General features: G+C 41.3%; 1 protein-coding gene and 1 pseudogene across 1 annotated transcript; both read right to left on the reverse strand.

Annotated features, from left to right (window-relative positions):
• Positions 1 to 11,720: 11,720 nt before the first annotated feature.
• Positions 11,721 to 60,157, reverse strand: SAMD13 (sterile alpha motif domain containing 13). Its single transcript, XM_069094527.1, has 3 exons — positions 60,077 to 60,157; positions 29,404 to 29,515; positions 11,721 to 12,917 (listed from the first exon to the last, which is right to left on the reverse strand). Exons 1-3 carry the CDS (start codon positions 60,127 to 60,129, stop codon positions 12,777 to 12,779), a joined length of 306 nt encoding a protein of 101 aa, XP_068950628.1. The 5' UTR covers positions 60,130 to 60,157; the 3' UTR covers positions 11,721 to 12,776.
• LOC138166100 (dnaJ homolog subfamily B member 6 pseudogene) lies at positions 18,823 to 19,502 on the reverse strand (annotated as a pseudogene).
• Positions 60,158 to 63,718: the final 3,561 nt, after the last annotated feature.

Genomic DNA, 63,718 nt, shown 5'->3' on the forward strand with positions numbered 1-63,718 from the left:
TTTGCCATTATATATCCCTCCATTTCCACCGATTTCGAGATTTGAACTCAGGTCTTCCTGACTCCAGGCCCAGCCCTCTATCCACTGTGCCATTTAGTTGCCCCTTGGACTCTTCTACAGGTAGATAAAATGGCTGCTTTTTTGTAATTGAATAAGAATATTGAGATTTAAGCTCATCTTCCATGGATTCATTGAAACTAAATTTGGGGCAATTCTAATAAAAGAATGACAGAGAGGACAATTTACTTACCTCATCCTGTCCCCATATAGTTTTAATAACTTCAATCAACCAAACAACAAATATTTAAGTCCTTGTTACATGTCAAGCAGTATATTAAATAATTCCAGCAATTGCTTTAGACTTTGTTTGATGTTTCTTTGTTAACATAATATAGGCTGAGTTCATGTAGCTATCTCCCCTGAAGGGCCTTTTAATTCTATTCTTGGATCTTAGCTCATAGATCATTTCTTATAATCCATTTGACAAATCTGAGGGTATTTACCTATTATTAACCTTAACTATAAGTTAATGAAGGGATAATGTCCACTTATTCCAAAAGGATTTCTGCAGATTTTTTAAAAATCTTTTTTCAATGTATTCTAATACTGTCTATAAATCTTCCTCCTCCTTTGTTGTGACAGTGGTAATCTTCCTTTAGCTTCCTTACTGTAATGAGCCCTATGTTTTGTTAATGTTACAAAGGCTTTTGTTAGAATACTTTCTAAATTTGTTTTAGTTTGTTTTATAGTTCTTTAAGCATACATTAAATCTAGTATTGCGTAGGTGTTAATTGCTTTAAACATATTCTTCCCATTCAGCTTTGATTTCAAGATGCGAATAAGTATTGATGTACTCAGCCACATCCTTCTTTCAGCCCATCTTGCTTGGAGGAGACCAAGGCCTGAGTAGATGTTGACATCAGCCATGGTTCAATGTGACTTCCTGATTCAAGTTTGAAGCTTTCAGTCTCTATATTTCTTTGACATGTTCAGAATTTCACACTTATCAAATACAAATAACATAGAAATATTACTGAAGAAAGATTCCATGAAATGATGAAAATAATAACAATAATCACAGAATCTCAGAATTTTTTAGGTAGAAGGGACCCCACCAGTTATCTAATCAACTTATCCATGAACAGAATCCCCACTATAACATGATGAACAAATAGTTATCCAATTTCTGCTTGAAGACTTTCCATGAAGGGCAACCTTCCACATTTTGAGGCATTCCAACTTTTGGACATGTCCAATTGTTAGGAAGTTTTTCCTGAAATCAAGTCTACATTTCCCTCTTTGCAGAGCATGCCCATTGCTCCTGGTTCTGTCTTCTTGGGTCAAAGTAAGTTCAGTTTTTCTTTCACATCACAATTCTTCAATTATCTTAAGACTGATTGTGTCTGCCCTTCCCCCTCACCTCTATCCCTCACGGTCAGGGTCATCCAAGGTAAACATTCCTTGTTCCTTCAATTGATCTTGATGTGACTTTTCTCACGAACCTGGCTGACTTTCTCTGGTTACTCTCTAGCTTATCAAAGCTAAACTGTGGTTCCCAAAACTAAACACAATACTCCGGATCAGTTTAGGACAGAGTCTAGTAGCATGACCATGTCACTATACCTGAAAGTTGTGTCTCTCTTAATGCAGCCCAAAATCACATGAGCCATCTGGATGCCACATAATACTACCAAGCCACATTGAGTTAACAGTCCACTAAAACCCCCAGATTTTTTTCAGATAAACTGAATCATACCCTGCCCCATATAACCATGCTTCCTATCTTGTACCAGAGCAGATGATTTTTTTTTAATCCAAGTGTAAGACTTTATATTTGTCCCAATTGGATTTTATCTCAATTCAATTTAGCCACATGTTCTGATCTAACCCACTAAGATCCTTTGGAATCCTGACTGTTCTCCAGTGTGTTAGCTATCCCTTCCAGCTTTGTGCCATCTGTGAATTTGATGACCATACCTTTTATCCAAGATACATTGATAAAAATGTTAAATAGCACAGGGTCAAGTACAGACCCCTGAGTTCTTGACTAGATCTTTCTTTCCATGTTGACTTTCAACAATTAACTCTGATTTCAACACTCCAACCAGTACTAAATCCATTATATTGTATTCAGATAGAAACTGAGTTCAGAACTGGCACAAGTCACTATCTTGCTATTATTATTATTATTAACCTATAGTTAGAAGTTTTTAGATTCTCATTGTTATTCAGTTGTTTCAATCATGTCCAACTCTTCTTTACTCCCTTTGGGGTTTTCTTGGCAGAGATACTTGAAAGGTTTTCCATTTCCTTCTCCAGCTCATTTCACATATGAGGAAACTCAGGCAAACAGGGTTAAGTGACTTTCCCACAGTCACACAACTAATAAGTATATGAGGTCACATTTGAACTCAGGTCTTCCTGACTCCAAACCTGACCCTCTATCTACTGTGCCACCTAGCTGCCCCTTGGACCCTTCTATGGGTGGACAAAATGGCTGCTTTTTTTGTAATTGAATAAGAATATTGAGATTTAAGCTCTTCAATGGATTCACTGAAAGTAAATTTGGGACCATTCTAATAAGAGTATGTTAGGGAAGACATGTACTTACCTCATCCTGTTTCCATATAGTTTTAATTACTTCAATCAACCAAACAACGAACATTTAAGTCCTTGTTACATGCCAAGTACTGTGCACCAGGAATGCAAAGAAAAAGTGAAAACAGACCCCAATCTGAAAGAGCTTATGTTACCATGGGGAGACAACACTCACATAGATAGGGATGTACAAAAACTAATGACAACCATGATATCACTAGGGGATAGGAAAGACTTCTTGCCCAAAGTCTCGGTTTTTGAAACCTTTTTGTTCTGCAGTTTGGAAATTATAAGTATTCTACCTAATGATCTTAGTCGTGTCTTGGAGGTTTTAACTTTTCCATTTTCAGATCCTTTGTCCCTGATCCACCTCCCCCTGATTAACGGCTGCCTCACTTGGCTCATTTCTCAAGCAGGACCTAGCCATGCTTCAGTCCCTGGCCATCTTCTCATCTACCTGAAGTTTCCCCTTACCACCCTTCTTCCAGTTCTGTAACCATGGTCAAATCAGCTCTGTCATGGTTTCTGGAAGAGGTGTGTCAATCACCTTTTCTGTGGCTTCAATCACCATGTCAGTCACTTTCCAAACCAAAATCTCCCTCCCTGGCCATCACTTTCTTATGTTGACTATTAAATATCTTGAGCGGAAGGATAGCTTTTGCTCTGATATTTGAAAACTCAGCACTTAGCAAATTGCTTATGGGAGAGCTTGGTTAGAAGATGACTCACAAGTAGGGAGCAAGTATTTAATGAATGTTTTTTAATTCATTTATTCTTAAATTTTTTATAGATCAAATGTTCTCCCTGGGGAGTTGGGAGCAGGTTGTGTCCATCACAGTGCTCTAATTCTAATACATTTTATTGATTGAATAATGATAGGAACAGTGACCACACTTGGCATTTCATTAATAGAGGGAACTCCCTGGGAGAGGTAACCTTCCCTACTTAATGCAGGTTGACTACTTGGAATCTTAGCGCTGTTTAGAGCACTGTGTTCTGTGGTTGTGGTTTGTCCTTCTTTCTCAAAGAGGACCATGACATCAGGAAGATGATGCCATGACTTGCAACTGAATTGTATTTGAGTGATGGAGGACCACACAATCACCAGTTTCACGCTCTCCTCCATAGCCATCTGGGTCCAGTGGCCAGATATAGATCAGGACAACTGGAGATGGCAAGTCAAGTGATCCAACCAGTGTCACTCAGTGTCAGAGGAGAAACTTGAACAAAAATCTTCCTGGTTTCAAGGTCAGCTCTTCAGACATTATGCCCCACTTCCTCCCAGCATTTACCATACAATCCTATTTTCATGGGAGATATTCAGTGAATTCTTCTTGATAAAGATAGATAATAGAGTTGGAAGGGACCTTTATGTTTCCTTTAGTCCAATTCCCTCATTTTACAGATGAGGAAACAAAGTAAGGCCAATAGAGGTGAATGACTCCAAGGCAACACACAGTAAGGATATTTGGGGGATTGAATTTGTTGCACAGGGATATGTTGTCTGTTAACCTATATAGACATTATACAAAGGACAGGGAACTTCTCATATCTAATTGTAGCCATTTAATTGTGTCTTCCTAGGTAGCTAGCCAATGAAACCTGAAGTCGTGTTATCCCCTTTCCATCATTTTGCTGTATAATCTACATTGATCAATAATCCTGGCTCTTTAAGTCTAATTCATTTGTAATTTCTGGTGCAATGACATGATTCTCAATTGCCATCATAAATCCCTCCATTTCTATAAAGAAATCTTCATGACTCAGACATTTGTTCTACCATCGCTTCTTTATTGGCGGAATTAGTTGAGGTCATGGGGATATCACCCATGGAGTGCCTTATTGTTTTTGTTCTTAGTATTAGTATTATTATTACCATGCAACTCATGATTGAAAATACTAAATAGCTCTGGGCCAGGTATTGACCTCTACAGATCCCCATTTTATACATCCTCTCTAATGTTGATGATGAATCACCAAGAACTATTCTTTGTGTTTGACCCTCCAAAGTCCTCAGGACTTTGGCAAATTAAATTTCTTCAAAGTTATTAAAGAAATCTAATCTAACATGATGGAAATTCTGCCTTGTATCCCCAATGGCATATGCTGAAACTTAGTGCAAAAACAACAAAACAAAGGAGTCTGACTTAGTGAGGATGGCCAATGAGAATAGAACCCAGAAACTTACACCAAACTAGGCAACAATTATTTCAATTCATCTTTCTCCTTAGGCATCCTAAAGATGCTGTTTGCCATGTAGTCTAACCCAATAATCTAAGTTTTTGTTTCCTCCATGGCTGAGGCTCCCATCTTTGTGGCAGGATCTAACTTTCATATAATATCTATATTACATCTATTATATACTATCCAACTTTCATGTAATAAAATTTAAGAATATTTACTAATTTTTACATATTTACTATTTACATATTGCTTTCATATTTGCCAAACATTTTAAATATGTAATCTCATTGGACCCTCATAACGATCCTGACGTAAATGCTTCCCATTTTATAGATAAAGAAATTGCCGAGGATCATACAACCAGTAGCTGCCTAAAACAGGATTCAAACCCAGGTCCTTCTAATTCCAAGTTCTGTGCTGCCTCCAGTATACCATACCACCTGTTTCTTGGTATAGGTTAATTCACCAAGTCCTTGCGCAGGATCTCAAATATGAAGTGGTTCCTCACCAAGCCCTCTCCACAGAAGACATTTTGGCCAAAGGATATTTGCCCAACCTGCTCCTATCACTGCTATCTTTTCATGAATGGCTTAATTTCTTCAAGGTGCAGAGTCAGGCCTCATAAATTTATTTAAAGTTCACTGTGAGCTGAAAAAGAAATCAGACTTTGCTGATTTCTACAGTTGTCTGTTAATAAGAGCCGCCCGGGACACATTTCAAACATCAGCCATCCTCTGTGGCCTGTTCTGATCACGGTGTTTTTCCCCTGGTAAAGTCACAGTGAAGATAGCTTTTAATTATTGTCCAATGTGGCATTCTGATGGCTCCCTAGAGTATGCAGAGCCTGCCTGTAACAGGCCATTATTCAACGTCTTAGGGACCTACCTTCTGTCTTTGAGTTTTTTGCCTCTATTAGGAAAGAGACTGCTAGCAAGGCTTCACAAGAGACCAGAAAAGTTATATAATCTCCTTTCTGTTTTCTTTTAAATCAGTCCAGAATTATTTCCCTTCATCTCACATCAAGCATTAGTACCCCCTGTGTACCCAGGATAGTCAAGGTGTTTTGATCAGTTAACTTACATAATAGAAGGTAAGCTCCTTGAGGGCAGAAACTTTTTTTTTATCTTATCATTGTATTCCCTGTGATTTTTATGCATTTGGAGGGGGTAGAGGAGGATATCAATTCCAGAGAATTTCACTCTGGAACTACTGGTATCTCTTCCCATCAATGGAAATCAGGAACTCATCTGTACTGTTCACTCTTCTCATCTCCTCCTCTGGGCTTCCCTGGATTCCTTCAAGTCCCACCTAAAATCCTACCTTCTATGGGAAACCTTTCCCAATATCTCCCAATTCTAGTGCTTCTCTCTGTTGATTATTCCCTATTTATCCTGTATATAGCTTGTATGTTGTTACTCGCATATTGTTTCCCCCAAATAGACTGTGAGACCTTTGAGGGCAGGAATTGTCATTTTCCCTTTCTTTGTCATCCCAGCACTTAGCACAGTGTATGGCATATAGTGGACACAACGTTTATTGGTTGACTGGCATTATCTTAGACAGTGCTTGAGGTGCTGACAGTTCAAAGGACTTTCCCAGGATCACAGAACTAGTGTATGTCAGAGGCAGGATTTCAACACCCACTTTTTTAACTTAAAGGTTGGTTCCCTATCCATTATATGTCAAGTTGCCTTTCTCTTGGAGCAGAGTAAGCACTTAATCAATGCTTCTTGGCTTGCATTGGATTGATTTGGACTCACTAAACAAGGGTCCCAATGTCAATACTCAGGAGTTTTAGAGAGAATGAATGTGAGCGTCGACATGAGGTAGTTACTAATGAAGACTGTCAACAACTACAGTGTTAAGGGAGCACAATGCCTGGAGAACAGAATAACCACCAAATAGAGTTGAGAATGTGGCAATGAGCTAAAGCACTAATTTCTTTCTTTGGACCTTATAACGTTACTGGTGAATCAGAGGAGGGACAAGGATTATTTTCCCCATTTTCCTAATAAAAGCTATTTTGGAGAGGGTAAGTTATTTCCTCCCAGTGCATCTTTCATCTTAATGAACCTCCTCAATAAAGTCTTATCTGGCCATTCCAGTTCAAATTGATCTCTGTCTTTTTTGGAGTCTAAAAGAAGGATGAGGTTGGTTCTGTTTCACTACAGAGAGGAGAAGAGCAATGGCTGAAAGCTATCAAGAAGAAAATTTCATCAGGAAAAACTTCCTAACTAGAGATTTCCAAGGGAGAAGGGGAAGCAGAGTTGTGGGGGTGGGGGTGGCATGGGGTGATGAGCCTCTTCTCATTGGGGGTCTTCAGATAAAGGCTAGATGGCATGTTGTAGTGAGATTTCTTTTGTAGGTCTGGGTTTGGACTTGGTGACTACTGAGGTTCCTTCCAACTCTTGTCTGCAATTGCCTGAGAATTTTATCATTTTTGTTTAGTCTCATTTCTCCAGCTTAATTGTGTGTTCCTTAAGGAAAGGAACTGAGAGGTAGAGCCAATATGGCAGAGTAGAAACAGGACTTCCCCACAGCTCTGGCTTCCACCTCTTCCAATACATGTAAAAAATGACTCTAAACAAATTTTAGAGCTGCAGAACCCACAAAGTGACAGAGAGAAACAAATCTCCTGCTGAAGACAGCCCAGCAAGCCAGCAGGAAGGGTCTATCGCACTAAGCTGGGAGCCAAGCCCAGCCCTGTGTGAGCCATGTGGTTTTGGCACCAGGGCAGCCCCAACCAGCAGCGGCCAGAGTAGATTTCAGGAGAGTGAAGCACCAGCAGGTGTGGTGGTTTCCAGACTTCTCAACCCATAAATGCCAAAGACAAAGTAAAAGGTCAGTATGGAACTCTGTTGGAACTGGGTGACAGAAGAGTGTGGTCTGGCCCCTGCCCCTGCCCCTGGGGCAAGAATCAGTGGAGGTATGGCAGTGCATGGCTGCCTCAGATTGTAGGGGGACCAAGCGACCATTTAAAGGGTAATCACTCTTATTTTGTCCTCCTTGGATCTGGATCACAGTCTTGGGTGGTGGTCCTGGGGTGTGTGGCCAGTGAGCCAGAGCTTGTGGGGGCTGCAGAGAGGGTGCCCTCCTAATTGCTCCAGCAGCTTGGAAAACCCCAGCAATCTGGGACAAAGCTCTCCCCTCTGAAAGCAGAGTACTACTGTGGCAAAGAGTTCAAAAGTCAAGTAATTGACTGGCAACATGAGCAAGCAGAGGAAAAGCAATCCTACCATAGATTTCTTTTTTGGGGACAAAAAGGATCAAAGAATGGAACAGGAGGAAGACAATGAAGTTGAAAGTCCTGTATCAAAAGCTCCCAAGAAAAATATGAACTGTTTACAGGCCATGGAGGAGCTCAAGAAGGATTTTGGAAACCAAGTAAGAGAAATGGAGGAAAAATTGGGAAGAGAAATGAGAATGATGCAAGAAAATCAAGAAAAGCAAGTCAACAGCCTGACTGAAGAAAATAACACCTTAAAAAATAGACTAACTCAAATGGCAAAAGAGGCCCAAAAAGCCAACGAAGAGAAGAATGCCTTAAAAAGCTGAATTTGCCAGATGGAAAAGAAATTTCAAAAACTCGTTGAAGAGAATAATTCCTTCAAAATTAGATTGGAACAAATGGAAACTAATGACTTTATGAGAAATCAAGATACTATAAAACAGATCCAAATAAATGAAAGAATAGAGGGCAATGTGAAATATCTCATTGGAAAAACCAGTGACCTGGAAAATAGATCCAGGAGAGGTAATTTAAAAATTATGGGACTACCTGAAAGCCATGATAAAAAAAAAAGAGCCTAGACACCTCTTTCAAGAAATTATTAAGCAGGGGCGGCCAGGTAGCACAGCGAGTAAGAGCACCGGCTCCAGTGTTGAGAAGACCTGGAGATCGAATCCCAGGCTCAGACACTTAGCATCCACCCAGAAACACCTGGCCGTGTAACCTTGAGCAAGTTACTTAACTCCGATTGCTTAGGGGCAGCCAGGTGGCTCAGTGAGTAAGAGCACTGGCTCCAGTGTCAGGGTGACCTGGATCAAATCCGGGCTCAGATACTCAGCACCACACCCAGAAATAACTGGCCGTGTAACCTTGATCAAGTTACTTAACCCCGATTGCTTTAAAAAAAAAAAAAGAAATTATTAAGCAAAATTGCCCTGATATTCTAGAACCAGAGGGCAAAATAGAAATTGAAAGAATTCACCGGTCACGTCTTGATAAAGATCCCCAAAAGAAAACTCCTAGAAATATTACAGTCAAATTCGAGAGTTCCCAGGTCAAGGAGAAAATACTGCAAGCAGCCAGGAAGAAACAATTTGAGTATTGTGGAAACACAATCAGGATAACACAAGATTTGTCAACTTCTACACTATGGGATTGAAGGGCTTGCTAGGACTAAAACCAAGAATCATCTACCCAGCAAAACTGAGTACAAATGCTTCAGGGGGAAATATGGTCATTCAATGAAATAGAGGATTTTCAAACATTTTTGATGAAAAAAAACCAGAACTGAACAGTAAAATTGACATTCAAATACAAGAAGCAAGAGAAGCATGAGAAGGTAAACAGGGAAAAGAAATCATAAGGAACTTATTAAAGTTGAACTATTTACATTCCTACATGGAAAAACGATAGTGGTAACTCATAAAACTTTTCTCAGTATGTGGATAGTTGAAGGGATTATGTGTGTGTGTGTGTGTGTATGTATAGGAGGGTGTAGGTATGTATAAAATATATGTGAGTGTGTGCATATATATGTACATGTATACATAGAGGGCACAGGATGAGTTGAATATGAAGGGATGATATCTAAAAAAACAAAATGAAGAGGTGAGAGAGGAATTTATTGGGAGAAGGAGAAAGGGAGAGATAGATTAGGGTAAATTATCTCATATAAAAGAGGCAAGAGAAAACTTACAATGGAGGGGAAGAGCAGGAAGGTGAAAGGGAATGAGTCAACCTTATTCTCATTAAATTTGGCTTAAGGAAGGAATAACATACACACTCAATTGGTTATCTTACCCTATAGGAAAATAGGGGGAAGGGGATAAAGAGGGGGGATGATAGAAGGGTGGGCAGATTGGGAAAGAGGGTAGTTAGAAGCAAACACTTTTGAAAAGGGACAGGGTTAAAGGAGAAAATAGAATAAGTGGGGGGCGGGATAGGATGGAGGGAAATATCATTAGTCTTTCACAATATACCTCCTATAGGGGTGGCTAGGTGGAACAGTGAATAGAGCATCAGCCCTAGAGTCGGGAGGACCTGAGTTCAAATCCTGCCTCAGACACTTAACACAAAACTAGCTGTGTGACCTTGGGCAAGTCACTTAACCCCAATTGCCCTGCCCTCCCCCCTCCAAAAAAGCATATATATATACATTTCCATAGTAGGTATATGTATATATATATATATATGTATATACCTGCTATGGAAATCTTTTGCATAACTACACATGTACAACCTATATTGAATTGCTCAGTAGGGGTGGGTGAGGAGAGAAGAAGGGAAAAAATCTGGAACTCAAAGTTTTAAAAACAAATGTGTATAAAAAATGTTGGGTTTTTTTTTTTACATGCAACTGGGAAATAAGATATACAGGCACTGGAGTGTAGAAATTCATCTTGCCTTACTAGAATGTTAGGGGGAATGGGGGAGGATGTAAGAGAGAACAGAGTGAGGAAAGGGATATTCAGTAGGCTAGCTATTTTGGGGTAGGGGATAGGGGAAAGATGGGGAGAAAAATTTGTAACTCAAAATCTTGTGGAAATAAAAGTTAAAAACTAAAAATAAATAAATAAATTGGAAAAAAATTAAAAAGTTAAAAAAAAAGGAAGGGAACTGAGTGCTTCCTTCATCCACCTCTCTTGGCCTTCTCTACCCTAGCAGAATCCTGGGCACATAAAGGTGGCCCAGAAATCTTTATTGAGCACAGTCTGAGACAGAGCTTGTCATTTGGTTCAAGTCCTCTCATTTTATAAATGAGAAACCAAGGCCTGACCAGATAGGTAAGTGACTCCACTATGTAAAAAGTAGCAGAGCTGGAATTTGAACTAAAATCCCACAACTCCAAATTCAACACTCTTTCCATTGCACCATTCTGCATCTAAAGAATGAATTTAGGACAAGAACACAAATACACATGTTCCTTTATTAAATAGCTTACATTATTATTCTCAAAGTTCAGTCTCCATGTTTTCCAGTCAAAATACCTCTACAGAAAAATGATTAAATGAAAATTAAAGCTTTTAGTGATGACTTTAGCTAGCTTGGGACAAAAGGGAATAACTCCACATTTAGTATCACTAAAGATGTCTTTGGGCTTGAAGTTTCTGGTTGCCCATTTGGAATAATTTAGTCATATTAAGCCATTTAAAGCCCTTCACAATCTAGTAGCAATTTCTTTTTTCAAATTAATTTCACCCTATTCCCCCCCTTCAGCCAAATCAGTCTATCTGCTGTCCTCCCCATTTACCATTGTATCTCTTACCTTTGTACAATTTACTCCCCATACCCATAATTCTCTCCTTACCTCTTCTCAGAATGTCTAGCTCCCTTCAAAGTTTAGTCAAAGTGTCATCTCCCAAATAAGGCCTTGGAGATTTTTTAATCCTTCCTCATGAAATTATTTCTTCTATATTTTGTATTGATTCATCAATGTCCATGTTGTATCCCATAATAGAATGTAAGCTCCTTGAAGGCTGGGACTCTCCCTCTTTTGAAACCATATCCCCAGCAACATGAAGTGCTTAGCAAAGAGCTCAATAAACACTTGTTGAATTGAAGTAAATTGAATTAATTCCCCTATCTCTGTACTTTATTTGGCATCATGTCATCAGAATCTGAACATTAAGAAATGTCTCCAGAAGATAGTCACTTCTAATCCCAAATAAAGAAGTGATAAAGCAGAAAGGGCAAAAATTCACTGGGAATGAACCAAAGCATCATTTTATTAGGACCACAGGGCACCAATTCAACAGGTCATTGGAACAAGCAGATTGAACAAATGTCTCTTGAAACAGAGATGAGTAAGCCCATTTATTTCAAGCTCTTAACAGCAAGTTTTCAAACCAGAAATTAAATAAGGAAAACATCAGATGATTGGGGGGAAAAATCACACCACCATAAAAGAATATATAGTAACAAAAATTCCATGTAAGAAGCAAGCCAATTTTTTTTTTACAGTTGTCTGCAAAGTTCTTCAAAACACAAGTTATTAGAAATATAAACCATAAAGTGGAAATGTTTTCTTCCAAACAATAAAACCTATTTAAAAACAACTCTACACAGAAAATGTCATTACGTCTTCATGAAAACAAGCTGGAAGTGGATGATTACCCCAAAAACTTAAAAGCGCTTCACTTCTCAGCACTGCTGTTCTAGAATGGGCTATGTGAATGTTGTCTGCTCATTCCTTTAAAACATCATATGACAACACATGTAAACCTTAATAAGGTCAAGTAGACGACCCTCTACAAATAAGGGTGTTGGCAATTCCATCCAAGTAACACAAAGCTACAAGGAGCAGGAACTTGGGGGGAGGCATATTTCTTCCTTTCACCTTTCTCCCTCCCACCCTCCCCCAAATTCCACCCGCCTTTTTCTTTTTCCATCTCTCTCTAAGTCCATAAGCAAAGATGTTTGTTTTCTTGTCTGGTTTTTTTTGAGAGTTTGGGGGAAACAGCATATGAAGGAATGAAGAAATGTGTAAAGCAAGCCTTGTCATTCAAAGCATTGTGCCTAATTCCTTCCATGATTCTATTGATAAACCCCCAAAGGAAAACCATGCATTCTGGTGGCGCTCCTAGCTCCCGATGGATGAATCGGGGACAGTGGATTGCCTATTCTATCCAATAGGATAAAGTTTTCTTTTGGTTTATATTTTCAACATATACATATATATGTATTCTATGTTTACAAAGTTTCATCACATGAAACTAAATTTCTTAATCATTTATTATTTGAGGTCCAAGGCCCCAATTTGACTTGACTATGAGTTGTTCTTTAAATGCTGTGTCTGCAGAGGTTTTACATGATATTCATAGATTTTCAGAGCAGGACCCAATTTTAATGAAAGTCCTGTTAACACATCATTTCTTGTCATCAGCAGCAGGGATTTTCCATCAATTTCCTAAAACAGAAAACATAAAATAAAACCAATTTTTATCTCTAGAAGCTCTAGAGAGTCTGAGAAATCTTTCCCCTTTATGAAAAAAAAAAAGAGATAAAGCACCAGGGGGGATTGTTAGCAAACCAAAAACCCAAAGCTTTTTACTTCACATGGGACAAGCTCAAGAAAAATGTTTCCAAATGTTGTCTTCCCCTTAAAAAAAATCCAGACAAATGGGGATTTGATTAAACATGACCCACATTTAGTCACAGCTACCAAAGACTCAAATATTACATCTTAGTAACTGATGGTGAGATCTATAGTGCATGACCTTAAGATGGCAAAAACCATGGCTCCCTAGATTGAAACATGACAAAGAGAACTAAGTTACTGGTTTCTTCAAATGATGTGAAGGAAAAAAAAGAAAGATTCCTAACATCAGGTTCTTGGATATGCTAACTGTATGCTGGCTGATAGGTAAAATAAAGAACAGGCACTCAGATTTCCTTAAGTCACATTTCTATCTGACTCATTAATAGCCTTGGGAAACCTACCTTGACCTTAATTGGGTCTCAGTTTCCCTCTTAAAAAAATACTTTAAAAACAGTATTCCAACCTCACACTAGGCATTAACAGTTAATGTATGTGTTGGAGTATCCAGCCAATCAGCTGGGATTAGAGATGATAGGATTTTAAACTGGTAGGACATTACAGACCATCGACTTTAATATTTTTATTTTCAGATGGGCCTGGTGGTCAGACAAGTGGAGTGATTTGCCCGAAAGTCAAACAGCTGGTGAGCCGCTGAATCCGACCCTTCAGTGACTTGTCTGAGTCTTCTGACCACAATCCAGAGAAATTTCCAGAAAAGCAGGCTGCCTGGAAGATCTCGAAGTCAGTTGTTGATGCTTTCGTGCCTTATCTGTGGTTTGCTGGAATGCCCACACAGAAAGTTGTAAGTAAAAAAATCAAGTTTCCCTCAACTAACAATTTAACTGTCAATCAAGCATGCTGTCACTTCTGCTCTGAATTGAGGTAAGGCTGGATCACCACTAAGCAAAGGCTGGATCACCACTTTTTAAATTTTTTTTGGCTTGTTTTTTGCTTTTTGGAGGGAAATTGGGGTTAAGTGACTTGCCCAAAGTCACACGGCTAGTAAGTGTGTCAACTGTCTGAGGCCAGATTTGAACTCAGGTCCTCCTGACTCCAGGGCCGGTGCTCTATTCACTGTGCCACATAGCTGCCCCTGGATCACCACTTTTCTTTTTTTTTTTTTTTTAAGCAATTGGGGTTAAGTAACTTGCTCAAGGTTACATGGCCAGGTGTTTCTGGGTGGGTGCTAAGTGTCTGAGCCCGGGATTCGATCTCCAGGTCTTCTCAACACTGGAGCCGGTGCTCTTACTCGCTGTGCTACCTGGCCGCCCCTGGATCACCACTTTTCAAGGATGCTCTAAGAAAGATTCTGACTCACCTGTGAGTTACAATAGCTCGCCCCTAAGATTCCAGAAGCATAAAGTCAAGGAATGTAATCTTCTTGAGGGTGAAGGCAGGAGAGGCTTTATCTTCGTCTCTGTACATCCACTAGGGCCTTAAACATCTTTTCTTTAATGTGGATCCATGATATCAGCAGCATAGAAAACTCTCAAGCATGGAGATTTCCACCAGTGGTGAAGATCAGTACTCATCAGTCACTTAAAGTTTTAAAGTTCCAAGATGAAAAATTATTTGCTCAGGTTCACTTGGCCAGTACAGGGCAAAGGCAGAACCTGAACTCCTGGTTTTCCTGACTCCAAGTCCCATCCTCTCTTTACTACAACATGCTGCTTCTCTCATACTTTGGACACAGAGTCATTTTATATTTATAAATTTTATATTTTTTATATTTATATATTTTATATATTTATATATTAAATAATAATAAATAACAATTAAATAAATATAATAAATAATTAAACGATAATTTAAATAATAATATAATAAATTATATTATATAAATATTTTAAATATATTTTATATTTATAAATATAAATATATTTATAAATTTTATAAGGCTTTGCACATAAGAGTCAGCATATGACACTTGTTTAACCATGGACAAGTGCTTTCTCTTCTCCCAGTGCCCTGGGAGAACTCTAAGGAAACTTGAAGCTACAGTAGAGTTGCCCATTTGGATCAATGAAAAAAGTTTTCACACTGAGAAGCAGGTCCTCATACAGATAACATCACAGGTCAGAAGCAAAATAAAAAGCTTCAGTTTCTTCATCTGAGTAAAGGGACACTAATGCCTGTACTCCAGAGATTACAAGGGGTGGCAAAGCTTAAGACACTACCAATCCCTCATTAACCTTGTTCTTATTGTCTAAATGAATGGAATCTCAAGGTTGCAAGTCATTCAAGTTGGTCCTAGCATGCAGATGAACACATGTATAATCTGAGATGCAATGTAGGAGCACTCGAGGGAGGACGATCTGGGTTCAAGTCTTGCCTCTGATGGATAATTAGTCATGTGATCATGGGAAAGTCACTGAATCCCTTAGCATCCCAGGCAGTATATATCCCTATAAATTGAGAGAGTTTCCACACTGGAAGGTTTCCTATATTAATGAAATCACAGGTGTGGAGGGGGGGGGGAGCATAGAAGGCACTGAGGATTCAAAGACAAAAGGAAAACATTCTCTGCCCTCAATGAGTTTACATTTAAAGATTCTTTTCTCCCCTTCTCCCTGGGCAGTTATGTTGGGAGGTTTATAAAGATCACACGGAAAGGAAAAATGCTCATGTGGGCTCCAGAAGATGTATTTTTGCCACCCAGGTCGCAGTCACAGGTTTGAAGTCACCAGTCTGGGAAGTCACCAGCATTCAGAAGCATGAACTGATCAAGGTTGGTTTTCTAGAGACAGGTGATGTCTAAGCTTTTCCTGGATCACTACCATCCACTTGTTCTCATGTGAGTTTTTTTTTAACAAATAGTCCAACCTACAGGTTCACCAGCTTTGCTTTTAGTCACTCATTGAAGGGGATTCTGTGTGTTCTACACAAAGATGAAGACAGATGAATCTGCCTCCGCCCTGCCCTGCCCTGCCCTGCCCTGCCCTGCCCAGCCCAGTTGGGAGGCTTCCACGGGGGCCTAGAAAACAAAGGCTTTTCATCTCTGTTGGCATCAAGTTCTACAGCTCAGCACTTCTGTCAAAAGCAGAGAATGTCTGCGAAAGATGCGGAAATCTGGCATCCACTTCAGACAAAACGGAAAATCATTCCGTACTCAAGTTTTGTTTTCCCTATGCTCAGCAGACATGCTGCTGCTCTCCTTGGACCAAAATTAGGAAAGGAAGGGGCCAGATGTAATTCACAATTCAAAACAAACATACAAATATATGAGCCCAGTGAACAAGATAAAACTGCTGGCTGCCAACTTTGGCTTTTTGGGGGAAAGGCAGGTAACAGCTGCTAGGCAGAAGTCAGCAGGTCTGTCTTGACCCTCCTGCCTCCTGCCCTCTGCCCTCTCTCTCCCCTGGACACGGTTCATGCTGAACTGCGGACCTCTGTAGAAGTAGCCCAGGCATTTCTCACTGTCAAGGCTCTGCAAACTTCCTGAGGTTAAAATGCAAACAAGAAATTTCTGTGGTAAAACCACAGAGGTTGCAGTGGGGGGAGTCCCCCTCTCAGAGTAGATGATTTACAAAGCAGGACTTAATACAACTGAATCAAAAGCAGAGCAGTGTCTGATACCAGGAGGCAATGTGACATTTCAGAAACAATATTAGCCCGAAAGTCAGGTTCAAGTTCTACCTCTGATGCCATCTGGGGACTGGGAACAATTGACCTAACCTTACTGAGCCTTATCTGTAAAATGATAACAAGCCCTGACAAACGCTTGCCCTTGTCACCATCATATGCCTACGTGACTTGGTGGTACAATGTAAAGGGGGATATTGAGCTGAATAGATCAGGACCTCACTTTGAGGGAATGAGAATAGGGGATGCTTTAAAGTCCTGCCCTAAACATTCTATAATTTTATGTACTTATGTGGCAGGGAAAGCTAAAAGCTTCGCACAATAGGGTGCTGTTTCCACTTTTATTTTGAGGGTGAATCTTGCTGACTTAAGGAAGGACTGAGACCTCCATCATCACTGTATCTCTCAAGAAAATATTGAACAAACCCAGGGCTCCTGATAAGAAAGAAGCAATGTGAAATTTACAAGTTATCATTGCCCAATATCTGCCAATGACACCAAGAAAGGTGAATGTATACACATTTACAAGTATATCTGCATAATCTAACATGCATATGTAATATACATATGTTGCATTTATGTCTATGTATACATACATATATTTTAATATATTTATATATACATGCAACAATGATTATATTTTAGCAAAAAAAAAAGACATTGAAAGGAATTTGCTAAATGATTGATTCCTTCTTGCTGCTTACATTCATCTATATTAGTCAGCATAGTGGTAATGGTCAATACTTACAAATCTCTTTACATATATTATTTCATTTCAACCTTGTAACAATCCTTGAGAGAGGTACTGTGAATACTGTTAGCCCCATTTTATGGATGAGGAGAAACTGAAACTGAGAGATTAAATAATTGCCCCCTCCCATCCCTGGCACACTGCAGACTGTGTGAACCCAGTTGTTCCTGCCCACAATGATCTATCTCCCACACCAAATGGCTTCTCAACAATAATGGCAGCATCTCCTAATATGTAACTTATCAGGTATCAGGATGCTGTCCTGTGTATTAATCTCATTTGATCTTGACAATAGCACTGTGACACGGGCAGCGAAGATCTTACTTACCCTCCCTGTAGAGGAGGAGATTGGGGTTTCAAGTAATTTATTCAACAGGCTGGGTGTTAAGAATTTCTGCCCTCCTAAACTAGAGTTCTTCCTACTGGACCATGTTGCTTCACATAGAGACAAGGTAGAATTAACCACTGGCAAACCACAAAAGCAAAATATGTAGACTCAAGTATTCCCTGTAAAAAATGTAAATTTTTTTTAAATGGGGGGAAAAATGTCTGACAAGCGTCCTAAGTGTCCCTTTTATAGTAGCAACACAGAAAGTTGGAGAGTAACCTAGATTTGGAAATCAGAAGACCTGGGTTCAAATCCCAACTGCTGCCTATCTGGGTGACCTTGAAAATGTCACTTAGTCTCACTAGTTCTCAATTTCATCACCTTTAAAATGAAAGGGTGAGACTGATCCCAAGTTGCCTCCCAGTTCTAAATCTATGGACCCAAACTAAAGAATGTGAGAGCTTTCAACCTGTATTTTATACACATATATTATATATACATATATACTTATATACATATTATATATGTGTGTGTGTGTGTGTGTATGTCTGGTATTTTTAATTATGTATGAATTAGCAAATTATAAGGGTCCTGAGATACAAATAACTGGTTATTTTCACAGTAGTTTAACCACAAAACCACAGATTAAGATCTAGAAGGAATCTCAAAAGTTCTATAGGTCAAACCTTTCATTTTGAAGATCAGGAAACTGAGGGCCAAAGGCTCTGAATGACTTGCCTAAAGCTACATAGAGAATAAGCAAGAGAGCTGGGATTTGAACCTGCCTCCTCTGACCCCTAACTCAGTAGCCTTTCCACTATAACATGTGGCCTCCATTACTAAGGAAGTTCTTTAAAATTAAAAATATATATATATATTTAGTAACTTTGTCCTCCAAACTGCTTGATTTTGTAGCAAATGAAAATGGTTTAATAAAAAGCAATGTAACCCAGCATAAGATATTAACAGTGCTTAGCAAATTTTTAAAGCACTAATAAGTACATGATTTTTTTCCATTCTTATTACATAGCCCAGTGGACTGGGGGACTCCTACCAGTCCTTCATGGACCAGCTCTAGACGTGCCACTTGTATGCTAGGGGTCTTCTCCTTCCTTACCAGTTGGAGCTGAGGAGCCTAGTGAATCATCCTTTCTTCTTCTACTTCAATCCTTTCTCTCCCATTGTCAAAAATCTTCTTTGTTACAATTCTCCTCCCATTTACTATCTGACTGCAGGTCGTGACCAGTCTGAAGTTACTCATGCCATTATGGCTCACGAATGGTATGAAAGACCAAGCAGAGCCTGCACTTCTTCCTGAATTCAGCCTCGCAAAGGTGGAAAAGCCTGTACTCAAAATGGGGGCCACATCAAAAAGGGAAGTATGGTACCACCCCCTGGCCCTGGGCCGGCGCTGGACCCCCATGCTGCTCCCATGGCTTGTGGATAAGAAATCCCCTGAAAAGAGGTCATCTTCATCAAAAACATCCTGAAAGACACTGTGTGGCCTTTGGAATATCAGATTTTCTTCCAGCCGACTTGGCTTTTGGTTACTGTCACCCTTTTCTTCTCTTCTGATGAGTATCTCTCTGGAACTGTCATAGTCATCACGTTTCCTGGCATCGGATAAGACCTCATAGGCCTTGGCCACTTCTTTGAATTTCTTTTCTGCCGCTTCCCGATTCTCTGGGTTCTTGTCCGGATGAACCTGCAAAGCCAGCTGGTGGTAAGCCTTCTTAATGTCAGCTGACGAGGCATTCCGAGGAACCCCCAGAATTTTATAATAATTCAGCATGCTTTTTCACTGGACTCAGGAGCAACATTAAGTCATCTGCTCCACCGAACAGTCTGTCACCTGAGGAACTCCCACACACCTGTGAAGGATGGACAATGGCTTGCCATTCAGTGATGGAGTGATTGTGAGCTCAGAATTCTCAGCCAATGACTCTGCAGGTTGTTTTGACTTGAGATCCCATTGGTGGAAACATTAGGATCATGGCACAGAGAGAAGGATGAAGTATTCCGAGGGCTCTGAAATACAGTGCTAGGGATGAGTTTTCTGTTAGCCTTGGCTCAGAAAGGAGCTGACCGCTGCATCAGCTGAAAGCAACAGTCAGAAAAAAACAGGTTTTGCATTCACACCAGACACAAAATCTAGTTCAGCTCATTGTGAGGGTTGGTACTTTCAGTGACCTAATGGAGTTACAGACACCTGGGTTACCTAACACTTGTTGCTAGAAATTGGTAGATGAGAGAGGAGCCATAAGATCAACAGCTACCATATACCCCTCACCCTGGGAAGGCAGAAGAAGAATGATCCTTATTTTCACTTGCAGGGAACCTTGAAATAAAGGGCATGTTAAGAAGCAGGATAAGAACCAAGGCTTATAGATTTAAAGCTGAAAGGGACCAAGTAGGGCATATTGGTCCCTTATGTTGGATTTACTATGGACCTCCATCTCTGTGCTATGTGCTATAAGCAAAAGGCAGAAAATGATCAGTCCCTGTGCTAAAAGCTCACATTATATCAAGATGAATAAAACAAACACAGGCTACTTATAGATACGTTCAATAATTTGGGGAACACAACAATTGGGAGGTATGAAGGAAAAGACATGAACAGAGCCTTCTAATATGCTATGTTGTACTCCTGTGGCCCAATTTCTGCCTTGTCCCTATCTTTCTAAGTCCACTAGAGTCTCTACCAAGTTGTAGATGAGTAATGAACATTGGATGAATCGCTCTTGGATGAACTGGCTTCCTTTTGGTTTTTGCTTCAAAATGGTGACCTTTAAAGTCACCTTTGGGCCCCCAAGAATAATATGTATTTATCCATCACAGATTAAAGCAGTTGAAAAATTATGCATGAGGGTGATCAGGTTTAATGCTCAATTGCATCCAGAAAGGTCATTAAAAAAAATACACCTTCAGTGAATCACAAACGTAGTCATCTGCATTTTCTGATCAGAAAAGCTTTACATGAAAACAGCAAATTATTAATAATCGTGATCATAGCTAGCATTTATATTTTACATCAAGGTTTTCAAATTACATTACAAATATCTCATTGAACAAATGAGATAAATCTCAAATGAGAAGATGGGAAACCTTACAAGTGGATCTTATTAAAATACTTTTCTTCTGACCAGAAATGCACAGTAGCCCCACCCTCCTTTCCAACCAAAAGCACTTTTTTATGCAGCTACCCCTAAAGAAATGGAATTGGGTACCTACCAACCCAATTCGCTACAAAAGAAAATTTCACCTACTGAGCAAAATCCACTTCCCTCACTGACTCTGACTGTAAAATAGGCCGGAGAGTCTAGCTTCGTGAAGGCAAGGGACTAAGTGGTGTTGTAGGAGAAAGAGGAAAAAATGAATGGTGGAACAATTAGTTTCTAGCTATTGTGCCTGCCGAGACAGCAAAGAAGAATGCTGTTGTTGTTGAGTCATGTCCAATCCTTTATGATCCTATTTAGGGTTTTCTTGGCAAAGGTACTGGAGAGGTCTGCTATTTCCTTCTCTGGATCATTTTACAAATGGGTAAACTGAGGGGATTAAGTGAATTACCTAGGGTCACACAGCTAGTAAGTATCAGAGGTCAGATTTGGACTCAGGAAGATGGGCTCCTAGCTGCCCCACAAAGAAGAATGGTGAAAGACAAACACTCTAGAAGTGAGCCCCAATCCAACAGGGACAGCCATCATCATACAGAATGGATTAGACAAGGGATAGAGAGATATCTATTTTTTTTAAGCAATTGGGGTTAAGTAACTTGCTCAAGGTTACACGGCCAGTTATTTCTGGGTGTGGTGCTAAGTATCTGAGCCCAGATTTGATCCCCAGGTCATCCCGACAATGGAGCCAGTGCTCTTACTTGCTGTGCTACTTGGCCACCCCAGATTGATATCTATTGATGCTGTTATCTTAATATGTCTTTAGAAAGAATTTTGGACTTCAGTTCTTGTGACTCTTCAGGTGAATCTTTTCTTATTGATCAGTTCTGGAGGACTGAAATCCCATAGGTCAGGTGACCATACAGGGAAAGATACCTGAACTCCATTTTAAAAAATTCAATTTACTATTTTGCCATTTATTGTAGGGTCTTCCCAATTCAGTCTGTGTTTTATTTTTAATTTTTTTTTTGCATTTGCAAGCATTGAAATTCTCATCCATGACAGAAGTTCAATATGATTTCCTTCCTTTCTCATGATGCTCCCCAACACTTTAAGCATTCCTGAAGTCTGAAATATCAAGGTGTCGAGGTTTCTTGAAAGCTTTCAGACTTTGGTTTTTATAGGAAAGAATAATCCTAATGGAAAAAATGTAACTTCAAGTTTGGAGGGTTCTTATTTCTCTACTAATACCTACTTGTATGATCCCTGGCAACTTATTTCCTCTCTCTCGGGATTCTCTGCTCCTTCACCTGTAAGGATGAGGGGGTCGGGTGAGCTAGTCTTGCCAGGTCTCTTTGATCCTATGGTCTTCATTGTGGCAGAAGTTCTTAAAGGCAGGCAGGACCTACCCCCACACTGGAAATGACCTCCCATCCAAGAACCAACTTCATTACATTCGAAAAGCTTAGTAATGGGATCAGGCAGCTAGATGGCACCACTGTGCATAGATCTCCTGGTCTAGAGTCAGGAAGACTCATCTTCCTGAGTTCAAATCTGGCCTCAGACACTTACTAGCTCTGTGACCCTAGGCAAGCCATTTAACTCTGTTTGCCTCAGTTTCTCCATCTGTCAAATGAGCTGAAGAAGGCAATGGCAAACCACTCCAGTATCTTTGCCAAGAAAACCCTAAATGGGGTTGGGAATGACTGAAATATGACTGAATTACAACAATTAATAGGGTTGCCAAACAGTGATGACATTTTTGGCCAGAGCAGCTAGCTGTATCAAAGAATGGTTGTGCATTCCATCAGTCGACAACATATATGCCCAATGAAACTGAAGACTCTTCAGAATACCTCCTGAAGCCCCCCCCCCCTCAATAAATGCTATTGATTGCTTAAAGTGGTTTCTTCACTTTGCTACTGATTTGGGGGATAGTTGCTGTTACTTTATGAGAAGCAACAAGGTGTGTTTTATTTTACTTGATTAGCTGAGCTCTAATCCACTCTCCAGAATGGATCACAAATCAGTGATTTGGTCATTTGGGAAGATGTCCTCCTACCTGACTTTTTTTTTCTCCTAAAGGTCAAAAGATTTTTCAAGTGAACAAGTTCAAAAGAAATGTTAAGTGAGTAACTATATATAGTGAAATACTGTTCTACTCGGTGTGTTTTGGATGAGTGATGGAATAATAGCATGAAATTAATTCAACACCATGGGCTGTATTCTATGATGTCATAACACTGAGAAAAGAAAACTGTCTTAAGCACAAGTAGCATTCTAGGGACACAACTGTTGATGCCACTCAAGTTGTAATGGCTTGAAGAGCCTATGTGACAATGACAAGAAGAGAGGGAAAATGCTTGCTTTAAGGAGCTCCAGGCAGGCATAAGCAGGCAAGGAGAGGCAGACAGAGAACTCCAAAGGTAAAGGAGCTTTTGCTGCCATGACCTAGAGTTGGTGTTCAATGGGAAGACTGTCGGTGCCACACTGGCTTGAAAGACCTTCCTTTCCTTTTGATGTCATGTGGCTTCAAGGCTGGGAATGGTGATAACCAGGACCGATATGAAAAGAGTTCTGGATTTTGAGTCTCAGATTTTAAGACTTAACTTTATCAAGTCGTTCTCTCCCACTTAGACTTGTGAGGCTCTGGGCAAGTTATGTCACACCTCTGTGGGCCTCAGTGTCTTCATCAGTAAAGTGAAGGAGTTGGAAGCCATGAAGTCTGCATGGGGTAGTGGAAGGGACCCTGGCTCTGGAGGTAAGGGATCTGGGGTGCAGATCCCATCTCTGAGGCTGTAGGATATTGGGCAAATCACTTAGCCTTAGGTCTCAGTCTCTCCATCTGTAAAATGGGAGGGAGAACCAGATGGCCTCTGAGGCTTCGTCCAGCTTCAGATCTTTACCTGAATGCAAATCCTACCTCAGACACCTAGGGGTGTCTTAACTTCTTAAATTAACCTTAACTTCTCTGTGCTTCACTCTCCCCATCTATGAGATGAAGGGCTTTTACTATAAGGGTCTCTAAGCTTGCTTCCAGCTCTAAATCTATGTCCCTATGATCCAACGACATCGGGCAAAAGCGAGAGGGGCTACCAAGATGGTGAGAGACCGAGAGAAGATGCCATGCCATGTAAGCTCTTTCAAAGCTAGCAATACTTTACTAGTGATGCAGCACATGGAGCGCCAGACCTGGAATCAAGAAGACTCATCTCCCTGAGTTCAAATCTGGGCTCAGATACTTCCTAGCTGTGTGACCCTGGGCAAGTCACTTAACTCTGTTGCTTCAGTTTCTTCCTCTGTAAAGTAAACTGGAGAAGGAAATGGCAAACCATTCCAATATTTTTTGCCAAGAAAACACCAAATGGGGTCATGAAGAGTGGGACACGACTGAAACAACTGCTTTATTTTTTGTCTTTGTGCCCACTGCCTTGCCCCTGAAGCCTAGCAGCAGGCCTAGCATGTAGCAGATAAGGAACACATTCTTGCTGGCTGCCACAAAGATCGGTTGAAAGGAAGTGAGGATATTGGCCTGGAGAAGAGAAGATGGGGTTGGGGGGAGAATGGGCAGGGTACAAAAATCAAGTATCTGAAGGACTATCTGAAAAAGCACTGATGTGGTGGGAAGAATGCCAGAGTTAGAGTCTTTTGATGGCAGCAACAAAAACAGCAACAACTAACACTTAAATAACACCTACTATGTTGCCAGGGACTTTATAATTATTGTTTTATTTGATCCTCACAACAACCCTGGGAGGTAGGTGCTGTTATTCTCCCCATTTTACAGATAAGGAAACTGACGCAGGCAGCAGTTAAGTGATTTGTCCAGGGTCACACAGCCAGATTTGAACCCTGATTCCAGGCCCAGTATCCCCTCTACTGTACCACCTAATTTTAGCCCATGGTCATGGTTACATTTCTGGGAGCCTTTCTGCAAGCCTCAGTTTTCTCATCTCTGAAATGGGGATAATAATACCTGTAGAATTAATTTGCCCTCTTCACCCTGCCCAGAGCTATCGTGAGGATCAAATGAAAGCATTACATTAATGTCACTCATCATTATGGACATCATAAGGAAGAAGGCTAAGCTTTGTTTTGCTTGACCCCAGAGGGCAGAAGGAGGGACGGCAGGTGTAAGCTGCAGGGGTAGACACCAAAGTGGAATGGGAGGCCCTGGGAGGAGGCCGGATCCCCCTCAGGGGAAGTCTGCAGGCAGTAGCCAGGTGACCCATCAGGGGTGCTGTGGGAGAGATTCCTGTTTGGGTACAGCCTGTACAAAATACGCCCAGGTGCCCTCCAAGGCTGAGATTCTGTGGTGTGATATGTTGATCAATCAGCACAGAACATCCATGGAAAAACAACTCCAAGTGAACGCATCAATGACATGTTGATGGTCAGAGGGAGACCATGTTTTCCTTCCAAGAAGTCTTTTTTGCAGCTAGCTCTGAAATAATTTCCCAGGAATTAGCTGCTGCAGAAGACTGTGTACCAGACAGGCCTAGCTGTACAGAGAATGAGGAGCTAAGTGGAGGTCTCCAAATGAGTCCAGGAGGCCAGCAGGACACCAATCCACTCAGTCCAGTAATGCTCATGGCCTCCAAACAAACCACACTTAATGGCCTGACATCCTCAGTGGTAGGGAAAGGCAACAGCTGAAGCTGGTTGCCATAGCAACACCCCAGCCAATAACAGGCTATTAGTCTGGCATCTGCCGAAAGACACGCTTTGAAAGCCAGAAGTGGTGGACCTGTCCAGCAGGGAAGGGTGGCTGCAGTAACAAGGCCGTGAACTCCTGACATAAATGTCCGCTTGAGTTGAGTCCATTCTTGGCCGAGCCCATTCTAGGCCCTATTCCAACAAGGCCATGCTCCCCATGAAGTGACAAGTCAGAGACCAGGTACTGCTTTGGGGGGGCAGGGGTCCCTCAGATGCTATAACTGAAGGACAAGGCTGGGTAAAAATCCTTGCTATCACTGGGGTGAGGAGCCTCTCAGTGTGTGGACTTTAAGGTGAGGGTCCGTTAGAATAATTAAAATGTCCTGGAACTTCCCTGTCTTTTAACCAAAAATGGAAGGCCCGTATCTTAAACTAGTGGGAGAATCATATTACCCAAGATTCAGGTTCACTGTCATTAGGAAAAGCATGATAGCTTGTTTGTCTTGTCCCCTCAGGGGAGACAACAAATGTTCGGTCAACCCCAACTACACTAGTCTCTTGTCTATTAATTGGGGAAGGAAAGAAAAAGGATGAGAATTTAGAAGTTGCTAAAAGATTCCAAGTGTGTCTGGAGGATTCCTTAAGGCAGGCTCAGTCCTGTCCCTCCCCTTCCTTTCTTCCATGAGAATAAGAATCCATCTGGCTACTGGGCCATACTCATACGACTCCAGTCCCCAGGGATCCTAGTTCTCAGGCTCCAAGGTCAGCCAGATCAACACAGTAACAAGACGTTATCTTTCTCCCTCAAAGCATTTCTGAATGAAAAAGCTTTAGGAAAGACCATTCCCATTTCAACTCCCTATTTCCCTGTGCCAGACAAGTGAGGTCAGTCCTGGCAAGGTCTCTCTCCAAAGGACATCTCTGAGCTGAGCTATTTCCACTTCTGAAACACTTTAGAGGATTTTTGAAGGGTTGGATGTGCTGAAAAGAATATTTACCCCACTCTTCTAATCTGGGCTTCAGCCATCTCAGTTCAGAAAGCAAAGGGGCTTCAGGACAATTAGGACTCCAGTCTGTAGACAATTCTGCTAACTCATTTGGGCTAATCTTTTAAAATACCATTAAAATTCTTATTTTAGGGGGTGGCTAGGTGGCACAGTGAATAGAGCACCGGCCCTGGAGTCAGGACGACCTTAGTTCAAATTCAGCCTCAGACATTTAACACAAAAACTAGCCATGTGACCTTGGGCAAGTCACTTAACCCCAATTGTCCTCCAAAAAAGCAAAAAAAAAAAAGAAATTTAATTTAGAAGGGAGTTATTCAACTCCATTAATCCAAATGGACACCATGACTCTAAAACAAAAAAGAAACATATTCTAGCCCATCAGACACCTTCCATATATCTTTCCAAAGCTATGATTTTTGGAGTTACCAAATAAACAGAGGTAAAAAGACAAGGATTGGGTTTAAAGGAAGCCATGACAGCTAGCAAGCAAACTGGTCAGCTCTGAAATTTACTCACATTGTGATGCTGAAAAAAACACTTCAAGTCATGGAACCAAAGTTTCTTCATCTATGAAATGAGAAAGGTCATTGAACCAGGTGGTAAGTTTCCTTCCAGCTCGGAATCTCTAATTTTATGTAGGCATCAGAGTGGTGTGCCAGATAGAGTCCTTTAGAACATTACCTGGAGCCTGTGTAAACCTCTCTGAGCCTCAGTTTCCTCATTTAAAATAAAGATAATAATGTTTGTATTGAAAATGTCAGAGGTCAGTTTCAAGAAGTTCTCTAAAAATATGAATTCTTGCTATTAGACCAAATGAAGATCCCCATCCCTCTTACACATCTGCCTCTCTGAAACTGAGCCAAACAACTAACAGCTGGAGATAACCAGAAGCTGAATGAGGAATGAAGTTTGGGACAGAAGGATGATTTCCTTTGCTCATCAACATCCTGCAGCCCAGAAGGCTTCATTTTGTTTTACTACAAAACCCTCCACCAAAATTCCCACCCTCCACTTCACTGTCCTGTATCTATTACCCTATATTCTCCAAGACTCTGCAAACAGAGCCCAACCTCTGTGGGGTTCCTATCTAACTTGAAAGGTTTGAAACATTGGCCATCCGTAGGTCAGTGGCACAAGGGCTAGTGCAGAGGGACTCAAAGCCAGGCTGGCTTGAAGGATGGTAAATTTTTCTATCATAGACAATCCTGAAGGCCATCTATTTAAGGGAACCCTTATACTAACATATGCATATTGGAGAAGTCATACCCACAAACCAAACAAATTACAGACCCTTTCAGTATGTGTCAACTTAGAAAGGTAAATTGAGTTTGGTGGACTTCACACACGTATGGTCTCTCCATTATGGCAAGTTTGCTTGCAGAGCTGGTGTGGCACAGTCAGCATCAGAAAGAATATTCCCAAACTGCTTCCATGCTGCTGAAGCCCCTTCAGCTTCCCTCATCCACCCCCAGGTGCTGGGGACAGTGAAGTTACACTAACCCCACAGGGCCATGAGTGGGACCATGGATGTGTCCTTGCTAGGACTAAAAATGTTCGTAGGTGTAGGTTTGTAGGAGATGATCTCCCCTTGTCCATCTCCCTGTTTCCTATCACCAACCTTTATTCTAAGCACCCAGACAGACCTTCATTCAGGTAAAACAGCTTAATTTGAGACTAATAATAATAGCTAATATTAATCTAGCACTCTCCACTCATCCTGATCCATATCTGGCCATTGGACCCATATGGTTCCAGAGGAGAAAATGAGGCTGGTGTCTTTGCACAGCCCTCTCCCACTTAAAACCAATTCACTTGCAAGTCGTGGCATCACCTCCCTGCTGTCATGTTCCTCTTTGAGAATGAAGGACAAACAGCAGCAATAACTATGTGCAAGGCCCTGTTATGTGCTTTACAATTATTATTTCATTCAATCCTCACAATAACCATGGGAGGTAGGTGCTATTTTGATGCCTATCTTAGAGAAGAGGAAACTGAGCCAACAGAGGTTAAGTGACTTGCCCATGGTCACATAGCCAAATCAGTGTCTGAGGTAGTATTCAAACTCAGGTCTTCTTGACAGCAGGTCCAGCACTCTATACACAGTGGCACCTAACTGCCTACAAACATAACAATAAACTCCCTAGCCGGGAAAGGTTGAATTTGTTCTTTCTAATTTGCTCTTCTGATCATGTCTGGGTTGAGGTCATGATCATCTCCCAGTGAACAAGTTGACCAACAAGCATTTATTAAGGACCTATTCTGTGCCAGCTCTGGTGCTAGCTACTGGACATACAGATACAAAGAATAAAGCTTCCCTCTCTCAAGGAGCATCCATGCCTCTATTGAAAAAATGCTTGTCAATGGCATGAAGGGGCTGCATCTCAGATTGTGCACTTATTTGGTTTACATCTTGGGGCTCTTCTCCAAGCCATAGAGTGAATAAGGTATTAAGTGCTTAATGTGTGTGTCAGGGATTCTGCAAAGTGCTGGGGGGTGCAAAGAAAAGCAAAAATAGACCCTGCCCCCAAGAGGTGCACAATCTCACGGATCTCTCATTTCTTGTTTTTTCCTATGATCTTCATCTCCTGATTCCCAGTCCCCAGGAGCAGTGCAGAGGACACATCAAAGAGTAATTGTTCACTCACCCTTCCTTTTAGCCATTTCCCCAGTTTGCCAAATGGGGGAGTCATTTCTGCCCTTATGAGGTGCCCAGGGGCAATCCCAGTCAATAGTTTTCTTTATACAAATTTTAACCTAATTTTTAATGAACAAATATTAATTTCCTCTCCCTCTCACCCCTCCCCCACTGGAAAAGAAAGACACAAAAACCTTGTTACAAACACTTCTAGTCAAACCAAACAAAGTCCCGCATTGACTGTGTCCAAAAATCAACAGCTGTTTTCCAAATAGATTTTACCTGTTCCTGAAAAGCAATGGCTTGTTCCGCGAATCCCACTGTACGGAAATAATTGACAACATCTATTACGGCCCAGTCCACAGGGTCAGGTGATCTCTCATTCACTACGGCACTGCAAAATGCAAATTCAGAAAGAGATGGTCACCATGGCTGGGTGCAGGACATGCCCAAAGCACCAAGGACAGCGCTCACTATTTGCAGAGTGATGGCCAACTTACTGAGCTCTGCAAATCCTCTCTCACCTCTGAGGACCCACGTGGTAATAAGTTCTTCAGCCACCTTTCAGTACTGCTCCCTTGTGTTCTCTGTACCCTAGCCATACATACACTAACTTCCAGAACTAGGAAACCAATATACCCTGCCTTATAAACTCTTAGAGCTTTAAGACAAGAGACCAGTCCCATGCCTGTAGTACACTAGGTGCTTAACATGTGTGGAATGAATGAATGAGAGAAAATGTGGGATGTCATTTAACAGTGTTTATCCTCATTAGGGCTAAGGAGTTCTGTAAGGCCATGGGGCATATATTTTATGATTTCTGAGTTTACCTGCTGTTCTGCACTTTCAGAGGGAGCATGACCAAGAGAAAAGGATGGAGGAATATTAGCAAGGAGGAATAGCTACTGAAAAGCGACCACCAGCAAGGCATCTCAAGGATCCATCTGGCTTCCTTGGAAGCGTTTGTCCAACTCCGATTAGAGAGAAGCACTGCTTATATCTGAGGTCCATAGGATCGTGGATTTTAAGCTGAAAGGACCTCGGAGTTCTTCTGAAGTTGGGTTATTTGCATCTTTACTTGGTAGAGTGGAATAAGCCATGTATCTGGAGTAACAGAACCTGGACTCCAATCCCAGCTCCATCCCTTACAAGTTTCTTCCTCTACAAAATAAATAAATGAACCTGATGGCATCTGAAGTCCCTTGAAGATCTAACTATCACATCAAAAAAGAGCTCTCCTAGGGTCTTGTACCTATATAGACTTTTTTGGTCTGAAAGTTTTAGTCAAGTCATTCCATTTAGGTCCATTCATTTAGCCTTTTCTCCCTGGGAGCTGTTCACTGTTGAGGCATCTTCTCTCTTGGCTGGCTACCTAGCTAGCTTTTTTTCTACCCTCCAACAGCTATGATCATTAAGATCATCCTAATTTAGGTCTATTTTCTTATGGTTAAACTTTAAATTATTTCAGCTGATCTTGCTCTGTTATTTCTGAATGCAACTGGTCTCAGACTCTAGGGATAGGTCAAGGTAAGCATGATTCTCTCTCTCTTCTCACTATAACCACCGCACCCTCCCCACCTACCCCAGCAGTCCAAGAGGGTCTTTCTATCATTGTGTCCTACATGAAAAGAGCCTCACACTGGATGGAAGTTAGGCCTTGCTCTGCCTTACCTGCTGTGTGACAAGAGACACATAATCCCCAAGCGTCTTATCTACAAATGCCATCTAATCCTCTACAAGACAGATTCCAGGGCCTCTCAAGTGTGAGTCTGTTGCCATTCGTGCCCTTCTCCCCACCAGGATCAGTGAGTCTTTGGTCCTCTAGACTAGGACTTTGGCCTCCAGAATCATAGATTTCAGGAATTACAAGTGACCTTGAGGGACATCTAGTCCAATCCACATATGAAATGAATTCCCTTAGAAGTCACTTTTCTCCATTCCAGAATTGGGGCCTGGCATGGAACAGAGCTGCTGTGAGCCACCTCAGTCAGCTCTATCTATGGGGTCCCAGACCGTGCTTTATACCCCAAGTGGCCACATGCCAGGGCACCAAGGCCTCCCTAGCCTTCCATCACTGCTCTCTCATCTTTCTACCACTTGCCCTCAGAATAATAATCAGATCAGTACAGCTATTCCTAGCAGGAAGAGAATGACAATGGTTCCATTCACAATCCTTGTGACTGCCCAGACCCAAACTCCCTTCCCTGGCCACGTGGTATATCCTGATGGAAGCTCCTTGAGGGCAGGGGTGTTTGTTTTGTCTTTTCTATACCAGGAGTCTGGCGGCACAGAAGATAGTACATGGAACTTGGAGTTGGAAAGACTTCAGTTCAAATCCTGCCTCAGACATTGACTTGGCTATGTGATCTTGGGCAACTCATTTAACTTCTGTGTGTCTCAGTTTCCTCATCTGTAAAATGGAGATAACATTTGTACCTCATCTCCCAGGGTTATTGTAAGACTCAAACAAGCTGACAAAGCTCTTTACAAACCCTAAAGTGCTTGGTAAATGATAGCCATTGCTATCATTTATAAATACTTGTTGACTGATCCTCCATTAGAACCTATGTTCTCTGAGGGCAGGGACTTTTCTATTAATATCTATGAAGGCCAGCATAGGGCTTGGTACACCTAGCAGCTTAAAGAATGCCTCCTGATTAAGCGATTTGATAGACTAAAGTAACACTTGCCACAACCCACCTTCTGACCTCACCCAGCTGCTTTGCTTAATCAATAAGCATTTATTAAGGGCTGGGCATTGTGCTAAATACTAGGGGTACAAAAAGAGGCAAAAGACAGTCCCAAGGGGTGGCTAGGTGGCACAGTGAATAGAGTACTGGCCCTGGAGTCAGGAGGACCTGAGTTCAAATCCGGCCTCAGACACAACCAAAAACTAGCCATGTGACCTTGGGCAAGTCACTTAACCCCAACTGCCATACCTTCCCCCCTCCAAAAAGCAAAAAAACCAACAGTCCCAGCCCTCAAGGTGCTCAAATCTCAGTTCTTCTGCCTCTAGGATGATATTTTTTCCCACAATAGCAAGCTGCCTCTCCATGCCTAAAATCTTCTCTCCCCCATCTTCTCTCTATTTTGAGAGGAAGAGCTCTTAAAGGGCCCAAGAAGCATTGTTGACTCTAAAAGAACGGAACCTCCTTGAGGACAGAGGCTATATAATGTTTGCCTTTGAATACCCAGCACCTACCACTGTACCCAGCACATAGCAGGCCCATAAAAAGTGTTTGTTGATTAATTCCCTCCTTTCTCCTTCTAGATCCTCTCCACTGCTGATCCACTTTCTCTCATCCACATTTAATGTCTTTTCCACTCTCTCCTTCCCCTCTGCTTACATCCTCTATCTTTAAAATTTTTTTCTTAACCTTTCTAGCTCCTCAAGCTACTGACCCTCCTCTCTCATTTCCTTTAATGCCAAATTTCTACAAAGAATATATTAAGTCAGCTCTTTCTCCTTCCTCTCCACCTACTTCAAGTCATCCATTCCTTTCAATCTGGCTCCCTTACAGACCACTCTACTGAAACTACCTTTTCCAAGGTCATCAAAGGCCTCCTTTTGCCAAATCAAATGACCCTGACAGTTAGCATTTCTAAGGCCCTTTAAGGTTTGCAAAGCACTTTCCAAACGTTGTTTCCTTTGAGCCTCCCAACAGCAGCAGCAGGTAGGTGCTATTATTATCCTCATTTTACAGATAAGGAAACTGAGGCAGAGGTGTAATGTCTTGCCCAGAGACACACAGGTAGTAAACTTTTGACTAAATTTACACTTAGGTCTTTTTGACTCACTAATTTCATTTAAAAATATTTCCATCAATGGTCCCCCAAGCTTTTAAATATGATGCATTTAGGAAAGGCAGTATGGCCAGGATCATGCTTTCTCTATGCAGACTTCAGATAAGGGGGGAGAGAACCCCAAACCAGGGGGGATATCTAAGAGATAAGCAGAAAAATGAACATTCCACACCCCCCATTTCAGCCCTCCTTAGCTACCTGGTAAAACAGCTTCAAAGCTCAGAAGGTTTGATTCAGAGAGTCTAATTTTCCCTCAAGCACTGCTTTGCATATGGAAGGGCAATCAGTGAGAGGTTTGATTGGATTCCTAGGAGGAACATCTTAGAATGGACAGATGACGTATGACTGACTTAGAATATCAGAATCATAGATTCAGAGGTGGAGGAGAGCTTGAAGGCCATTGAATCTGACTCCTTCTATAAATGGGGAAAGCAAGGCATAGAGAAGGTACATGACATACACTGCTACTGTCTAAGGCAGGATTTAAACTTGGGTCCTCCTGACTATGTATCCAAAACATTTTTTTAAATTACATATATAACCAACAGCAAATGGTATGTATGGAATAATGGAAATGCCAAAGGTCTTGGAATTGGGAGTCCCAGGGTTATGTTTATGGTTCTGCCACTAATCAGTCATGTGCCCAAAGACAAATCATCTATCCTCTCTGGGGTTCCTTCATAAGAATACAGGGTTGTGGGGTGGCTAGGTGGCAAGTTAAATAGAGCGCCAGCCCTGGAGTCAGGAGGATCTGAGTTGAAATCCGGCCTCAGACACTTAACACTTACTAGCCATGTTACCTTGGGCAAGTCACTTAACCCCAATTGCCCTGCCCTCCCCCCTCCAAAAAAAAAAGCATAAGAATACAAGGCTTAGACTAGATGACCAGAACAAGGGTAACAATGACAAAGTTCCTTCCAGTTTTAAGCCTTGATCCTATGACTAGCGGACCTCTGAGGTACTGTCCAGGTTTACAGTTCTGCAAACCAATGAAATGTTTAATTCTGTATTGCTTCTGCACATTGTCCAACTGGTATGTGCCCAAGGAGGATTAAATTATCTTTATATTAGTTTATGCTAATTGCTTAAATAGGCAATTGACCTACTCTCTTAAAAATAATTTAATTCCCCCCCTTCCCCTCTCTTTCATTATTTCATCTGCACAAACAATAAAGAACTGGTATATCTATGTGTACACTTTAAAAACATATCATCTTTCTGTCTCAGAAATTCAGCCCAGTCCAACAAACCTTTATTAAGAATCTACGAGGGGGGCAGCCAGGTAGCACAGCGAGTAAGAGCACCGGCTCCAGTGTTGAGAAGACCTGGAGATCAAATCCCAGGCTCAGACACTTAGCACCCACCCAGAAACACCTGGCCATGTAACCTTGAGCAAGTTACTTAACCCCAATTGCTTAGGGGTGGCCAGGTGGCTCAGCGAGTAAGAGCACCGGCTCCAGTATCAGGATGACCTGGATCAAATCTGGGCTCAGATACTCAGCACCACACCCAGAAATAACTGGCCGTGTAACCTTGAGCAAGTTACTTAACCCCAATTGATTTAAAAAAAAATAAAAAAAAAAGAATCTACGAGGGTTGTGGCCCATGATTGTGATGGAGTACTATTTTGTTTTAAGAAATGACCAGGATCAAAATGTATAAAATATTCATAGCAGCTCTTTTTGTGGTGGCAAAGAATTGAAAATTGAGGGGATGCCCATCAGCTGGGGAGTGGCTGAACAAGTTATGGCATGTGAATGTAATAGAATACTATTGTGCTATCAAAAATAATGAGCAGGTGAATTTCAGAAAAACCTGGAAAGACCTACATGAACTGATGCTGAGAGAAGTGAGCAGAACCAGGAGAACATTGCACACAGTAACAGCAACATTGTGCAATGATCAACTATGATAGACTTAGCTCTTCTCAGCAATACAATGATCCAAGACAATTCCAAAAGACTGATGAAACAATGCAAGAAAATTATGAAATGAGAGTCAACAGCCTGACTGAGGAAACACCTTAAAAAATAGACTAACTCAAATGTCAAAAGAGGATCAAAAAGGCAATGAGGAGATGAATGCCTTAAAAAGCCAAATTTGCCAGATGGGAAAAGAATCTCAAAAAGCTCACTGAGGAGAATCACTCCTTCAGAATTAGGTTGGAGCAAATGGAAGCTAGTGACTTTATGAGAAATCAAGATGCTGTTACACAGATCCAAACAAATGAAAGAATAGAAGGCAATGTGAAATATCTTATTGGAAAAACCACTGACCTGGAAAATAGATCCAAGAGAGATAATTTTAAAATTATCGGACTACCTGAAAGTCATGATCAAAGAAAGAACCTAGAAATCATCCTCTAAGAAATTCTCAAGGAAAACTGCCCTGATGTTTTAGAACCAGAGGGCAAAATAGAGGTTGAAAGAATCCATCGATCACTTCCTGAAAAAGATCCCCAAAAGAAAACTACTAGGAATATTATAGCCAGGTTATGGAATTCCCAGATCAAGGAGAGAATATTACAAGCAGCCAGGAAGAAACAATTTGAATATTGTGGAAACACAATCAGGATAACCCAGGATCTGGTAGCTTCTACACTGAGGGATCGAAGGGCTTGGAATATGATATTCTGGAGGTCAAAGGAGCTGGGATTAAAACCAAGAGTCACCTACCCAGAGTATCATGTTTCAGGGGAAAATATGGTCATTCAGTGGAATAGAGGACTTTCGAGTATTCTTGCTGAAAAAAACCAGAGTTGAATAGAAAATTTGACATTCAGATACAAGAAGCAAGAGAAGCATGAGAAGGTAAACAGGGAAAAGAAATCATAAGGAACTTATCAAAGTTGAACTATTTACATTCCTACATGGAAAAACGATAATTGTAACTTATAAAACTTTTCTCAGTATGAAAATAGTTGAAGGGAATAGAAATATATATATATATATATACATATATATGTCTATATAGGAAGGTATATGGGCATATGAATACATATGTGAATGTGTGTATATATGTTTACAGGTATACATAGATAGATGGCACAGGACCAATTTAATTGGAAGGGATGATACTCAAAAGGTGAAATTAAGAGGTGAGAGAGGAATATAATGAGAGGAGATGGGGAGAGAGAGAATGGGGTAAACTATCTCATATAGAAGAGGCAAGGGAAAATGGTTATAATGGAGGGGAAGAACAGGAAGGCAAAAAGGCAAAACCTTATTCTCACTGAATTTGGCTCAGGGAAGGAATGACATACACACTAAATAGGGTATCTCACCCTACAGGAAAGTAGGGGGGAAGGGAATAAGAGGGGGGATGATGGAAGGGAGGGCAGGCTGGGTGGGGGGAGGGAAGTTGAAAGCACCCACTTTTGAAAAGGGGCAGGATTAAAGTAGAGAACAGAACAAGTGGGAGGTGGGATAGGAGGGAGGGAAATATAGTCAGTCTTTTACAATATATCTACTATGGAAATGATTTGCATAGATACACATGTACAACCTATACCAAATTGCTTATTTTCCCAGTAAGGGTGGGTGACGAGGAAGGAAGGCAATGAATCTAGAATTCAAAATTTTAAAATCAAATGTTTAAAAATATATATATATATATATATTATTAATACTATTTTACATGTAATTGGGAAATAAGATATACAGGCACTGGGGCATAGAGATCCACCATGCACTACTGGAAAAGTCGAAGGGGGTATGGGAGAAGATATGGGAGAGAGCAGATTGGAGGAGGGGATATCCAGTGGGACTGCTATTTTGGGGTGGTGGGTAGGGGAAAAACGGGGAAAAAATTTGTAACTCAAAATCTGGTAGAAATGAATGATGTAAACCAGAAGTTAATAAAGCATTTGAAAAAAAAAAGAAACTATTAGGTGGCAGGCCCTCGGGTACTAAAAATACACACTGCCCTCAAGGAGCTTACTTGCCATTTGGGAATCCAAAATATAAACAGACAATTGTCTGCATTGTCCTCTCTGGGATGGATAAAAGGAAGGCATTCCTGATTCTCAATCTCCTGGGATTTGGCATCACTGAGGTACAAAAAGTAGGATGTTTCGTAAGTGTCCACAAAGGACTGAATACCAGGAAAATAGAGCCTTTGTCAAATTGCCTGAAAGCAGACACAATTTCAGGAGACACAATTTCACCTTGACTGTTGGCAATGGATGTGGAGTGTTTCTCTGAAAGAGGGCAAGAGGGAAGAGGGCCAGGGGGAGAAATGTCAGTGATGTAAAAAACAAATGATATCAATAAAAAAACTTTATTTTAGAGTGGTGTTGACACTGGGATGTTCCCTTACATACGGTGATCAAAAGATTAGAGACTGAGAGTTGGAAGGCACTTTGAATGTCATCTGAACTAAATCTCCACCTTATAAATGAAGAAAGTGAATTTCAATAGTGAAGTGATTTGCCACTTACATAAAAGCAACGTCAGGATTTCAGCCTAGGTCCCCTGATGCTAAATCTAGCTTACTTTCCAGAATACCATATTGTTTCAATGGAATGTGCCCAGAGGAGACAAAGTTTTATCTATTTTCAAATTAACCTCATTTTTCAAAAGAATAAACAGAAATCTATTTTCTCCCCCTTCCTCAATTTTATCTCCCTTTCTCTACCATTGAAAAGAAGAAAATGAAAACCTGTGTAACAAATATGTAAAGTCAAACAAAACAAATTTCTGCTTTGGCCACATCCAAAACAATCCCTGAGAGTCAAGGTTTTAGATACAATCCTAGAACGTACATTGGTCTACCCACGCTTCATCCCGCTAGCAGTGCCAATGACTGATAGCCCAAGAACCAAATTAATCGGTACCGAGTGAAGTAAACAAGTGTTCATTAAGAGTTTACAACATGTCAGGCACAGTACTAATCACGGGGGGATTACAAAGAAAGGCAGAAACAGTGACTGCCCTCAAAGAGTTCACATTCTAATGGGGGAGACAAGAGGAAAAGAAGTACACACGCACAAGATACATATGGTATAAATCAGAGAAGACGCCAGCGAGAAGGCCCCAGCATCCAAGGGGGATCTGGAAAGGTTTCCTGAGGAAGGTGGGATGTTAGCTGGGATTGGGAAAGAAGCCAGGAGTCAGAGGAATGGAAAGAGAACATTTCAGATAAGGGGGGCAGCCTGGGGAAAAAGCTGAAGCAAGGCAATGGGTGAGGGTCTTGTGAGAGGAAAAACAAAGCCCCTTCCAATCTTGTCACTGGATTTTACAGTACATGGAGGAGAGTGAGGTGTAAGAAGAACGGAAAGGTGGAAAGGTGCCAGGTTCTGAAGGGCTTTCAAACCAAATGGAGAATTTTCTGCTCTCTCCTGGAGCGAACAGGGGGCCACTGAAATTTACTGAATGGGGAAGTGATATATCGGGGTGCCGGGTGGGGTGCCTAAACTAGCTGTTCGTGTTTCCGAATACCAGACTAACCTCTGAAGTAGCTTTAGCAACAGTCTTAAGCAATCTAATCTACAAAGGACTTTGGGGGAGAGGAAGAAAGAGAAAAAAAGGAAGTCAAGACCTGATATTTGGAGAACAGTGTAAGCTTTACCGCCCTGATGCGGCTTGCACTTTGTCCATTAAATAACCTGACCCGAGTTTCTTCAGGAGCTGACATTTAGAGGCATGCTCACGCCTTCAGTTTTACACCCCTTTAAATGCATCAGGCCAAGTCCTGGATCTCGAAATTCCCCCTTAACATTTTGATGTTCTTGCGCCTGGCGCCAGAATATCGGCCACCCATCTTTTCCCAATAAAATGAGACACTATGTGCAGATTTTTTGAGAAGTTAAAAAATGTCAGGAAAACACAAAGTATATGATTGGGAATTCAAATGGAATGACGAGAATCAGAGCAAATTCATCTGATACTCGATTCAATTTAACTAACATTTATTGGATGTATGGTATGTGAGGGACCTCTAAGTGTTGGGGATACCGAAAAAGAAAAAGAACTGGGGGGAGGGTGGCTTACAGCCTAGAAGGGGAGACACCAAGCATGGACACAAAACATTAAAATTAATCAGAATATTATCAATGGAAAGGGGAACCAAGCATGTGAGGCCTTCCACAGGCTGACTGGCTGCCTCCAAGATACCTTTCTAGGCTTATGTCTTAGCAGTGTCTTTTCTGTAGGCCACATCCCAGATAAAATGGACAGCCAGATCTGACATTCTACCTCCCACCTTCCTGTCCTTGCAAAGGCATTGCTTATACCTAGGATACAGTCTGTTGAGGAACTTCACCTCCCAAAACCCTTCTCTTCCATCTCGGTTCAGCTCTTGTCCCCATCCTTCCCTGCTCTCCCCATCAGACATTACTCCCATATTTGGTTTACTTACGTTTTTGTCCCTAATCTTGTATTATACTTAGTTGTTGAAATGCTGTTACTACCTCCTCCCCCAGACCCAATCCCTTGCTTCCCACCAAATGTAAATCCCTTCAGGGATTCTTCTTTTTTTATTTTAATTCCTGGCACCTAGCACAAAAACTCTGCATGAAGGAGACACTTAATAAATGTCTGTTGAATCGAAAAATTTCCAACCAAGAGTTCAGAGGAGGCATCATTTATGTCAGAAAAAGTGGCAACATTGAAAGGATTTCAATAATCGGATCTTGGTTGGTGGGAACCACAGGACCATTGATTTAGAGCCAGAAAGGACCTGAGAGGCTATTGAGTCTGACACCCTCATTTTATGTATGAGGAATCTGGGGACCACAGAGTTTAGGTGACTTGATCAAGGTCACACAGGCAGCAAGTGGTAAAAGTGTAACTATGAAGTCTGGTCCTCTGACTCCAGAAATTATGCTCAATCCACTAGTAAGTCAGTAGGCCAGTCCATACGCATTTATTAAGCACCTACTTGCTATATGTCAGGCAGCATACTAAGTGCACACATTTATTAAGCACCTATGTGCTATATATATATATATATATATATGTCAGGCAGCATACTAAGTGCTGGGGATACCAAGAAACGCTCCCTGCCATCCAGGAGCTCACAATCTAAGGGGGGCGGGGGGAGAACAAGAAAACAAATATATATATAAACAAGGTATATACTGGATAAATAGGAAATAATTAACTGCAACACATACCCACCCATTTATGAGTCAATTCCCATGATGTTTCTCAATTCATAATGTAGGTAAGATGTTTGAAATACATGCAAAGGAAAACATGGGAATCTTTACATGGCACAGTTATATCAAGCAGGGAAGAGTTAAGTTTATTTTTGAATCATTTTACTTTAGAGAAGCAATCTCTCAGGACTTACTCAGGCTTTAGGAGAGTGATCTCTTGGGGCAGGAAGATGCTACAGAAAAAATCCTGTCTTGAGGACTTACTAGTTCTGTGATCCTGGGCAAGTCTCCTAACCTAGTACCTGGAACATAGTAGGTGTTTAATAAATGCTTATTATGTGACTCAACTTTTTCATCTATAAAATGAGTGAGTTAGATGCTATGACCTCTGAAGGTCCCCCTGGCTCTACATCTATGATCCTATGGCATCTACTATGTTGTTGTGCATCCTTCATTTTCTTTTTTTTTTTGAGGGGGGGAAGGCAATTGGGGTTAAGTGGCTTGCCCAAGGTCACACGCTAGTTAAGTGTCAAGTGCCTGAGGCTGGATTTGAACTCAGGTCCTCCTGACTCCAGGGCCAATGGTCTATTCACTGAGCCACCTAGCTACCCCCCATCCTTCATTTTCAGAGGACCCATAACAGAATGATGTCTTGACTTGTGCATGACTTGGATTTAAGTGAAGCAGAGTTGCACAGTCATCAGCTTTACTCTCTCTATTTCAGAATCACTCAAGTCCAGTAGCAAGACAAAATTCAGGACAATTAGCAATGGCACCGGATGTAGTGGATGACCTTGTCCTCTTCAATGCCTAACCAAGCTCTGAGCGCTCCACAGCACCTCCTTCCATCGCTGGAACAATTTGTCCTCATCTGCCCATTTCACCAGGGGAAGTCTTCACATGCTTGGGGTAACCCATTGGTTACCTTCAACCCAATTTCACTAATCACTTCACAGATAACACTGTGTTCTCTAAGTGCTCAAGAAATGACTCAAAGAAATGCAAGCTATAGATGATAAAAAAAAAGCCTCATTTCACAAATACTTCCTCAACAATGTACCTGACAAATGGTCATCCAGTCTTTGCTTAAAGACTTGAACTTGTTTTACATGCTATAATTACCCCCCCCCAATTTTTTAAGATGGCAGGAGGGAGTTGGAGAGGTTCAGGCCTGTGATTTGATTGTTATACAGAATTTTGTAGTACGTCAATTTCCTCTACCGATGAAGAGAAGCGACTTTCTGCCATTTGGTTTGACCAGGTTCATGGAGACAATATATGTCAGAGGCAGGTCTTGCATCTAGGTCCTCTTCACTCCAAAATTAGTTCCCTGTCCACAATTCTTCTTCCTTTATGAAATAACTACAAAATGGTACCTATTTTTGCACTCAGAAACTTTATCACTTAGATCTGTTTTCTTTCTAATAATTTATCATAAGCTCACGTCAACTTACCCTTTGCCCCAGAATTGTACGACAACCCTTACTCAAAAGTTTAAAAACTCTGATTGTGGCCCATCAGAGTTGATGTCTGTCCCCCATGGCATGTCTAAAAGTAAGCAGTTAGGTCATCCTAGGCTTGATTTGCCTTCTTTTTGACCCTCTGCTTTCTTTGCTAAGGAACAATTAACAAGCCCAAAATGTGGGTACAATAGGGAGAAAGGAAAATCAAGGACTTTCAACAAGGCATTTTGACTTCAGTATTGGGAACAGTATTCATTGACTCTAACACACTCCAAAGAGAAGCCTGAATCCCACCCAAGGAAGGCTCCATCTACAACCAAAAACTATCAGTTTCTTCTGGAAATTCTTGGGTTTTCTATCACTTTCTAACTGGCATCTTAGTTTGCTGTGTGCAGCTCTTCTTTCTCTAGAACCCACAGTTTCTTGGTTCCTTGAGGGCACTCACAATGTCTTCTTTGCTAAAGTTCTGTGCCATACGTAGGAGTGAGGTCAGTGTTTGAACTGAATTAAAAACACAAATAATGTCAAGCCATCGAGTAAACAGAGATGGGCAATGGCCCTTTCTATATTGCTAAAATCTGCAGGAGGCCTTCTTCCAGATGATTGAGGACTTTGGGCCTTTCCATCCACCTGGAGACTGTGTTCTCTTTTTCATGTTGTGGCCCTTAATTAAAGTACAGAGTTCCTTGAGAGCAATAATTGTCTTAATTATTCTATTTGTAACCCCAATGCTTAGCATGGTATCTGACAGAAAGTAAGCATTTAAAAAATGCTTATTCATTAATGCATTTATTTGTTCATTCATTCAAATGCCAGCAACATATCCACACTTCTGCATAGATGTTGTATATGTTTTTTTTTTTTTTAAAAAGCAATCGGGGTTAAGTAACTTGCTCAAGGTTACACGTCCAGTTATTTCTGGGTGTGGTGCTGAGTATCTGAGCCTGGATTTGATCCAGGTCATCTGGATCCAGTGCTCTCATCTGATCCAGCACTGGAGCCGGTGCTCTCACTCGCTGAGCCACCTGGCCGCCCCTGTTGTATGTTTTAATTTTTGAGACTGAGTCTCCTTATCTCAACCAGGCTAGAAGGGGAGAGGCCACTACTTAAGGTAGGCTTCAGCTGACATTTTTTTTTTTTGCTTTTTTATTTGGAGAGCAATTGGGGTTAAGTGACTTGCCCAATGTCACACGGCTAGTTTTTGTGTTAAGTGTCTGAGGCCAAATTTGAACTCAGGTACTCCTGACTCCAGGGCCGGTGCTCTATTCACTGTGTCATTCAGCTGACATTTTAAAAAAGATGCAATGTTAAAAACAACACTGTTCTCTACTGTAGGAAAGACACTTCTGTTTACTAGGTGGAAAAGGCCTGTGACCAAGGGCAGATAATGACCCAAACAACACTGGTGGAGAGCCAGTCCAGGGCTCACCAGATAGCTATTGGATTTTCATGTAGGGTACCAGTTGTTTGAACAGAGATCTTCCCTAAGTGGGCAGCAATGCTGACCATTTCATTCTGAGGTGGGCAGCAAGACCACCAAGGCAGATGGGTATCCTGCCATCTAATTTCTTTACTCTAATAGACTATATTCAACTGGACAGTCAGCTTTGATTTGTCTACATGAGGATGGGATTTTTTTTTTAAGAGATGAGCAAATAATTAGAGTTGCCAGTTAGAGGACACTAATTTGACATGCCAGACCAAACACCAACATGCTGTAGCTATAGCAACAGGTGGTACTAAAGAGACCAAATGCAACCAATGGACCTCCAGCATGCTCCCTTAGAGTTTATGTAGGAACATGGAATTAAAATTCGCAGATGCTGCCACTTTATGGGTGGTTTTCTTTTTAATACCATCCTAATGGTTTCCTCCATCTACAGTGTGGTCTATAGCCAGGGTAGTAAATAAGGATCCTGTAAGCCCAAGGAGATCACCTTGGCCAGGGAACAGAAGCTTAGAAAATGCATTAAAGGAGGTTGGAGTCTCAGGAGTGAAGCATAAAGCCTGGTCAGTGCTGACTCAAAGGTATTTTCATGAATGAGATAAACATTTTTTTCAGTAGCTAGGAATTTTTTAGTGTATTCTTTGGTGTTTGCATGTACATGTGTACAATGATTTCATTTTGGTGCTCTTTGAGAACAATGGACAACAGCCAGTATGTGTGGTTCCTGAGGCAGAGGCAGGTGGACCGCTTGAACCCGGGAGTTCTAAGGTGAAGTAAGACTGAAGACAATCAGGTGTCCTCACGAAGTAGGACACTAATATGGTGGGACCCCAAGTAGGCTGAAACCCACTTTAGGTAGTGACCTTTGCCCTTCCAGCCTGGGTGAGATAGGGAGACTCAGTCTCAAAAAATAAAACAACCTCTATGCATTTAAATGATGCTTCTGTTAGTAAGAATAGTTAAAGGTCAAAGGGTCATAGCCTTAGTGCTGAAAGGGATCTTACACGTCATGGAGTCCAACCTCCTCAATTTTATAGGTGAAGAAATTGAGGCCCAGTGAGGTTAGGTGACCTATCCAAGGTCACACAGGTAGTCCCTGTCAGAGGCAGAATTTAGAAAACTCCCGTCTTCTGACTCCAGGTCTAATACTATTATTTTCCACTTTACAGTTATCATACCTTACTTCTAAACCTCACCTCCCCCCCCCACACACACACACTGTCCAGTCTGCCCTAACCTCAAAAGAACTGAAGGCTGCCAGAAAAACTGGATAAACAAGCTCATTAAATCAGTAACTTAAATTTCACATACAATTCCAAGTCACTGTGTCTGATGCTGACTCTATTTCCCCTGTGGAATAAAATGTACACATTTTTAATTTTAAGACTCCTATTTTTTTCCCTCACTGTACAAAAGACTTTTTTTTTTTTTACTGATTTTGAAAATCACCTAAACATAGAAAACTCCTTTGAAATTGATCAAGTCCAACCCTGTCAGTTGACACAGGAGGAAACCGAGGCCCAGGGAGGGAGATAAGTTGTGGAAGGCCCACTAACAAGGGCAGAGCTGGACCTCAAACCTGAGTCTTCCATCTCCACATGTGTTTCTTTGTGACACCATGCTTGCCTCCACTATGACACCCCGACAGAGAAAAATCCCAACACTCACTAAGTGTAGATATTAATACTTACTTCATAGATCCTTGGTGTCATCAGTATGGGGCTTCTCCCTCCCCAAAGTGACAACAGCCCCTTTGACTTGGTAGGGATTGTGGCCTCCTAAAAATTTGTCTTCTGGTGGCCAATGATCTAGCAAGGAGCCTCTCCATTCTCTGCCCATCTGGCCCTTGAGCTACAGCCACAAAGCATGGCCTATACCCAGTCTTTCCATCTGGCAATTTTCAGATTCCCAGTCACTGTTTTTGATCCTCTCAGTCCAGGCACTTCCAGTCACAATGAGCTATCAGAGAAGGACTTCAAGGGAGGAAGTGGGGTATTTATTACCAAATACCCCAAAAAGGAAACCAGATCATGAAACACCTATTTCTCCTTCTTCACAAGAAAGAGGTAGGAGATGACTAACTGCAGAATGTTGGGTGCATTGTCAGATACTGTCACTATGTTGATGTCTTTGCTTAATTTTTATTTTCACTGAGTCTTCAATCAGGAAGGGAGGGAAGTTCCCCTCCAACCCAGAAATGACAGGCTATAAAGACAAAAGGCATTGATAATTTTTTTTAAATGAAGATCTTCAGGAGAAACACTAATGCATTTTGCACTCAAGCAGAGGGTAATAACAATCATTTTTAACATAGCTAATATTTATAAAGCACTTTTTAAAAGTTTATATTACAAATAGATTGTTTTCCATAGGCATTGTCTCCCCATTGGAATGTAAGCTCCTTGGGAGAAAGAACTATCTTCTTCGTTGTACCCCCAGTCCTCACAGCAGGACTTTGCTTGTAGAGTCATTTCATTATCTCGTTTAATCCTCACATTAGACATATGAGAACACAGAAGCTCAGGGAGGCTGTGGCCTCCCCAGAGTCATTCAAGTGTCTGAGATGTGATTTGTACTTAGGTCTTCCTGACTTTATTCACTAGTTCATGCTGCCTCTGAAGAGTAGATTTCTCCATTTGAAATGGCAAGGGTGAAACGATAACAGAATCAAAGAATCTCAGATTTGGGAAACCATCTCATCCCAACGATGAATGAACGAGACTCCGCTCAGCAAGTGCCCTTTGAAAACACTTCATGAGGAGGAACCGATTACCACTGGGGTAGCCAACTGCCATTTTGGATAGTGTGAAATGCTACAAATTTTTATTTACACTGAGACTAAATTTTTCTCTTTGTAATACCCATTGCTCCTTCAATCCAAGATTATGTTACAATCTAAGATATACACTTGGTGTTGTTTACGCCAGACTAATCATTTCTAGGGAATTCCCAGTGAGGAAATTCCCCGTGGGGCCAAACAATAAATCTTCTTCCTCTTCTACATTATAGCCCATCAGATACTTAAAGACACCTATTATGTCCCTCCTAACAACAAGAAAATTAGAAACATTGTGCAACTGAATGATTTGTAAAGTACAGAATTAAATGAGTTAGTTGACGGGAGTTAAGACATACCATATGGAAACCCCATTGGGAAAACATGGAACTCTTTGGAATTGCATTTGATCAGTGCAAGAATCAAGATCAGCCTCTGTCCTAGTACAGAAATTGCTCAACTCAGTCTTCCCAATGACCCCTTTGCCAGGACAAAGGACTTTGCTGGTCACCTGTCTTTTACCTGCCACTACTAATAAAATTCCCCCAATTAGGGGAAAGAATAGTGCTGCCTGAAAGGAGAATCTATCAAAGTAGTATGACTTTTATTGATCAGGGCAAGAAAATCACTAGGAGATGCCCCAAAACAAAATAATAAATATTAATACCGTGGGAAAGTAGTCTCAGGACCATGGAGAGGAGGCTGGTAGACAATGGGAACTTCTCGAGGAAAAATGATTAAAGAAACTTTCCCCATCTCCCAGTCACAGTGGGCTGGGCTCTGTTTGTCTTGAGAGAGGCTCTGAACCTAATCTGAGTAATCTTCTTTTATGGGGACAGAAAAGGTAAAACAAGTGTTCTATGGTATATGGTGACCGTAAACACTATTAAAATACTTTGGGCTTGTTAGTTTGTAAACGATATGTGGTGTAGGTCTCTTTTATATATATATAAAACCATGTTAAATTGTAGCCTGGGGAAGGAAGGGGGGGAAAGGAACAAAGTAAAAAGTATACAGCAGAGAACAAAAGAAAACCTACAAGGAAGCAAAGAAAAGATGGAAAGCTCAACACAATGTACATAGTACTTAATATATAGGCTTTCTTGGAATGGAAATTTATTGCTGTATATTTTGAATCCTCTTACATTCTGCTATACACATGGTGTTTTTTCCTTATTTTACATTTAAGTTTTAATATGTAAGTTTATAATGTTTCTTTTTCTTTTTATGTATTTAAGTTTTAACAAAAAAAAAATGAGTAACAACTTTGTGCTTGTTTTGGAAGGGGGGGACATGCAATGACAATGGAGTAGGGGAGTATACTCTCCCATAAATCAAGATACCAAACATCACAAGTGTTCTTCATCCCAGTTGTTATTTAAGTCACAAAGATGGGCAAAGAGGCCACTCGATGGGAGGGGTGGTATTTGCACATCAGTAGAAATAGTTATCCAGCAAACATTCGGGGCTGAAATGTGCTCAGCTAAGACAACATATTGTCAAAGTTTCCAATGCAAATTTTCACTCACTTCCAGGATGTGCATTGAATTAGCTATGGTTTTAAGAAACTGAATGCTGTGGAATTATAATGATCGTGAAGCTTAGCCCCAGAGAAATACCTCTCCCCCAACACCCTCCCCTCCAACTTTTGCAAGGGTGGGACACTATGGGTAGGGAATAGTGCATATACTGGCAGACAGATGATGTGTTATCTAGTTCTGATAAACTGATTTTCTCTTCACAGAAAGCTAGAGGTTAAGGTTAAACACAAGCAGAAAGGGAGAACCCCTGCCCTCAAAGAGCTTACATTCTAATGGGGAAAGACAACACATGGGGATAAAGGCACCCAGCTCAGAGGGCATGGTTCTTCCAATGTATGAAGTCCAGGGATGGAGTGAACTTCTGGGTTTCTATGACATGGTAGAGAAGGTCCAGAGAGCCAGAAGTACAGCTTGGTGGATGAAGATGTGGCTGGCCTGGGTATCCTCCTTAAAACGGAGATTCTAGAGGAACCAGCTAATCATGGGGCCAAGGGAGAGGGAATAAGCATTTATGCAGAACTTCCTTTGTGCCAGGAATTGTGCTAAGCTCTCCACATTTCATTTGATCCTCACAACAACCTTGTGGTGGAGGCACAAGTATAATCCCCATTTTCAGGCAAACAGAGAGGTTAAGTACCAAGTAGCTCTGTCACACAGCGAGGGTCTTTAGCTAAATTTGAACTCAGGCCTCATAAATCACGACACGATTATGCCAATAGCTCTGCTCAGGGATCTCGGCATGCTGACATCAGGCCAGATGCTGAATACAGAGACACGTGCTCCCTTAAGATGACAGGCTGTAAAAGAGATCCCGTGTCCTGACAAAAGTGGGGGGGATGGTTCTCCCAAAGCTCCAGTCTTTGGGGGACAATATACCAACTACCCAGAGATGCCTCAGCGAAATCTCTAACAGTGTGGGAAAAACTGGTCTAACCAGCAGCACCAGAGAAACAAAGAAAGACAACCACATCCTGTTCAGAACTCAGCTGGCAGCTGTAGGCATTCAGATGAGACCCCTTCCCTATGAATTCTGCTATCTGATTTTTATTGTGGTTGTTTCTATTTCTTTTTCCAGTTTTTTTTTTTAAACTATACCTGTGTTTTCATTGAGGCAGTCAGGTAGTGGCAGTGGATAAAGTGTCTGGCCTGGAGTCAGGAGACACTTAACAGCCGTGTGATCTTGAGCAGATCCCTTAACCTCCACCTGCCTCTGTCTCCTCTTCTCTAAAATGGGGACAATAATAGTACCTCTCTGCCAGGGTTGTTGTGAAGGTAAAATAAGGTAATATTTGTAAAGCTTTGTATTCCTTAAAGTGCTTCATGAATGTTGACCTTTATTATTGTTGTTGTAGTTATTAGTTTTAGGAAAGGGAACTCCCAGTGAGAAAACTCCCTCTATCAATGCAAATTCTCAGAGAGCTGTCTAGAGCACTTAGAAGTTAAGTGACTTGTCCAGGGTCACAAGGCCTGTGAGTGCTAAAAGTAAAATTTAAGCCCAAGTCTTGCTGACTATACACTACAGCATGCTGCCTCTGTGTGTGTGCACATGCATGTATAGATTGTATTATATATACACATATACATGTATATATACTATATATGCATAGACATATATAGTATACAGAGTATACTATATATGTATATATACATATAAGCATATATAGTATACATGCATGTGTGTATGGGGCAGCTATGTGGCGTAGAGGATAGAGTGCCCAGCCTGGAGTCAACAAGACTCATCTTTCCTGGGTTCAAATCTGACCTCAGCCACTTACTGGCTGTGTGACCCTGGATAAGTCACTTAACCCTATTTGCCTCAGTTTCCTCATCTGCAAAATGAGCTGAAAAAGGAACTGGCAAACCACTGTAGTATCTCTGCCAAGAAAACCCCAGATGGGGTCACAAAGAGTTGAGACATGACTGAAATGACTGTATAACATATGTGTGTGCATGTATACATTCACACACACATATATATTTATAAATAGTCTTCTCCAGGTTTGCTGTTAACTACAATTAGTAGTAAATAGCTACAGTCATTTTTTTCTGTACCTGGAGGGGGATAGAGAAAAGAGAAGAAATTATGTATCTATCCACCTATCTGAGGTGTGTGTATCTATATCAGCGGCATAGATATAAAACATATATATATATATGTATGTGTATATATATATTTCCCATTTGAGCCTCACATAACCCAGTATGCATATATATGCTTATATATATGAGCATTAGTATATATATATATATATATGAATATCTGCATTTGTATATTATATGTATATAGATTTGCACATACAAAAGGAAATACCCACAACTGTTGATTGCTGTTTGTTAAGATAAATGGAAAAAGTAGCCAGATCAATTTGAAACATCTCATCAGAACCACTAAGAAGTGTTTACAAATGTGAATCTTTTAAAAATTATTACTGTTAAGCTACTGACTTCATCGTTGCTGTAACTAATGAACTAAATGTTCTTTTTACTCTTTGGATGCACAGAGACGTCTACATCTCTTTCCTTTTCTTTCATTGCACAGAGATAGCTATACACAAATACCCAGACCCACAGGTATAGTTTGAGGACAGTCATGTACTGGCTAGAGAGCTGACCTCACTACCAGGAAGGCCTGGGTCTTCCTCCTCCTCCTCTGGCACATGCTAGTGCTGTGACTATGGGCAAGTCACTTAATCTCTCATCAATCCAGGAAACTGTGCAAGACCATAACATGCAGACCAGGTGTGAATCTGCTCTGGTAGAGGTAAACTTTCCTCACTGGGAGTTCGAAATACCAATGAAGGAAAAACAACAATGACAAAAAGGTATACTCTGGTGGAAAGTAGAGAGCTTAAAGGGCTAGCTGCATGCTCTGATCTGGGCACGATGTATTTTTCTTCCATTTTGTTTGCCACTCTGTATGATGAAATCATTCTCCCCTCCCCCCATCCACATGTTCTGATACAGATTTCACTAAAGAGGTTTTCTGTAGTTAGTACAATACATATATTACAGGCATTACAAATGGAAAACAAGTTGGTTCCAGAATTGCATAGGGCTCTCTGTCGTTAGTACGATGTAAATACATAGGTTGTCCCAAAAGTCTTAGTGCAGTTTTAGGCTTCAATATCTTAATACCGCACTCAAACTTTTGGGACACCCTGCATAGCAGGCATCACCAATGGACAACAAGTTGGTTCCAGAACTGAATTGGGCTCTCTGTAGTTAGTACAATGTAAATATATAAGTTGTCCCAAAAGCCTCGGTCCAGTTTTAGGCTTTGATATCTTAAAACTGCACCAAGACTTTTGGGACACCCTATATAACAGGCATCACAAATGGACAGTGAGTTGTCTCCAGAATTGGACGGGAGGAAGCAATTAGGCTGCATCACATTTGGGAAACTGCATGGTGTTTTCAGATGGCTCGCTTCCCCAAAAGCTTATCTCTGTAACATCAACATTCTTCCCCGATGAGGCTGTGGGGTTGCCAATGATGGAACACGGTGAACTTGGAGAAAAACAAAATTACAAGTAATTTAAAAGGCAATGGAAAAACTCATGGTGGGTGTAAGTGGGCTGGAGCCTACTCCAAATGATGACTTACTCATGAGAAGCAGTAGAAAAAAAAAATCATTAAGAACACGTCTGAACCCGGAAGCAGGCAGGTCGGCCTGTGGTGGGGATGAGATAATGGATGGACGAGCTGAGCGCTTCTCAGAATCCCCAAGAGGAAGGCTCCCAGGGACCGGGCAGATCTTCCACAGGAGATTTAGGAGAAGGCAGAGCTACGATTTACCCAGAATAGGAATCGATGAAGGAGGCCGCAATGTGCACCTTTCGTCTTGTCACGAAAAAAACACGCCAATAACATTTCAAGAAAGAGGGAAAAAACATCTTGCTTTTGACTCATAATGAAGTATGAGAAAATCAGGAAGCTGAGGGATATTGTCCTAAGTCATGAACATTGGAGTGGGAAAGTATTTCCAAAGTCCCTGGAGAACAATGCAGTTGGGAACCCTGTATCCTCTAACAGCAGCTAAGTTGTGTGTGTGTGTGTGTGTGTGAGGGGGGGGAGAATAATAATAATGTTAATAACATAATAATTGCTAGTATTTATAAAGTGCTTTAAAATTTGCAAAGCACTTTCCAAGTATTATCTCATTTGATCCTTATAGCAATCCTGGGAGGTAGGTGCTATTATTATCTCCATTTTACAGAAGGGGAAACCGAGGCAGGGAGACTGTTTAGTGACTAGCTTAGGGTCACACAGCTCATGAGAGTCTGGGGTTGCATTTGAACGTAGGTCTCCATAATCCCAGTCCTGCATATACTGGACCACCTGGGTGTGATTTTGACCATTTATGAGGAGTCACCTAATCTCTTCTTTCGTGTCCTTTGGAGGGGAGGGGATGGAAAAAGGGAAAGGAGCCCAACCATGTAAGACAAAGAAAACTGAACGGACCAGGTAAATATGAACAATATAATGATCCCATTCAAGATACAGGGAAAAATACTGGGTTTGGAATGAGAAGAACTGGAATTAAACTCTGTGACCCTACACCTTTCATTTAACATCTCTGGACCTCAGTTTCCTCTTCTGTAAATTGAGAGGGCTTGACTAGATAACCTCTACAATCCCTTCCATAACCCAAACCTATGAACACCTGTGATTTGTTTTGCTAATTTAAACACACACACACACACACACACACACAGAAGGACAAACACATAAAATGCCTGAAACGTAATAAAATCATGAATAAGTATGCTAATAATTGCAATATAGACTGCATTCATTTCTAACTAACCTGGATATACATATTACATATATATATATACACACACACATATGATTAGACTGTGATTCCATTAGTCTAGGGAACTCCTAGCGAAGAAATTTCCTCTCCCAATACAGAGCTGCATCTGCTCTTACAATCTGTGTCCCAGAGAGTAACCTTAGAGAATGATTAAGTAACTTATACAAGGGTCACACAGCATCCAGTCAGTCAATAAACACTGATTAAGGACCTACTATGGGCTGGGCATGGTGCTAAAAATTGGGGACACAGAAAGGCGAAAGTTAGCCCCTGTCTTCAGTCTACTTACAGTCTGATGGGAGAACATGAAATATAAGATGTTGAGATTCCTACCCAGCTGGAAGAGAGTAGCTGGGTGGGAAATGATGAGATGGGCCCTGGGTGCCATCTTGAAATGGAGGATCTGCGAGAAGCTCTCTACAATCTACTCTTCACCTTCTTCAATCAGAAGGGGCAGGGAGAAGGTGTGAGGTTGAGAGTTGACGTGACCTTGCAAGACAATGAGTTTCTGGAGAGCATGATAAAGTCCAAGAATGTGTGTATCAATGTGTATCAAAGTCTACACTCTTTACCTCTAATTCCCTCTTTTATCACTTCTCAACACTTTACAATCTGACTTCCAACTTCATGGCTTTAATGAAACGACTTTGTCCCAAGATACCAATAATCTCCAAATTAATAAACACGAGACCTTCTTCTCAATCTCCATCCTTCTTGACTTCTCTGAAGCCTCTGATACCATTACTTCCTTTCTCCTTTTGCATACTGTCTCTTTGGGTTTCCATGACACTGATGTCCCTTGGTTCTCCTCCTCCCTATCTGGTAACTCTTTTATCGGATTGTCAGCCATATCACATCTCCTCTGTACACGTGATTGATCATTACGTGAAATGGAGATCTCGACTCTTTCAAAGTAGTTTTTACCTTAATAATTTGATTTTTCTTGTGTAAATGGTTCTTACAGCTCTGCTCACTTACTCTGTCTTAGTTTATACTATCCAGGATTCTCTGAAATAATCTATTTTATCATTTCTTACAGCACAATAATATTCCATTATGTTCATATTGCCACAATCGGTCTGGCCATTCCCCAACTATCTTAAAAGGCAATCTAAGGCATTCCCTTCCCCTTCCCCCACTCTTCAGTCTTCCAGGATTAGAAAGTCTATTTTGCTTATGACTATTTTTCCCTGGTTTTATCTTTCCTTTTAACTCTCCTCCCGAACATCTCATCTCCATTTCATTCCCTGTCGTTCAGTCAGTCATTACATATTTCTTGAGTGCCTATGATATGAGGCAAAAGACAGTCCCTGCCCTCAAGGAGCTTACAGTCTATTGGGGGAGACAACTCTATCAAGCATTGTGCATGTGTGTGTGTTCAACATTCCTTTGTCTAACTCAGATAAGAAAAAGGTTTGGTTAATGCCCTCTCTCCTCCAACTCTGCCCTCCATGTTTGTGTCTTGTTCTCACACACTCCAATTATGAGAAATAGCAAGCTCCACTCCTTTCTTATTCCTTTTCTATTCCCTTCTCTTATCCCTCTTCAAACCTGCCATCCCCAGGCCCTCTATTGTTCTCATTCACCTCCCTCAGTACTGTAAGGTAGCTAACAAACACTTGGTTCTTCTGTTCTATTAGAATGTTAGCATTCCATCATCACCTAGCACCTAGCTCCTTCCAATTCCTCAAATAAATTCACCTTTCTAGGTTTCACAAGGCACTTGGATTTATATTTCAAAATTCCTACTCAGCTCTGGTCTTTTCATTAGAAATGCATAAAGTCCTCCATTCCATTAAAGATCTCATTTTTTCCCCCTATAAGATTATACACTTGGCTTTGCAGGTTAAGTTATTCTTGGTTATAAACCCATATGTCCTATGGAATTTTGTATTCCAAGATCTCTTCTCATTTATAACTGTCACTACCAGGTCTAATAGTAACTGTGATTCCTTGGTATCTGAACCATTTCCTCCCCTGGATGTTTGCAGTATTTTTCCTTTGATGCAGAGGTTTTGGATTTTGGCTATGATGATCCTGGGGAGTTCCTTTCAGGAGGTGATTAGGACAATCTTCCAGTCTTTACTTTGCCCCATGGTTCTAAGAGTTCTCAGCAATTGTCATTTATGATTTCTTGAAATAAAGTATGCATGACTTCTTTTTTAAACCAATGTTCTCAAGGAGTCAAACTACTTTCTCTGTGAAGCCTTTTCTGATAGCCACAGCTTAAAAAAAATTTAACCTGAATTTACTTCATACATATTTTGCATATACCTATAGATGGACATCCTATCTCTCCAACAGAATATTAAGTACCTATATATTTATTCCTTGTGGATATTAAGGTCTTCCAGATGCTCCTTTTTGCTGATGACATTATCCTGATTACCTTAAATTCTAGAGCATTACTAAGACTTCAGGAAGAAATCTGTACTCCACTCAAAGGAGTTTGTCCTGACCATCCACACTAAAAAGAGCAAGTGGATGAAAAATGTTAATTGTTTAGGTTTTAACCTGAATTTATATGGATAACTTACAGAGCATGGGGACAGAAAGGGCAGATGGTAAACAAGTTGGACCCAGGCTTGAACAAGAAGAAAAGAGGTTCTCTTGCCTTCAGAAAACTACAAAGCTCCAAACTTCCCATGAAAGCACATTCTAGTGGTGGCCCCATATGGTACTGAGACATGTGATATAACTGTCTCTGAAGAATTCTTTTAAATGAATATTATAACAGAGCAAAGGAAAGGTACACTGTGAATGGTCAACTACAAAATATGACCAATGAGGGACTCTAGTAAAAGATAATTTCAAGGGATTAACTGTGCAATAAGAAGAGAAGATAAGTTGATCATGAGGCAAGAGGGTGGTAAGACAGAGGGAAGGCCAGAGTGTTTTACTAGTATCCTCACAAAGTCAGGATTAAGCAAGGAAAGACTTCAGCATGGTGGGTAGACAAGGGGCAAACCTATGGGAAGATGTAAGCAAGAGTCCCAGAGGTAGCAAGGCATGGAGAGGTTGTGTCCATGGATGCTGGAGGGAGCTTCTGAATCAGTAAGTTCACAGATCCCAGTGGGGTATCTAAAAATCCCCAGGGCCTGGCACACAGCAAGGAGTTAATAAATACTTGCTGACTAATTAATTCCTGTGAAGCTGGCTCTCTCTTCACCACAAAAAACTTAGAACTCTCCATTCAGGGAGACTTCCTCATGATTATCACATGCAAGGAAATGAAGCAACAACACACAGCTCAAACTACTTGCCAAAGCTTTATAGCCCAGGACACTTGGTGTAAAATTAATCATCCGTATCATTTAGGATGTGTTCAAGTTCAATCGTTCTTGCTAATTAGCACATCAAGACTATGTGGGCACATAGTCATCATTTGAGCAATTTTAGGGCTATGCTAAGGGAGGTAGGAGGTCCAACAGAAAGGAGATAGCATTCCTACCATAATGTACCCTACTGTTATGTCTAGTGGCCCCACTATTCAAAGGGCACAGACAAACTGGAGCACGTCCAAAGGAGGGCAACCAGGAGTGTGGGAGGACTAGAAATCCTGCCACGTGAAAATTGATTCAAGAACTGGAGATGGTTAACCCATAAAAGATTTTGGGGACTGGGAGCCAGAGATAGGGGTTGGAGGGTTGATAGCTATTGCCTTCAAGTATTTGAGGGGTTAGAGTATTTGAAGAGTTGGGCAACTAGATGGCACAGTGGAGACAGCACTGGGCCTAGAGCCAGGAAGATCTGAGTTCAAATTCAGCCTCAGACACTTACTAGCTGTGTGACCCTGGGCAAGTCACTGTTTGCCTCAGTTTCCTCATCTGTAAAAGGATCTGGAGAAGGAAATGGAAAACCACTCAAGCATATTTGCCAAGAAAACACCAAATGGGGTCAGCGAGAAGTTGGACACAACTGAACAACAAAAATTGTAAATGTTACTCTGCCTTGGTTTCAGCGAGCAAAACTAGGTACCATGGGTAAAAGTTAAGGGAGGTAGATAAATTTTGATGACAGGGAAAAAACTTCCTAACAAATACAGCTATCTGAGAATGCAATGGGCTTCCCATTATGGAATGTTATCAGGCAAAGGCTGAATGACTACTTGCCAGAGATTCTGGTTCAACTGAGTGTTAGATTAAATTATCTCTGGAGTCATGTCCATGCCTGTGAATAAATGGAGGGATTGATAGATAGATGGATGGGTGGATGAATAAGCAGAGAGAGGAAATCTGTCTTCACTAGAGTGGAAGATCGAGTTGCCTTCTAAATAATTTCTTTCACTCATTAATATCATATCCACCCTCCCACCTTAAAAAGTAGAGAGCTAATAACACAGCCTTGATCTTGTATGTTTTTTTTTAATGGTAGAAATGACCCCAGCAGGGAAACATCTTGGTATGTTGGCTTTGTAGTCACGGGAGCTGAATTCAAATCCTTAGTACTGATACTTTTTAACCATAGACAAATTATTTCAATTCTGTGAATCTGTTTTCCCATTTCTAAAATGGAGACAATATGACCTGTACCACCCACCTTGCATGGTTTTGGGGAGGGAAGTCATTTTACAAATCATAAATGGGCTTGTCAATGGCAATATGTCCTTTTGATATATGAGCCAGGGCATGACTGAAAGTCTGAATGACCAGGATGCCATTCTCTTCCTTCTAGGGAATTAAAAACCCACAGTGGCTACCACCTCCCAGTATAAAGATTGGTCAGGACCAGGTCTACTTCATGATGTGTCAGGGAAACACACTTCCCATTCCATCCCACATCTGGTCAGAATTTTATAGGTACTAAATGGGCTTTATCTTGAACATGCTGACTAAGGTTGCATAGGTCTCTCTATAAACAAACTGTGAATTCTCAGCATCAGCCCAGCAAGGATATACACTTTGTAAATTCACTGTACACATCTGGCATATGAGGATCAGATTAACTCCTAACTCATTTTGGCAGTTAGCTAATCCATAAAAGGCAGCATGTTATAGGAGATAGAAAGCCAGCCTGGAAATCTAGGTTCAAGTTCTGCCTTTGAAACATATGGCTGTGTGACCCTGGCCAAGTCACTTGACATCTGAGTGTTTTAGGCCAGTGTTGTCAAACTCAAATAGAAAGTATCGTGGACTGCATATTGATTTAGAAAACCACAAACTAACATTATCTACGTGGTATAGTATTTTTATTTATTTTGTCAAACATTTGCCAATTCCATTTTAATCTGTTTCCTGTGGCATTTGACATCTCTGCTCTAGAAAACTCTCTCAAAGAATAAATTGTAGAAAAGGTACAATTTACTCAACTGGGAGTTCCTTATACCACTGAAATCATAGTGCTAGTCCTTTCCCTTATCTCAACTAACCCTAACCATTATGTCTCTAGATGAGGATAACAAGAAGATAAGTGAAGGAGACCTTAGAGCCAAGTTTGAAAAACTCCAAAAATAGGAGGTAGAGTGGAATGTGTGCTGTCTCTCAAGTCTCAGGACCTGGGTTCAAATCTTGCCTCCAATTTGAACTAGCTTGTGACCTTGGATAAGTTGTTTAATCTCCTTGGGCCTCAGTGTCCTTTGCTGTAAAATTAATGTACTAAATGGCCTGTGAGATTCCTTCAGACTCCAGATCTCCAATCCTAAAATGCTATAACATAGATCATAATTCTGCTTCAGTCTCTGCATTAGCCAGACCATATCTGGCCACAAAAAAAGATGTGTTTAGTCCTAGGCTCCACATTTTAGGAAGGTTATTGATAAGTTAGTGGATAACCAGAATGGTGAAGGGCTTTAAGTCCAATGAAAGGACCTGGGAAGGTTCAGCCTGGATGACCACTTGTCTTTCAGGCCTAAGTCAAACTAGACAGTCTCTGAGACCCTTCCAGCTCTAAAATTCTGGGACTGCCTTAGGTTCACCTGAAGCAGAGACGACCCAGTGACTTATCCCTGGCTGCATGTGAACTGTTTCTAATACACTGGAACTGCTCTTCATGCTATTTCCCAAGGGTGTTTAAACTAGACCCTATAGTTGTTTAGAGAAGAAGTATAGGTACCATCTTGATTAGAAATATTCATTTTAGGGGAAAGCAACCATCCCCTTGATAACTTCAGTCACATTTTAATTTTCGCATATATCTTGAGAAGGCTTAAAGAACAGATGGACCAACATTTCCAATATCCCAGAGCCTTGGGCAATGAGAATCCATAGAGTTAGAATGGACTGGGAGGGCCCTTTAAAAGTCTGGCCCTGACAGGGTCCATGATGCTGCCACTTTGGCCTTTTGGGACCCCTGGTTAGTCCCAAAGGAAGTAGCCAATTTCTTCCCTTTGGATGACTGGTAGCCTTGAATGACCTGTTATCAAGGTCCAGACAATGAGTCAAAATTGTATCTGTTGGAGTCTCTGATCTCACCGAAAGGAGTGAGAGGGAGCTAAAGAAACAGCATTTATCAAGCTTATTTTTATGTAACTTCTCTGTGGAGTAAAATGTGCCTTCTGTGCAGACATCCATAGCACACACTGTGTGTCTTCATTTAGAAGTCACAGCTTCTATTACATTTAATTACTTTTCTCTGAAGCTTTAACTCAAGGGAAGATTTTAGCAGAATCCACAGGGAAAAGAAATGAAATCAAGGCCACCCTCCCAGAGTTTACTGTCACCAGAGTAGCAGAAGTCTGACTATCTTCAGCTTAATTTCTAAATGAAGACATTCTGTCTAGTTAGCACAACCTCCTAATGCCCCCATCTTGGGGGAAATTTTATTTCTGAGTATATTATGCAACATAATGTATATAGGGATTTTAAAAAAAAGCATTATACATACACATGTATCTTATACAAGGAACAGGAATTTAACGTGGGACACAAGAAAATAACAACTGTTTTCAATCAACAAACATTTACTAAGTACCTACTACACTGGGCTAGGCAATGTGAAGGAAAAAAAAAGACAAAAAACAACCAGACAGTTCCTGTCCTCAAAAAGCGTACATTTTTGTCAAGGGAAACAACATGTGCACATAAGAGAATACAAAACATAGACAAAGTAAAGACAGAGGACCTGGGTTCAAATCCCATCTCTGGCACTCACCTCTGTAGCCTTGGACAAATCACTTAGCCCTCTGGTCCTCAGTTACCTCACCTGCCAAAGGAGGGGGTGGGACTAGATGGCCTCTGAGGTCCCTTCCAGCTCTACAGCTAGGATTCCGTGGATTTTGGAGGGGCCATTATCAGCTGGGGGATCAGGAAAGATCTCATGTGGGAGGTGGTATATTGAGATGAGCCTTGAAGGAAATGAGGGATTCTAAGAGGCAAAGGTGAGGAGGGAGTGCATTTCAGGCAGGGGGCATGACCTATTCAAAGGCATGGAGACAGGAGATGAAATGACCTGTGTGAGGAATAGGAAATAGACCAATTTGGTTGGAACATAGAATGTATGAAGGGCAGTAATGTAGGGGGAAAAAAGCCTGGAAAGGTAGGGTGGAGTTTCAAAAGTGCTAAGTAAAACACTGTATACAGTATGTAGTACCAGGTCTGTTTTCTAGAGTCAGCTGATGAAATTTCAGACAAACAAGGACACTTTTAAAGAATCTTTTCTGTAGCTTTTTTCTTCCCCCTTGAAGATCATACTCCCAGCTCTGAGAGTTCCAAAGTGGTGAAGATTCCTTCTTCCTCCCTCCCTCAATTGATCCTGACCCCCCTACACCTTCCCAACTGGGTAGTTCCTGCATAGTTTCTTTGAGCAGGATGCTTATGTTTGATAAGCAGGCTGCAGGGCTGAAATCCTCCAGCAGTCTTGGCATCCCTGCACCCCAATGCCAGATGCCCATTTTAGTATATTTGAGGCATCTCTGTCTTGGGGCTGGAATATAAAGGAGGTGACTGCCAGATGCTGGAAGGCCAATGAAGTTGACCACAGAAATGTGCTTTTTCTAAACACTGTGCAGGAGGCACCAAAGGGAAACCCTGACCATCCCTCTGCTGTGGGCACAAAATCCGGGAGTCACTCACGTTTGAACATCAACAGAGCCATTCTCCTTGTTTTCCACGTCAATTGGGAACATTGGAAAGCCTCTGTCTTCTGTTACTCCAACAACTAATCAATAAAGTGGAGGGTGGGAATGGGAGAGTGGAAGGGGAGAGAAAAAAATCAACAAGAACTTTGTGTTAATACCTAGAAAGTGAGGAAGGAGAGCATTCATTCGGCATTGGAAACATCATCTGTGGTGAAGATAAACTTCATATCAGTTGAAGTGTTTATGGAAATTCCCACTTCCCTCAAAAACTGGAGGGAGCTGATTAAAGTCTAGCAGGGGGTGAATCTGCTTATTGCTTATGGAATGGCATTCCTTGCTTTGGACCTTGGCAGACCTCTAGCAAACACATCATGCCCCAGACCACAAATATGTGCCATGTTCATGGGTAAAGGCTTCATAATGAGGGTGCCAGGGCCATATCAGTGAGTCAACAGCAACTGGGATCTTCCCCCCACTTCCATCCCCCTCTCCCTGGCATTATGGTATTTTAATTCACTATAACTGCTTTGCCTTACTCCTGAGGGGCTCCTCATACCCCTTCTCCTAGCAAGGCAAAAAAGTCTCTTTAAGCTTCTGTCAGCAAATATTCCCTTCACTTATTCCTCATGAAAGCCTCAAGTGCCTATGTGTGAGATAGTCATGCTGAGAAGGGAACGGTAAGCCCACAAAAATGTCAGGGAACCCTCAGTAGAGTTGTAGAGAAGGGGGTTTAGACACTCAACTGACCACAGCAACCTCATAGGATTACCCATCACCATTCAGTGAGGGTAGATGAAAGGAGATGGGAAAAATCAGAATCAGTGTCAGTAGCAATGAGACGATTAAAAACCAAAAAGCAACCACCACCAGTAAAACTGGCAGAAACTGACCCAGAAAGATATTTTTCTCTCTTCTCTAGTGGATCAATTTGCTTAAATAAAATTCCACTCCAATCACTTTCTACTTGGGTACCCTTTCTGGGAGGGGTAGTGGTATGTGTAGGGGGTCCCACCTCATTTGACAAGTACATCCTTTAAAGGAGATTCATAAGTTGCTATCCCTAGCATAGAAGCCTTGTCAAAGAAGAGGATCACCCACCCCCCTCAATGGAAATAGCAAATCCTGCTGTGAGTGTGGGGTCTTCTCAGTTCTATGCATGTAAATACACACGCATGAACACAGATACAACTTTCAGTTAATAAATGACTGATCTGATAATTCTATGTTAAATCTGTTAATATAAATACACTTCAATAAAGACCAAAAGAGATCAGGCTGCTTGGCCAACCCCAGAAGAATGATTTCATTTCATTTGGAAACTGATTATACAGCCACCATTTTTATCATCTTTAGGAAAGAAGGGATGGGATGCCCGGGGATGGCAGGGAGAAGGTGGGCTTTTTGTATTGGGATTGTTTTTTTTTAAGTATCACTTCCTGTGATATTACTATTCAAAAAGCCCCCTTATACTGTCATTTCTCTGGGGGGACATTTTTTTTTTCATAAAAGGTCAAAAAGCAAACCTACCTAGATGCAACTAAAATGGATCATTTAAAAAAAATAACAACAACCCAAGAAACCCCAATGTTTTCTTTCATAAAGTGGGCTGGCAGAGGAATTCAATAGGGAGGCACAATTTGCCACGGTGAGATGAGAGCTGACTGGCCCCGAGCCAATGTGACGTTGGGACTCAGACACAGGAGCTGCACCAACTGCCTTCAGTTTCATGGCTGACTTTTTAAAGCTACAGCGTGCATGGTGCCCTGCTTACTTGGGCTCACTACCCCTAGCAGCATCCCTGGGATAGGACAGGAAGCTCCTGTGAGTCCCAGAACTGCAGAGGCTTTTTTTTTTTTTTGCACCTCTCTCAGAAAAGGAAAACACACACATCCCATTGATGAGTTTCATTTTTCCCCTCCCTTCCTTCCCACTCTTGAACGTGTAACTATCTCCCTCAAAACATCCTTTGGCTACTGTTCCTCTGGACTCCAAAATGAGGTTTCTGGCTCTGCTGGGAGAAAGCAAGGGAGAGGTTCAGGCTTTAGTGGGGAGCCTGGGGACAGATAAGCTTAGAAGGAGTCTCTCCTTGAGCCTAGTCCTTGAACAGAGTTCCCAGGGCTCGAGGTGCAGCAATCTCCCTCGGAGGTTAGGGCATGGTCAATTAGCAAACCCGTTACATGACTATGCAGGAAAGTAATAGGTTTTCACAGTGGAGGCAACCATACAGTCACCACTGTTTTCTTAGAAATGCTCAAGCTTTATGCTTCTCTCTCTCTCTCTTTCTCTCTCTTCCCCCTTCTCCCTTTCTCTCCCATCTCTCCTTTTTTCTCCCTCTCTGTCTCTCTCTCTCCCCCTCTCTCTCCCTCTCTCTCTTTCTGTTTGTCTTCACCTCTTTCTATCTCTCCCTCTCTCCCCTTCTCTCTCCCTCTCCCCCCCTCTCTCTCCCTCTCCTTTTCCCTCTCTCTCTCTCTTCCTCTTCCTCTCTCTCTTCCTCTCTCCCTCTCTCTCTCTACCTGTCTCCACCCCTCTCCCCCCCATAAAAAAGATTCTTTGGACTCCATTCTGCAGGATCCAACTATCACAAACTCAAGTGGGGAGACATATGAACTTGTTACAGAAATGGAAACTATTCGTTATGCTATCTATTTATTTAATCCTTTCCTCCCATGACACCAAGACATGATATACATACCTCACACAACCTAAGCCCAGGCATTGCCATTCTAAATGACTAGGGCCAGGCTGAATTACCACTGATGGACATTCAGAAGGTAAAAATGTATTTTTGGGTAGTGTCCTGGTTAAAGAAGCTGAATTACCCCCATACCACTGAAAAGACCCTAGGGGTAAAAATCACATGCAAAGAAATGGACAGACTTGCTTTCTGCCTGCAAGCATCTAAGACCACCAGGAGCTCTTCATAGGCTACCAAAACTCAGTACCTGGACTTCAAGGCCCTCATGGAGCCCTCTTTCCCCTCACCTTTTGTAGAACGGTCCTCAGGAGGGGAAGTCGCTGGTTCTCAAAAGAAAACTGTCAGTGCATCACATTTATAAAACCCTCTCTTATCCCCTTCCCCTCTTATCCCTTTCCCCAAAGGCCACCATTATTTAGCAATAGGAGGTCCCACATGGCAATGAGTCCATGACCACTCTGGAGCCCCCTATTCTAACCTGCCGAAGGTAGAAGTTTCTCCCGAGCACGGCTTGGCCTCTACTTCGGCCTGGATAGGAATCCCTCCAACCTTCTCCAACTAAATCCAGCTGGAGTGGCTTGGAGGAATTTGATTGGGGCTTTAAATCCTGGCAGATGACAGATGGGGCTGATACCTCCAACTCACACAAACCCAGTCTGGTGCCCAGAAGGGAAAAAAAAAACACTTCTGCACACCCAACAGCACACCTACTACATAAGACAGAGAAGAAATAAAGTTCTAGATATTAGCATCTGTGCAATCACACACATACATATATTCACATACACATACATACATACACACTCACACACATTCACATACACACACAGAGAAAGAAATGTATTGTGATGACTGACTAGGGCAATGGCCATTACAAAAGAGGAGTGGGGTGGGGGGAAGTTTCTCCTCCAGCCTTGCCTGTTGGGATAAAAAGTTTGCCTT

This window comes from Petaurus breviceps, unplaced genomic scaffold, assembly GCF_028583685.1.
Source record: "Petaurus breviceps papuanus isolate PSGF00001 unplaced genomic scaffold, PetGlider_PUasm1.0 220, whole genome shotgun sequence".
In the NCBI taxonomy this organism is placed as follows: domain Eukaryota; kingdom Metazoa; phylum Chordata; class Mammalia; order Diprotodontia; family Petauridae; genus Petaurus; species Petaurus breviceps.

Coding starts and splice junctions, on each gene's coding strand:
- SAMD13 (XM_069094527.1), bottom strand. CDS start 60,129: ATGTTCCCAATTGACGTGGAAAACAAGGAGAATGGCTCTGTTGATGTT. Junction 29,516..60,076: donor GGCTCTGTTGATGTTCAAAC/GTGAGTGACTCC, acceptor TGCATTTTGCAG/TGCCGTAGTGAATGAGAGAT. Junction 12,918..29,403: donor CCATTGCTTTTCAGGAACAG/GTAAAATCTATT, acceptor TTTCTGTTTTAG/GAAATTGATGGAAAATCCCT.